Source organism: Pollachius pollachius (assembly GCF_949987615.1).
Source record: "Pollachius pollachius genome assembly, chromosome: 14".
In the NCBI taxonomy this organism is placed as follows: Eukaryota; Metazoa; Chordata; class Actinopteri; order Gadiformes; family Gadidae; genus Pollachius; species Pollachius pollachius.
In genome coordinates this window covers 18,510,791-18,572,891 of record NC_136947.1, presented here as the reverse complement: position 1 = coordinate 18,572,891, position 62,101 = coordinate 18,510,791, and the positions used below count along the sequence as shown (strand labels likewise).

The 62,101-nt window shown below is 46.2% G+C and overlaps 2 protein-coding genes across 2 annotated transcripts in view; one reads left to right on the top strand and one right to left on the bottom strand.

The window, feature by feature from the left end:
* The first annotated feature begins 5,573 nt into the window (after positions 1 to 5,573).
* On the top strand, positions 5,574 to 34,289 carry LOC307086439 (SPRY domain-containing SOCS box protein 4-like). Its single transcript, XM_079751653.1, has 2 exons — positions 5,574 to 6,595; positions 31,868 to 34,289. Exons 1-2 carry the CDS (start codon positions 5,836 to 5,838, stop codon positions 31,993 to 31,995), a joined length of 888 nt encoding a protein of 295 aa, XP_079607779.1. The 5' UTR covers positions 5,574 to 5,835; the 3' UTR covers positions 31,996 to 34,289.
* Positions 34,290 to 46,788: 12,499 nt separating this feature from the next.
* The window catches only part of clstn2a (calsyntenin 2a), a gene marked incomplete at both ends in the record, with an annotated part of 141,649 nt that continues 126,336 nt past the window's right edge, over positions 46,789 to 62,101 (bottom strand). The window contains 9 exons of the mRNA XM_079750644.1: positions 46,789 to 46,941; positions 47,420 to 47,604; positions 48,560 to 48,680; positions 48,999 to 49,144; positions 49,768 to 49,935; positions 51,261 to 51,472; positions 55,673 to 55,821; positions 57,473 to 57,639; positions 61,290 to 61,452. Of these exons, the coding sequence (XP_079606770.1) occupies positions 46,789 to 46,941; positions 47,420 to 47,604; positions 48,560 to 48,680; positions 48,999 to 49,144; positions 49,768 to 49,935; positions 51,261 to 51,472; positions 55,673 to 55,821; positions 57,473 to 57,639; positions 61,290 to 61,452 (1,464 nt within the window). The remainder of the gene's footprint in view (positions 46,942 to 47,419; positions 47,605 to 48,559; positions 48,681 to 48,998; positions 49,145 to 49,767; positions 49,936 to 51,260; positions 51,473 to 55,672; positions 55,822 to 57,472; positions 57,640 to 61,289; positions 61,453 to 62,101) is intronic.

Genomic DNA, 62,101 nt, shown 5'->3' with positions numbered 1-62,101 from the left:
GGTGGTTTATTTTGGAGAGATTGAAGCTCTTCTCTTCCCTACTGACTTCATGCTATTATTTCACCAGATGACTGACTTCACTTCATCTCTTTCTCTTTCTGTCTCCGTCTCTCTGTTTCTGTGGATCTCTGCCCCTTTCGTTCTCTCTCTCCCTTTTAGTTCTCTCTATCTCTACGTCTCTCTCTCATCAGTTTCACTTTGCGTCATGTGTTGTAGTCACTGTTTGTCTGGCTGCCGTCTGGCTGCAGTCACACAATAGGTGGTTTCTCACTATAATACATTTTGGAAATCCCCTCCCCTTCATCCAGCCACGTGCATGTGCGTGCGTGTGCGCTATTCCCTTGAAAATGTCCTGGCAGCACACGGCATGTTCCACTTGGGAGAGAGAGAGAGAGAGAGAGAGAGGAATCAATTCACCGTCAGTTCAGAATAAAACTCCACTTTCTGTCCGGTACCATGGGCCGGTGGTGTCGTACAGGGTACCTTTGGCCGAGGGCCTATCACGAGACGGGGGGCTAGGCTGTTAGCTCTGGCTATTAGTGTGTGAGCCTGTTAGCACCAGTTCATCACGTTTAGCCAGGCTGCCATTCTCTTTTATTACTGCAGGGGCTGTGAATCTGCCACCTGGATCTGTTCCTCTCTCTCTCTCTCTCTCTCTCTCTCTCTCTCTCTCTCTCTCTCTCTCTCTCTCTCTCTCTCTCTCTCTCTCTCTCTCTCTTTGTGTCTGTCTGTGTGTGTGTGTCTCTCTCTCTCTCTCTCTCTTTGTGTCTCTCTCTGCCTGTGTGTGTCTATCTCTCTCTGTCCCTCTCCATGCCTCTCTGTGTCTCTCTCTCTGTCTCTATCTGTGTGTCTCGCTCTCCCTGTGTGTCTCTCTCTCTGTCTCTATCTGTGTCTCTCTCTCCCTGTGTGTGTCTCTCTCTCCATGCCTCTCTGTCTCTCTCTCTCTGTCTCTCTCCATGCCTCTCTGTGTCTCTCTCTCCACGCCTCTCTGTGTGTCTCTCTCTCTGTGGATAAGGGCCACTCGGTCACTGTGCGCCCTTATGCTGTGTCCTTTAAAGTCTCTCTGCAGCCAGAGGGTAGGGGTGGTGACGTATGGCTACACAGCACAGTGCTGCACCACTCTTCGTGATGCTGTGCATTTCACCAACCTGGCCTTTAATGACACCATTAAAGTGTGTGATATATGCGGCCTCGTCATGCCTTCGCGGATACAACAACACCACCCCGTCCTCATCTTGGTGATTTAGGTGTGTGTGTATTTATAAGTTGTTTATGTGCCCCAAGCCCAGGCTGATATAATTTTTCATTTTAGGCTGCTTGGAATATCCAGTAGAGTTGGGAAAGAGGGGATGAAGGAAGAGGGAAAAAAAAGGTGATGGAAAATGAAAAAAGAGCCGGCGCAAACGAGTGTCACGACAAGGGGATGGTTTCCAAGACTCCGTCCAGTACACCTTGAGTGGAGGACTGAGGGCCACAGAGAGGCTGTTGTGTCAAATGTTCCAACTGTTGGTCTGGAATTCCTAACTGGGCTAACTCGGTGTCTGGGATCACCGCCTGTGTTTGGACATCCCTGGAGAACAAACAAATCTCGGCTAGGTTCAACAAATGCCGAGTCTATTTAGGAACCTGAAAGTACAAATGCGGAACTGTATTGATTATCCAATATCTTGCGTGTGCGTACGCATTTGTCTCTGAGTGCACGTGTGTTTGTGTTTCGCCTGATTGTTGTTTTCACAGTATCCTGGTAACCTAGCAACCAGCTAACAGTTGCAAAAGCAGGAAACTTGGTTTGATTTTGGAAAATAAATCTTGCGTCATGAAAAGCTATTTATGTAGGGCAATCTTGGAGTTATGTAATTTATTTTGTATTTTCCCCCCAGAAATTGCTGTTGTGACCAGCTCTATAAACTGCATCTAAAGTGGATTAAACGTGCCATGGGGAAGCTTTTTTTGTCACACACTTACACACTTACCCACACACATTGGAATTGAACAATGCCCTTCATGCCTTGCCTTTTACTAGGACATGACTCTGCCGATTTGGTTTGACCTACTGCAGGTGCTCCCTCTGTGAGGGAGAGGAAGTGTACACACACACACACACACACACACACACACACACACACACACACACACACACACACACACACACACACACACAAGCACACACACAAGCACACACACAGAGGCCTTGCAGTCTGGTGGTCTTAGTCTATTTCCTTTCTATGAGGTCAATGAGTGTTCATATTTCACTCGTTTGTGTGACACACACACACACCCTGCATAATTGAACATCACGGAATGGTGCTGTGACTCATGGAGACTAAACATTGTGTGTTTGATCCACCTCCTCTCTACGCCTCGTCTTGCCGCTTGTGGCGGGAAAGGCCAACCAGACTTCCCCTGGTCTGAAAGAGGTGTGTGTGTGTGTGTGTGTGTGTGTGTGTGTGTGTGTGTGTGTGTGTGTGTGTGTGTGTGTGTGTGTGTGTGTGTGTGTGTGTGTGCGAGAGAGAGCATTTGTGTGTTCTCAAAGGTCTTGTGCCCCGTCAGAGTTCAGAGCACACTTAAATAAAATACATTCTCCTAGGACCTAGATAGGATCTTTCTTTTGAGCCCAAGATAGGATCTTTTCTCGGAGCTTCGCCAATAATTCACACATAAGCCCCGAACGCTCTCCCTCTCTCCCCCACAACTCTCTCTCTCCCTCCCTCTGTCTCAGTCTGTCTGTCCCACAAACCCGATCCCAGACCGTAGAAAGCGTTTTAGATGATCCGTGGAAGAAAAGCCCAAACTATTTTTCTTTAATGTACATCTTAATGTCTCAGGCTGTCTCTTTGTCCATTCTCTCCCAATGTTCACGGTTTACTCTCCCTTTTCTGTCTCCTTTTATTCCACCCTATTATTTCATCGCAGCTTCTTGTCTGTCTGTGGGATGTGGCTACTACCCTCTCTATGTTCACTTCGCGTTCCATTCTCTCTCTCTCTCTCTCTCTCTGTCTCATGTTCCTCTTCCTAAACCACTCCCACGTGAGCCCACCTGTGATACTCGATATTCATCTCCTACCACTTTAAAGTACCTCCCCTAGTGTGTGTCTGTGTGTGCGCTCAAATGCGACGCCGCCATATGGCAGCGTCGCATGTGAGTGGCATATGGCCGCCCTCAACGGCCGTACCTGTCGGGCCCCAGCCGGACGGGGAAGATGAGGGGATGACGAACGAGTGCAGACGGTCTCTAAACGAGTTGGCGGCAGTTGGCCTTGGGTCTAAGAGTGTGGTGGATGAGAGAGGGAGAGAGAGATGGACGGGGGGAGGGAGAGAGCCAGAGAGAGGATGGTAAACACGACGGTCGCAGATGGTACTGGGGTGTTGTAACTTATAAACAGCCTCCGAAAGCCGAGCCGGGCCGGAGATGCGGGGGGGTCAAGGGTCAAATGGCCCCTTGGCAGAGATGGGTTTGTTCTGGGCAATTGTTGTCCACATACCCTGCCAGCTGACTCCGGCACACATACGCGTACACATACGCATGCGTAAACACATATAGGGCTATACCTCCTCACACATACACACAGTCCGTCTCTAAGTGCTGTTAGCTTGTCCCATACTGAATCATGTTTCTTTGGCTGTCCGTTAGGAAGCGGTAATTGTGGAATCTTCCATGAGACATCCATCCATAAGCACCGTGAAACACTATGAGACTGGTGTGTGTGTGTGTGTGTGTGTGTGTGTGTGTGTGTCTGTGTGTGTGTGTGTGTGTGTGTGTGTGTGTGTGTGTGTTCACATAATGAACTCTGTCGTGCTTAGGATTGAACTCAGTGGTGGTAGGCTGGGTCCTGCCAGCTGCCATGACCTCATTCAGATGGAGAGATGGAGCAAGAGAGAAATGTACCTTGGCCACACAAGCAAAAACACAGCAAGTTAAAACAAGAACTATACTCCAAAAAAAAACGATGATACTCTGTGGAAAGCTGGCAAATGGTATTTCTGGGATCATTTTAATCTCTCTGTGAATAATCTGAAATGCGTATTTTAGTACTTTTAGAATTGTTTATATTCCGTGCATAAAATGTAATACACCCCTTGGTTAGAATATTCAATTAGTGCGTCTACAAAACAGGAAATAAAGTGGATAGTATAGAATACAATCTGTTATCAGGCATCTGCTCTGTTGTTTTGGATAATCTTGGCCCCACGGAGGGGAGACTTGATTTGGTATTCAGGGTTCACATCCCCGTAACGGTTGCAGTGTTGAGGTGTCGTGCTTATCTAGAGCCACAGGGGCCTGTGCCCCCCACCCCCTTATTGTGAAACACTAGAGTTTAATTTAGTTTTAAGTTAAATAAGTTTCAAGAAGACATCAAACCCTAACCGTAACCGTAACCCCAACTGTTTTACTAGCATCAAACCTCACCATAAACAAACACAAATACATGGATTCTCTGCATCCTACCAAATAGATTTTAAACCAATGTTTTCTTATTTAAGAGTTGACGTTATGCTAGCAGCGAGGATACATTCATAAGCATCCCCAGCCCTAATGCATCGTGGTGTTCTGCTCATGTTGGGCGGGGGGCTTTGAGGTGAGCGGGAAATGGATGAGACAGATGGAGAGCAGAGACAGCTCTCTCCCTCCCACCTCCCCGGCTGGCTAGGGGGGGGGAGATTGCCTCGGGTGGGGCTGTCCTCTTTCGCTGTGAACAGGAAGCACCAGATGTCCCTCCTGGAAGACACCACTACATCAGTTAAAATGGGGAATCTCTTTCTTTCTCTCCACCACTCGCTCCCTCTCTTCCCCGGTTTCTCTCTCACTCCTTCTCTTTCCCACTCTCGCCCCTTTCCTGTTCTCTTTCCCCCCCTCCTCTCTCCCTCCCCCCATGTGTGTGGGCTGCATTGATGTGGGACAATGCAGAGTTGCTGTAGCAATTAAATGCCGCAAAGGGGGGCAAATTAAAGGCACCATCACAAATCTTTCACCCCAAACTCACAGAGCTGATCGGAGCAGACGGCTGCTAACAATTTATGCCGGGCTCACCCGGGCTAACTTCCTGCGTTATCGCAGACAGACAGCGTTCGGTTACTTCCTGTTGTCGCATTGCAATACTTGCAGACTCAGACGCATGCTTTGACAAGGAACCAGATTAAAATCACATCAATTAAATGAGAGAGCACCAGCTTTAGAACGAACAAGGTGTTATGTAGCGGATGTGTGCATGTGTGTGCACCCAAGTGCAGCCATGGGTACATAAGTTGGCACACAAGTTGAGTGTGCGTTGGTACATGAGTTGTGTGTGTGTGTGTGAGCTGAGTCAGAGGAAGTATGCCAGGGTGCTGGTGTCTGCTTGAGGCTTGCCTCTCCCCCTTCCTTTGTTCCTGGTGAACACAGCACCTGCCATCATCCATCTTGTTCTCCAAGTCCCTTTTCATCCTCTCTTTGTCCGTGCTCTATTTCTTTCCCTCCATTTTTTTCCCCGCTGTTAATACGATTCCTAAGTGAGGGCAGAGTTCATAACCTCTTCGCTGTGGTTAATTTGTTCGTCTGTCTTCCTCCCCCCCCCCCCCTACTCTTCCGTAGGACGTTCTGTTGCAGCTCCTTCCCACTGGAGCTATTATTGGCATGAGACCAGACGGCCCGCTTCCTGCGTTGTCACTGCCACTTCCTCTCCCTCCGTCCTTCCGCCTGCGTCCCACCAGCTCCGCCCGGCCGCATTGATGAGGTAACGCCAGGGAAGTCCCAGACATCCACCCGCCCAGTCCACCTCCCGCCCCCCCCCCCCCCCCCCCCGCCCTCCTCTCTCCCCTCTGCCCCCTGCCCTCCACCGGGTCCTCCAGTCCGGGGCCATGGGCCAGAAGATCTCCGGGGGCATCAAGTCGGTGGACGGCCGCGGGGAGAGCGGCAGCGGCGTGGGCGGAGGCGGTAGCGGCGGCTCCCCGTCCTACCGGCCCTCGGCTCACCGCCGCCGCCACCCCGAGCTCCGGGGCCCCGACTTCTCCAAGCCCACCCGGCTGGACCTCCTGCTGGACATGCCGTGCGCCGGCCCCGACACGCAGCTGCGCCACGCCTGGAACCCCGACGACCGCTCGCTCAACGTCTTCATCAAGGACGAGGACAAGCTGACCTTCCACCGCCACCCCGTGGCCCAGAGCACCGACTGCATCCGCGGCCGGGTGGGCTACACCCGGGGGCTCCACGTGTGGCGGATCCACTGGCCGGCGCGGCAGCGGGGCACGCACGCCGTGGTGGGCGTGGCCACGGCGGAGGCGCCGCTGCACTCAGTGGGCTACACGGCGCTGGTGGGGTCGGACTGCGAGTCGTGGGGCTGGGACCTGGGCCGCAACCGGCTGTATCACGACAGCAAGAACCGGGCGCACGGCGCGGCGCCCTCCTACCCCTGCTTCCTGGAGCCCGAGGAGGCCTTCTCGCTGCCCGACGGCCTGCTGGTGGTGCTGGACATGGACGAGGGCACGCTGAGCTTCATGGTGGAGGGACACTACCTGGGCGTGGCCTTCAGGGGCCTGAAGGGTCGCAAGCTTTACCCCGTGGTGAGCGCCGTGTGGGGCCACTGCGAGATCACCATGAAGTATGTCAACGGCCTGGATCGTAAGTACCACCGCCGCTCACTTTTATAGCTTCTTCTGCTGTGGGTCCTCTCTGCGTGTATTGAGGTCGGGGGGAACCAAACTGTAAAAAGGAAAAATGGACTATAATACTTCTCTCTGAGTCCTTAAAGAAGTGTAATATATCAATGGTGAAAAAAACAAAAAAGGTTAAATTTAAGTTACAAGCGAGACAAAGAGTCGGTAGACGAACGGGCACTATATTTAAATGAGACTGACGGACAGATGGACGGAAAGGGCAGCTTAACAATATCCCTATTTAAAAAGAGCAGATGGATACTTTAAACGCCGGTTAATGATCTACTCTCCTTAACGGTGAGCGACACCGCCGCTGTCCCCTGGAGGCAAGCGATCCGCAGACAGATTGAGTATGTGACTGTCCCCAAACGACAGCATTCAGCAGAGCAGCGACTTGTCTAAAGCTCATTTCCTCGAGGCCCCTCTCTCTCCCCTTTAATGGTGTCCACAGGGGGGCCCTGTGCACCTAGCCTCAAGCCTGGGGCTATGTGTCCTGGGGCGCTGTGTCCCGGCTCTGCTGCCATGGCTCTCTCCACTCTGGTTGCTCTGCTTGTGGTGCCTCGCCGTGTCCAATCAGCATAAGGACACCCTGTGGAGCCCCCTCATCGATGCCTCACTCGAGGTCCACACTGGGCATTGAAGAAGAGGAGGCTGAGGCTCGGGTCTGTGATAAAACAACAGGGAGGCACGCCGGAGAATACAGGCCAGGTGTTACCATGGAAAAGCACACAATAAAAGTTCTGAAAAGAACAAATACTACCGTTCAAAAGTTTGGGGTCACCCAGACAATTTCCTGTTTTCCATGTTTATTCAACAGTTTTGACCTGTGCTAGCATAATTGCACAAGGGTTTTTCTAATCATCAATTAGCCTTTTAACACGATTAGCTAAACAATGTACCATTAGAACAGAGGAGTGATGGTTGCTGGAAATTGGCCTCTGTACACCTATGTAGATATTCCATTAGGAATCTGCCGTGTCCAGCTCTAGAACAGTCATTTAATACATGAACAATGTCTGGACTGAATACCTGATAATTTCATGTTTTAGAAAAATAAATGAGGACATTTCTAAGTGACCCCAAACTTTTGAACAGTAGTTTTGGTTTAGTGGACAGGGACCATGTACAGAACAGGTTCTATACCAGAGTTAGCTGAATAACTAATTTGCATCTGTGGTCCGTAGTGTATTTGGATTTGTTTTGGGAGCGTTCTGCTCTGATATGGTGCACAAATTGGCCACAGGCTAATTACATAAAGAGTAACAGATCAACGGCTATTCCTATGACTTTGTAAAGATAAAACTGTGAATGAGATTTCTATTGGTGGCACCTTTGGAGGGAAATTGGTCCCACTTCAGCTAGCTGGCTCTGGAGTGCACTGAATCCCATGCAGACTCAGTGTGTGTTCTTTCTCTTTTGTTATGAAGGCAGTCAAAGAAAGTCTTTATCCATTTGATCTGTATACACCAGAAACCAGTTTCAGTTTCCCTTTCCACTCATCAGACTGTGCCATTGATTTCCGCTTTCCTTCAATGCAGACATGTCTCCGGGAGGTGTTCTGAGACACTGTTTATTTAAGGGAGAGAAGACTATCATGAATGCTAATTGGCGAGTCTATCATACCATTTTGTTTGAATATGTCTTGAGATTGGAGGTATTGTTCAAAATGGTTTCAATGCTGGTATGTCTTGTTTAGACTAGGCTATGGCTCTACTCTCATTTCTAAGAACACACACACACACGCCCACACACACTGTGACTCTGTGAAGAGAGCTGAATTTCGTGGAACCTCATGAGTCTTATTTGGTATCACAACAATGCGTGTTTTTGTCCGTTGTTGAGCAGGAAGCCGAAGTCAACCGCATCTTCCTGTGTAGTTTGTTACGTCTGGGACTCGTGGCCCTGCCAACCCCAGCTTCTACTTGGGAGGAACAACCCTGTTTGAAGTTCTCTTACTCTCAAGGTTTACGACAAACCAATGACAACGTGAGCAGCTGTTCTCTGTGTTTTGAAATCTGATACTGGTGTTATGGTTAACAGTTGAGTAGAAGCATAACCATTGCTTTCAGTTTATCATCACCAAATAAATTAGGAGGGGCAGCCTATTCGAAGGCGAAAAGAGGCACTTTTTAAAGCAAGACATAATCTACCACTGTGGTAAACTCTTGGTTTGGTTTAAATGATTACCACAAATCAAATCCAGAAGAACAGCCTGCTTTATCTCCTGACCACCTCACTGTGTGTGTGTGTGTGTGTGTGTGTGTGTGTGTGTGTGTGTGTGTGTGTGTGTGTGTGTGTGTGTGTGTGTGTGTGTTACATTCCTAGCCAGGGCTCTGCTTAAAGCACCTGCCCTTGTTACCTACACGTCAGCCATTTTCTATTGCTGGGCCATCTGTTTCGATTTCACAGAAGAAGAGTTTCCTTTGTCCACACAAATCACATAGCAGCGCTCCTGAATAGCGCACGTGGGCTTCAAGTGCTGCTAAAAGCGCTTTGGCTTTTTAAGGATGTCCTGCCAAGACTGATGTCCACAGAAAATGAAAAGAATGCAAGGCCCCTCCTGATAGTCCAGTCCATATAAGCTGGTCCGGATAGGCCGGCTCTGATAGGTCAGTACCGACCCGTAATAGTTTTTTTGTTTATATTTTTGAACCGCATCTTCAAATTCACGTTAATAATTCCCCACTTTTAATCTGTTCCCCGGAAACAATTAATTTGGAGATTTAATAAACAGCCTTGAGTCTCTCTCTCTTTCTTTCTTTCTTTCTTTCTTTCTCTCTCTCTCTCTCTCTCTCGTTGCGGTTAAAGACTCCATGACATCAGACTGTATCCACTCCAGTTAATTTAGCTGCAGCTGCCTTTTACTGCCCCTGTGGATGATTCGGTCTGTAAGCATGACATCCTCTAACACACACGCACATAGTCTGTGAACATGACATCCTCATGGACGCACACCACAGGTGGATGCACGTCTGCCTTTCCCATTGATCACGAAGAGAGCCGTGGCTCCACTTTGTTACATTATGTGCCAGACTCTCTGCTTTGGTGCACAGTTGTGTTCTAGGCAGAACACACGTTGCGTGTGTGAGAGTGTGCCATAGTTGTTCTATGTGGTTCTCGAAACATCAAGGGTGTTTTCATGCATCACTGACTGATTTGATTCACTCACTATTTACTCGGAAAATGATTCAACCGAATGAATGACTTACATGGCGGCAGAGAGAGTCTGTGTGTGGGTGTGTGTGTGTGTTTGGTTAGAGACAGACGGCCAGACCAGACGCTCCCTGCTCAAAGCAGCATCGCAGCATGGTATGCCAACAATGTTCTGGGACTGGTGTTTTTATTTGTGTGCGTGTGTTTGTGGGTTATGTGGAGGAATATGAATATATGAAATTCCATGAAATGCTAATCAGTGTCAATCCCTGTTCACTAGTTGGTATTGTAAAGTGCATATTCATCTAGGTGCATGTGTGTTTGTGCATGTGTGCGTGTGAGACACTCTAGCCATTGCCTCTACAGAGAGGCACACACACACACACACACACACACATACACACACACACACACACACACACACACACACACACACACACACACACACACCTCCCTCGTCTTTGTAATTGTACCAATTAGCGATGCTTAGACCCCAGAAGGAGCTGTCTCAGCCTGGGCTCTGATTGTGATGTTCAGCTCCTCCGCGTCGATCCCACTAATACCTATTACCTCTGCTTTAATTACACAAGGGAAGCAGCAGCACCGTTGCTTACAGCTGGCTTTCACGTCAAAACCCTCCCCGCCTTGTCTGTTGGGTCAGCCGCCCAGTATCGACACGTAAACCAGGAGGCAGTAGGGTTGCGAAGTGAGTTATTGCCGAGATTTGCTCACGTCTGCTACCTGCCATAGTCACAGTGCATCATTCATAGTTGGGCGCCGCCAATACATATAAATCTTCGGCTCCAACGACCCGGAGGTCAAGATGAGGAAAAGTGGGTTGTGCTGTTAACATAGCCTAAATATAATGGTGTAACATATCAGTATCTTTAACCCACTATAATCTGCCCATGCTGTGCAACCACACATACATAGACAGCGTTGGATGCAGGCGAGGATCAGCCGCTCACTTTCTCATTGCAAAAGCCACAGCCATTATCAACACATACTTTAAATTCCTAGATAACTCTCAATGGAATTGACCCGCTTTGCGCTTTTGCATGAATACCCGATACCCATTGCTCGCATACTTACAGCCTTCTAAATCCAACCCCACCACCACCAGCAGTGTTTAGTCTGTGTCACAAGACCCTAAAGTCTCAAAACCTGCCCCCTACCCACTGAGCTACACAGAATCCCATTCATGCGCAGCTAGAGGCTATGTATGGATACAACGGGGGAGCCGTAAACAAACCCAGCTAGCATAAACCACCCCTGACACCAGGACACTAAATTAAAGCTCTGCTCGGGAATAGCAGCGTTAGTGAGATGTTCCCCACAGCTCTAGTCATCTGCACAGTTCTTCTTCCCCAGGAAAAACAAATCAGTGGAAGTCAAATGTTGACGAGGAGAGACTGGGGGAACAGAGGCTGATGTGTGCCTGGGTGGACAGGGAAGGGTTAATTGACTTGTTCCACGAGTTGAGGATGAACTCGAAAAAACATTTTTTGTTGGGATTGGTTCCACAACATCAATCAAATTGCTAAACTGTTCCAGGCCGCGACCCAGCTTTCCCAGCAGTGGGCTGTGGGTTAGCGAGCTAGCGCGTAGCGTTAAGTAAACACTACTGACTCTGTGATATCTGGGTCAGTAGGTTTGTGCTTCAGTATAGCTAAAGCTCCATGCTCGAGGTCTATTCGACCAAACTTGGTGTTCTGCTTCTGCTTGCTTTGGATTTACTACTTTCCTGTGTTCTTGGCAATTCCTCTCAGCAAACCCCATGTTTGACTTGGATTGTGCAGGTGCTGTTTATTTTCACGTTTTTCCCCTTCCAGGTGCATTCTGGCTGTTACCAGGTGTCTCGTATCTGCTTGCATATAGAGCTTCATGCCCTTCTGCAGCTAGTCTATTGTTTCTGGAAGCTTGTATTCAAAGTTCTTGATAACGTCCTCTCACAATACATTTGATATAAAGTATAATAAACCAAGCAGAAGGTTACATCTAGTTTTTGTAGTATATCTACATATTTATAAAATATATAAATATAGATATTTATATCTATTTTCTTAACAATGGTTGAAGCAGTGCTTCTTCTAGGGCTGTGCTGTTAGGTTTCCAATCCTGTTTTTTTTTTTTTTTACCACATTAACTTTCAAACAGGGTACAAATCTGCTCCAATGTGTTGGACTAGTAAGTTGGGGAAATCAGCAAAGCAAAAACATCCTGGGCAAAGGATTCCCTGTCTCCGCACTTGGCTCTGGGAACACTCTGTTCACTTCAGCGTAGAGATGAAAGTGCTATGATCCATTGTAATGTTATTATACACTCCAGTGTTTAGGAAGCCTCAGATCCACCATGTCAAACGGCCACAAAGTACACATCGTTCTCCTCTCCCACAGCCTTGGTGGTAACTCTTCAGTCCTGCGTCGTGTCTCTCTTCACACTGCACACTCACCGTTAAATATTAATATGATTGAGGAAAAGGGCAGGATTGAAGGAACTGAGCAAATAAAGAAGGAAGGAAGAACTGGGGTGCGAAAATAAGTTAATATTTGTGTATTGTATTTTGGTGTTCACGTCGATGGCGAGCGATCCCAGGGCACTCATTAGCATGGTACGACGCCCGGTGGTAGCGTGGAGGGTGTGAATGAATGAATGAGGCTGTGAAAAGTGAGAGGAAGTGTGTTAAAAATACACCTTGAGAGAACAAAGACAATGAGTAATGCACATGCGGAGGAGGCAGGACATCGCCGTGGTGATGGTGTTCCACTACAAGGCTCAAGGTTCCTGGGTCCATCCTCAGTTTCTTCCGTCTAATTTCTGCTACTTAAAGGACCTGAAAATTTCACTTTATGAGGTTTTCTAACATTAGTATGAGCTCCCCTAGCCTGCCTATGGTCCCCCATTCTCTAGAAATGGCATCAGGTGTAAAACGAGCACTAGGTATCCTGCTCAGCCTTTGAAAAATGAAAGCTCAGACGCTCCGATTTCGAATATGGCCCCATATGTCGTCATAAGGGGTCAGGTTACCTCCCCTTCTCTGCTTTGCCCGCCCAGAGAATTTGACTCGCCAATGAGAAAATGAGCTACGACTGTTGTACACTTCTTTGTTATTTGGATAATCATTCTGCTGTTGGTGTTATGGCGCATAACACTTTGAGTTCTCTGACGTCTCTGGTATTTCCACAACAAGACTCGTAGTGGGGGTTATCTCAGCCATGGTTGAGAAGGAATTGGGGGAAAGGAACTTTGGCTTTGACTCCCTGAAGTACATGAACCGCGACATGGAGGAGAAAGGGATTGTTGCCCATGATTGTCTCCCGCCGGAGCCCCGCTGCACGCTGCCGAGGCCCACAGCCGCAAAGCACCACCGCCGCGGGGCGTCCGTGCCTCGGCGCTGCCTGCTGCCCGCTCCAGAGACGGTGGTGCCTCGGCAGCAGGCAGCGGGCTCCGGCGGGAGTAAATCGCGGTCAACAATCATGGGCAACAATCCCTTTCTACACCATGACATGGTTCAGTCTACTTCAGAATGATGTGGAAGTGGAAGAACCAGAGACGTCAGAGAACCCGACGCAGTCGTTTGAGATTCATCATATCGTCTGGAGGCGCACACGGCTTTCGGCCGTGATAATGTATATTATATGATATAGATATCTATGTATAATAAGATATCATTTAGATATAGAGCACCAGAACTCCCGGGGCACCCGGAGTGTTTTAGAATATTTACAGCACACAGCCAAAAGCTGTGTGCGCCTCGCCATTGCGATACATCCACTGTAAACACGAGCGCATGGTACCGTGGCCGCAAGCTGCTCAGGGCCACACCCCCACCCTCCACCTTGACCCGCCTCTAAAAAACGGCACGTTTGTGGAAAGCTCATTGCGGGACTTGCTCGTAGTGGCTGTAATTCTGCACCATGGCTGAATTTCTTGAAATACTAACACCACTAACACCTATATATATATATATAAGCTTCCATAGAGTAGCATGCCATGGGACCTTTAATGAACTGTATCTACATGTCTATATCTCCTCCATTCCACTTTGCGTTCACTGCGTCTTGAATGAACACAAATTACTAAAAATAGTTATGAATTGCTAATAGAGGGCATGGAGATAGAAGGAGGGAGAGACCATGTGAGTGAATGTGTGTGAGAGAGCTGGAGGGAGATGAACGGAAGTATGAATAAACAGAGCCTGCAGGGGCTCGGGCACATTGACAGGCATGCCGAAAGATCACAGTGTCTGCTTTGGTTGGAGATGAAATGATCCCTAAAGTGACACAGAAGACGTTCACAGCAGAAGAACACATGGTGAAACTCTGCATTTTAATATTCTGCTGGCAGGCAGGTTGGCTGGTACTTCCGATTATTCCTCTTATTCCAAACGAAATTGTTAGAGATCCTATTACAAGGAAGCGTTATGACGGCCACGAACACACACACACACACACACACACACACACACACTTCCATTTCTGTCCACTGTGTCCTGGTTTGAATCCCGTGTGTGTGGCAGCGTTGATGTGTTGAGGAGGAGAGGGTGTGTGTTGGTATCTAGAGGCCCGGCTACATGTGCTGAGGACGGCGCTCTGCCATCACATCTGCTGTTTGTTCCCAAGCAGTCTGCTGCTAGAGAGCAGAACAGGACGGAGAGAGGGAGGTAGACGGAGAGAGAGAGATGGAGGGGGAGAGGGAGGTAGACGGAGAGAGAGACGGAGGGGGAGAGGGAGGTAGACAGAGAGAGAGAGACAGAGGGGGAGAGGGAGGGAGGGATAGAGAAAATGGGGAGTGAGATGGTGAAGGAGAGGTAATAGGTGCGAGTGAGACATGCAGAGAGTGACAGAATTGTGTGTGTGTGTGTGTGTGTGTGTGTGAGAGAGGACGATTGATTGAGAGATTGAGATAGAGCGAGAGAATGGTGTGATTGATGAGGGGAAATGAGAGGAGCGCAGTGGGAGACTGAAGGCATAAAGGACACAATAAAGGACAGAAGACTCTCCTGCCTCTGCATGCTACCCCTCACATCCTTTCCCTTCCATCTCCACCTCTCTTGCTCTCTGTCTCTCTACGTCGTTCTACCTCTCGCTCTCCTCCTCTGTGGTCGTCTCAATCGGTCACTGCACTTAAGTCTCTTCAGTCTTGTTAGCAATTGATAACCATACATTATAAAATATAACACGAGTATAGAACCAATCAGTACCGGGCGTGAATGACGCACATGTCATAATGTCAAGTGTGTGTGTGGGCTGTTTTTCAGAACGTAATCTTCCCTTCGTTTGAATCATAATGCAGTATTTTTTTGCATCACATTCCTAATTCTTCTACTTCCAAACCGAAATGCTTGGTTTCCTGTCGATCTGTTATAACTTTGAGGATTGCCAGACCTGTTTGGTACTCATCCATTATTTAATGGTGGTTTATGGGGGATCAGTGAGATGTTGGGTATCCTGGATTCAGGCCGGCGCAGGAGGAAGAGGACACACTTTGCCTTTCATAGCGGCCTTTGCATCTCTGGCCTTTCCACCCCCTGCAGTGGTGATGTGCAGGCAGGCCAGGAGGAGAGATGGTTAGCAATCTGATCCGGGAGTGGTTGGGAATGGAATGAGATGTGTTGACTTAGCTGCAGTGTGGGGTCGGTGCGGTCGTTGACCAGCAGGGGGGGTGCTTCTCTCCTTGCCTGGAACCCTTTAGCTTCCATCATCTACAGATGGAGGCTTCTTCTAATGTTCAACTTTGACTGGTTGTATCTTTCTCATGTAGTTGCCAGATTTTGGCAATTCTTGAGTGAAGCGAAGTGTGACACATTCGGACATTTGAACATTAAGAAAGGTTCGGAGACAGAATTGCATTTATCTACCTACATTTCTGTTTAATTCCAAGTTAATGTTTTTGATAGCAAAGTGTAGGGTAGGGTAGGCACTGAACTCTAAATGTCAGTATTGTACATGATAACATTGAGAAGCTTAAGATGGGCTTTGGTAAAATATACACAGTTTGCCATCAATGTATGAACTTTTCAACTTATGTACACGGTCATCGATGGAGAAGCAAGTGCTGGTGGTGCAACTGGTATGTTTCTGGGCGTGTTTGTGAATGAATCAATCAGTTAACGATTGATTCATCTTCAAGATCCTTCAGAGTTATTTATCTATGGTAATTCTGCAGTGTCAGGCTCTGACTAGAAGAAATTAAGTACACAGAGTAATTAATCATTACTGGCACATTGCGCTAGTCACTGCATTTCTACATCATTAAACGTCATCTCCCTTCATAACGACCACTGGTACTTTGGAGGACACATCCTTGGATAATGAGGTTATCCAGAAATTAGAGTGTGTGTGAAAAATACTTAAAAATAGTGCACTACTACAGCAGCCGTAGCGAGTTAACTATTTAAAATATTTTTGGTGGACGGTTAAGTGTGCCTGAATAATGAGTTCCTGATTAGCATCATTATTATTAGTGTGGTTCACTTACTGGCTCTTTTATCAGAAGGCTCTCATGTTTAATTCATTAGCAGAAACAAATAAAAATTGAAATGTGCATATAAACATCGTTCCCCTCTACGGACACTTACAGATAGCCCACACTTCAATTAAAAAATATATATTGGGCTTTTTTCTTGCGTGAGCAGCTTTGAACACCCACTGCAGTTTGTTAATACGTTATTTTGACAGTTGACACTTTTGACACTGCAGACAATAAGGCTGACCTGAATACCAGGCAGTAAAGAGCAGAAGTGGATTGTCAACGGTTTGTATCTGGAGCAGCAGCCCTATGGGAGGAGTGTGCTTCCATACCACAGGGAAATTAGGTCATGATCAAGATGACATATGATAAGGTAGCCTACTACATTTGATACTTGAGCATATCAAGAACTTTAACACTGGCATAGAATATCAATAGACATATTTGACATTCACCAGGGAACTGTATTCTGAGAGTATATATACTTTAACATACAGAATGTGGGTCCTTTTTGGAATATATTCGATGAGTGAGTGTGTTGCTAGATCATGGTACCAAGACATTTCATCTCTACTTTATAGATTTGATGAATGTCAATTAAAGATGGCTCTCTCCATCGACCCTTGCAGAGCAGGGCCTTCGGATTGAACATGCTGATCTGCTGCAGGTTTAACACCCCCACCCCCCTCCCCCCCCGCGCTTAGCAGGTCTCCGAAGGTGAGCGGCAAACGCCCCGGGTCCAGTCAGCAAAGCGATGACCAGTACACAATGTTTTCATGAATGTTTGCAAAAACAGCCGTCCCAAGTGGGAGAAAAGCACGCAAGGTTCAAGAACCAGCGGACTGATGCATACGACCATCCTGAGTTTCGCAGTGTTCTTTCTAACTGGAATAGGCTGTCCATGGCAGGTAATTACTCTTCTATGAAGGTGCTTTTAGCCAACCAGATATCAAGTTTACCTTGAGCACAGTGCAGCCCGCTTACGGGGATTACTTCTAATCAATACACCGCTCGGAATTCACCGCTGCTAATATTTATGCATGGCTGTTTAGGTCCAGAGTCGGGGGAAAATGATTGCTCCGCTTAATTGAACAGAGAGGTTGGCGTCTAGCAAATGTAAAGGTCAGAGGACAGGGTTTCTTACTCCCAGCCGAAAGGGCATGGGCTCGCTGTCCGCATCTACAGACCTCCTTTCCGCATCTACAGACCTCGCTGTCCGCATCTACAATCCTTTCCTGCTCCTTATGACATCAATAAAAAATCCCCATGGGAAAAAGTGTTGGTTAATGACTAATAACAAGCAGTTAAACACACAAAATAAATCTCGGTTGGGCGACAGGTCAAGACTTTACGTGAGGACAAGCCGGGTAGAGAGCGATCTGAAGCCGGCCACAATAGCGAGCTTTTTTCAGGGCCATGGGGAGGGTTGAAGTAGGTTTTGGCAGGTGAATTGATGTTGTACACCAAGGTCTATGCCTTTGTCAAATTAAACCCCCTCCCAAAAAAACGAAATGTAAAAGTATGGCCATTTATCATCACCATGTCAGACAGGCACAATAGCTTCTTCTTTTATTTTCTTGTTGAAGAACAACCTTTTAAAGGTCTGGCCCTTCGCCACCTTTTGTGCGTCTAACCTTGCCTGAAGTAGGGATCCCTCTTCTGTGATCCCTCTCAAGGTGTCTCTCCTTTGGATTCTTTATATGTGGGGCAAATGATTGGTTTACTCCTATTCAATCCTGAGGTGTGCTTTGAAACACATCATTCAAAGTCAGGCCTCGGTGAATACTCCCCTGAACGCCCTGGTAAGCCGCGTCCTGAATGGAGCGAGCAGAGACCTTGACATTAAATGCAAGCAACATAATATTTATGATGTACTGCACACTGTATGCTTAGTATGAATAACAAACAAGATATCCTAGTATGTATAACAAATAAGATAGCCTATCTTAAAATGGCAAACAACAATAACAACTACTCACTATTAGGTTGTTTACAAGGAAAGGGCATGAATGCATCATGTCTCGATTCTATTACGTCCTCAAAGCATGATTGCTCTTTTTGCTTTCCTGAGCACCTCTATTATTAATTAATTTAATGTCTGTATTCGTAGAAGTTACAGCATATTTTACACCAGGTACCATAAATGTTGTTTATGAGTTATGAATTCATGGGTTATAAAATGGGAACCGTCCCCCTGCTATTTAGAATAATATTAATTTGAATGCATCGGTGGCCTCAGTGTACAAGGAAAGTCCACATTTGTTTCCAAAGGCTATAAATGTTAATGAATCCCTGGTATTGAGTCAGTGTTTGCAGCCGTAGCAAGGGCAAGGAGTCCCAAGAAGTGATTAAAAGTGATTCACAGTGAGCAAGCGCTGATATTCTAGGCCAGCCGTCTGCTGGGTCTGTACTCCGACCTTTGACCCCCGTACTGACTGTGTTGATCAATCATCCCCCGGTCTCCACCTCGGCACTGGCCGAATTCTCTCACAGTGACATCACACTCCTATCGACCTTCTCTACACCGCTGTCAGAGGCTGAGAACTCCTCTCCTCCTCATCCTCTTTCTTCTCCTCCTCCTTCTCCTCCTCCTCTTCTCCTCCTCCTGGCTACTGGTCGTGGTGGCAGAGCCTAGTCTCTCTGCTCACAGCACCGTCCTCTCCCACCATTAAGTTAATCCTTCCATCCCTTCTCCTTCCCCGGCCCAGTGGCCCACACTCCTCCATCACTCTGGGGTTCTGGCGCTGCTTCGGTCATATCGCTGCCCCCTGCTCTCTCCTCCTGTCCTCCTCTCCCCCTCCCTATCTCCCTCTCGCCGATGCCGTAGAACCGGGCCTCAGCTGGAACGTCTTCCACAGGGCTCTCCAGCTCCATCGCTACCCTGGTGTTTCCTGCTCCCTCTTCGTTATGCCTCCCCATCGTGGTTCATCATCCTCCCTGTTTCAGCGGCGTTGTGTTGGTGTTCATTTAACGGTCCACCTCCTTCTTATATCCCCCTACCTGTCCACATCTGGTTGGGTCTTTGACCTGGCGTTGGTGCCAATTTAGTTTTTCCAGAACTATTTCAGTGAAACAACACTTCTTCGTCAACCGCAGCAGAGCAGGGCCTTCCCCCCCTCCCCCCTCCCCCAGCAGGTCTCAGAAGGTGAACGCCAAACGCCCCCGGTCCAGTTCTCCATTCGTCTCTGGAAGGCCCTCCTTTCTGTATCTGTGAAGTTCAGTAAAGCGATGAGCAGTACAGAACCATAGCTTGGAGCACCAGTGGCTGCAGGGCACCAGTGGCTGCAGCGCTGACACCTCCTCCTCTGGTTTCAAAGACCGGCTCATGGTCCAATTGGGCGCCGGCGGTGGATGTCTGTCCTGGTCGACGCGGACCCAACACTAGGAACTTCAGTCCTGCACTGACAAGCGAAGTGGTGTTTGAACAAGCGATCGATTAAAAGTTGTCAAAAAGGAGACGGAAGAGAAACGTTGTTAAAAAATATTAATGAGTGCTGAACCTTTCATTGCTCGAGGTGCATCGTATTTGAGTGAGAAATATATTTATTCACTAAGTTGCATTGAATATGTTTCCTTTTTTGTCATTTTGACTAGAACTCGAACCAATTCCACTTGATAAAATACACCATCCAGCACTTGGCACAGAACTACAAGTGTACATTCTGTTGTACATCTTGGACTTAAATGTACAAGTTCCCCCATTCCCACGTGGAATCCATCCTCCCATTGTTATTGACTCCTGTGGAATGTTTTTGTTTTGCTCCCGCGAAATAGTCCTACCTCCAGAGTGGGTTTGAATCACAAATCTTTGGCGGCGGAGCTTTTAACACCCTCTCCTTTCAACTGACTGACTTTAAGCTCCTCCCACACATCATCTCCGCTTTAAGAATGAAAGCATCCATTTGCAGAGTTTAACAGTCCCACTCCAAACAGCTGTTCTTGAGCAGATAAGAATCGGTTTCAGGTAACCCTGAGGCTTTGACTAATTTTATTTCATAAAAACTCGACTCAACGATTTTGTATGGCTTGTTTACCAAAGGAAGGATTGCAGTTTAGATGTCTAGCGAAGACATGCAATAACTAAATGTTCTGGTACAGCAGAAGCACAATACCAGATACCAGAACTCTCACTCCAGCCTCGTCAACACTTGAGACATGACCTCTCACAACCTCTTGACGGAATGCAGCAGAAGATATTCAGCTTCCAAGTTTGAAGTAGCAAAATATGGATGTCTTTAGCTCTTTGGTCTATTTGTGGTTGTAAATGTTTGTATTATATTTCACGGAGGGTTCCACTTTCTCACCGCACCTTTCTGAAGGTTTGAGATGCGGCGTCCAGGAATAACAATTGGCTGTGCATGTCTACTCTTGAATGCTTGCCACACCATACCCGGTGAACACAGTCACTGGTTTTGTAAGAGTACCTGTCTTTTAAAGTGGAGGATTAGGCCTGTTGCTCACTACTTCCTTCTCCTTCCACTACTGTCTTGTTTAAACTTTAGCTCACAGTGATTTGTATCCTCTTCACTCTGCATCATTACCAAGCGTTTATGTCTCGCCCTGTTCGTCTCTCCTTAGTCTCTGTTGTCTCTTGCCCATTTTGTTTTGAGCTGCCTTATTCCAGCAGGTGGGACTCTAATGGATCCACATTCATACTTAGTGTTATCGATTCACAGATTTGGCGTTTTTAATAGTAGTCGGTGTAGCAGTAGTAATACACAAGTGAGGGAGTTCTGCTGTAAGGCACACAAAACAACAAAACAAAATATAGATAGTGGAACAAAATATGCATTGCCTGTATGTATACAATGTGAAGTTTTGTGTTCAAACCTGAGTATGGATTCTGTCTCAATACAGTGAAATGCGATACACATCGATACTGTCTCCATAAAACCCCCCACAGTTCCTTATTTTACTGCAATCAAGCTGAGTCCAAGGCCCCGTCACTTCACTCTCATATATATACTGCTTCTATGCCGAGTCTGCCCGTGCACCTGGCCTTGCATGTGCACATTTAACTGCCCCACCCCCACACACACTTATATAACCAAATGTGTGTCCATGCTTGTTTTTGTGTGACTGAAACAAAGGCCACTATTGTCAATCTAGTCGTATTCATAGTGCTGCTAAGGGTCCACGGGACATTGCATTACTGAAGTCAGCATGATGAGACGGAAATTATCTCTTTTACCTCCTACCTTTACCTCGCCATTTGTGTCTTCTGTGTCTATTTTGGCTCTTCAATGCTTTGCTCTGGTGAGACGAAATGGACGCATTAAGATCAATGGAGTTCCTCTGCTGGCGAATGTCTCCTCCGTCTCACTCCCTTGCCTGTCTCTTCACATAACGCAGTGTTCCCGTATCCTATTACTGTTTTCCTTTTTAATTATTTAGCAGACGCTTTTATCCAGAGCGACTTACAGTTAAGTGAGTTGCATGGCGTCAAGCAGCAGGTCTTAAGGGTTTAGGAGCTCTAGGATGACTACAGGCTGGCTGCGGACACTGGGGCATCGATCCCAGTACCTTTCGGCAGAGAGGGCCATAGCCTCTGTTCTAGGCCTTAATCGAAGCTCACCTGCCTGGTGTTGTTATCACCAGCACCTGCACAGTGCGGTAGACTAAACCTGTTATGTGAGCCGTGACATAAAGTGGTGTTGTTTATTTTCTGTGTTTTCACACGGTTTAAACCTTGTATAGGGGTCAGCCGGTACTACTGGTCTGTTTGTATTTGACGCTGTCAAATCAGCAGTAGAAGTCTGTGAAAGGTGTTTATCAGTATCAGTATTGAGTAGTAGACATTCTGTGTGAATCATTATATATGGTCCCTGGTACAACAGAACAGTGTACTTTAAAGAACTACAAGGAATATTAGGATCATTTCAAAACATGAATCCATGTGGTTTTGGTAAATTGGTTATGAACAGTTGGGAATATTCCAACTAAATAATGTGTTGAATATGTGTTTGGCTAGTATTTTAGTAGCAAAATCATAAGAGAAGCACGTCCTTCTGTACCTCACTCAACTGTGAGTACTTGCACAACCCACTAAATGTTCATGTTTACACCAAATAATGTGAAGAAATCGTCCCCTTTGGTGCTGGTAAAATGGGGACTTAAAGAAGTATATGACATTTAAAAAAATGTTTGAGAACCACTGAACTAGACAAACCATTAAAACTGACTTGTCTGAGAGAGAGAGCGGGGGACTGGCTGTCACCACATCATTAACCCCTTTCATATTTTCATCTCCCTGCCTCTTCCCTTCTCTCCATGCCTCTCTTCTCTCTCCCTGCCTCTCTTCTCTCTCTCCCTGCCACTCTTGTATCTCCATGCCTCTCTTCTTTCTCTCCATGCCTCTCTTCTCTCTCCCTGCCTCTCTTCTCTCTCCCTGCCTCTCTTCTATCTCCCTGCCTCTCTTCTCTCTCCCTGCCTCTCCTCTCTCTCTCCATGCCTCTCTTCTTTCTCCCTGCCTCTCTTCTCTCTCCATGCCTCTCTTCTCTCTCCCTGCCTCTCTTCTCTCTCCATGCCTCTCTTCTCTCTCCATGCCTCTCTTCTCTCTCCCTGCCTCTCTTCTCTCTCCCTGCCTCTCTTCTCTCTCTCCCTGCCTCTCTTCTCTCTCCCTGCCTCTCTTCTCTCTCCCTGCCTCTCTTCTCTCTCTCCCTGCCTCTCTTCTCTCTCCCTGCCTCTCTTCTCTCTCCCTGTCTCTCTTCTCTCTCCCTGCCTCTCTTCTCTCTCTCCCTGCCTCTCTTCTCTCTCTCCCTGCCTCTCTTCTCTCTCCATGCCTTCTCTTCTCTCTCCCTGCCTTTCCTCTCTCTCTCTCCCTGCCTCTCCTCTCTCTCTCCCTGCCTCTCTTCTCTCTCCATGCCTCCCTTCTCTCTCTTTTGCCCTTGGTTTTTTCAAAAGACAAGCTGTCTTCTTGTCTAATCATTTCCATCGCTCACTTGTGTCTGTTTTCTAGGCTGTATTAGACTGTTTTCCTTCTTCTGAAGGGATTGGAGGACGCTCTCTGTGAGGAACACTGGCAGGCCGGGTGGAACACGAGTTGTTGGTGGTTAAACACACACTTCATCCTCACCATGTGGATGTTGTTTGTGCGTTCTCCCAAGACTAACGTGTTCGCTGCACGTCTGATCAAACCGTCCAATGACTAACAAGCCTCTCCTCCTCACTCCGTCCGCTTATGTTCACTCATTCTCTTTTCCGTTTGTGTTTCTTTCTGCAATTTTTCTGCAGTTATAACCAATGGGGGATGCCTCACAACACATGCAATTAGTGCGTGATTTCTCAGCTGTCGCTAAAGAAAGACAGAAAGCCCAGACATTTGTAAGCAACACCGTCTGGGAATGTTCCCATGGACACCGTTGTGAACACGGTGTTTATGTCTGGTATGGACCAGTCTGTTTTGAAGTTGATTTAGTCGGCTCACAGCCCCGTCTGTGTGTCTGGGGCTGTGTCATTGAGAGTTGAAGGTCGGCCAGGATGATGGTGCCGCCCACCTCTGTCATTTTTCTGTCATTTCATGGATAAACTCTTCTCCCCCCCCACCCACCCACACACTCTAACTCTCACCTGTTCTGTTCACCTTCTAATCTCCCTCTCTCTCTCTCTCTCTCTCTCTCTCCACCCCTGTGATCCCCCGCCTTCTATTTTTCTCCACTCTGGTTCTCGGTCTCCATCCTCATCATTATCATTTTATTTCTACCACCACTGCTCTTTTTCTCCACCTCCATCTCTCATTCCCACTCGCCTTCTTGTTCTTTGTCCCTCTCTCTCTCTCTTTGTCTCTCTTTGTCTCGCTTTCTCTCACTCTGTATTTGTGTGTGTGTGTGTGTGTGTGTGTGTGTGTGTGTGTGTGTGTGTGTGTGTGTGTGTGTGTGTGTGTGTGTGTGTGTGTGTTCTCCTCCCAGAGGGGAGAGTGTGAACTCTGGAGTTACATTAAGGAGGGAATCAGAGCCGTAGAGTGGTAGCTTAGGTTTCTGGCTCCTCGTGTTCAGCCAGCCAGCCCTGTCCCCCTGTCTCCCTGTCTAACGAATGAGCTATGGTTATTGTGCCTTTTACACTATGGAAGGAACATGTATCGTAAGCTACATGTAGCACGTTACTTATGTTTGTGTTATTAGGTAGCTATGCTCATAAGTCGAATTACACTACTACCAATTACATTAGTAATGACATCTGTGCACCTTATGCTGCATAACTTAGGCTAAGTAGCTACACAAACCTTACATTAGCTGTACCTTAAGCTACATAGCCACATGTTCATCTTTCTGCTAGGTAGCTATATGTGCCTTATGCTCCCCACATGTACTTTACGCTGCTTAGCTGCATGCTTTATGCTTGCTACGCAAGTGTACTTTGCCTAGCTTCATGTTCCTTATGCCTGGTAGCTTGTAACATGCACCTTACAGTACATTTATCTTAGGCAACCTAGCTATATGTACCTTTTGAAAGCTGTACTGTACTTTGCTGCAACATTCTGTATTTTCTGATTGCGTTACATTACTTACCTGTTAGCTGTTGCTACCTGTCAGTACCTGGCTACATTTAACTTACAGTAGGCTATAGCATAGACTAGTTAGTCTACCTTATATTTATGTATCTTACATTAGTCAAGCTTACATTATCGAGCTACATTTATCTTCATGTACCATATAGGACCTTCGCACTATAGCTAAGCTTCTTTATTGAACTGTTTATTTCTTCCTTCGAGGGCGTCTAAAGAGAGTGCAGCCCTAGAAAAAGAAGGACACTGTAGCGGTCAGCCTGCCCCAGCAGTGCACCCGTATTCTAGTAAGCCCATTATAACAGCAGCAAGGGACTCTCGCTGACTCTGCTGCCTCTCTGTCTCTCTGTGTCTCTCTCTGAGGGAAGGACTGATAGGCGAGGCTGCCCATTACTGCACACACACTGTCTTTTGTTCCTGTGGTTGTCTCAACGGCCATGTGTCTCCAGTAAATTATCCATCCCCCCCAATGTGAAATCCATATTGTCCTCCTTCCAATGAGCTCAAGAGGATGAATCGTTCTTACTTTTACTATCCTGGTTCTGACCCTCTTCACCTTTGGGATAGGTTTTGGTTGCGAGCCACACCCGTCATCTTTCAGTGCTTTTCATGACGACACATTCTGATGATGTACGGTCTGCTGTGAAACATGAGTTTTCAAATGCATAGATTTATTGAGCACGTATGTGCTCTACTCACTGCAGTGCAGTTGATGGTCCCACTGTGTGTTGTCCTCTACATCTGAGAGCTGGGTTACCAAGGAAAGGGGGCTAAGGCCAGGCAGCGTGAACACCTCGGGGGGAAACAGCATCATAGCGGGTTATTAACATGGACGGTCCATCTCATCTGCCTGGGTTAGCATTACAATGCAGCTTTTAGTGTCACGGAGTAAAGTGCGCTTCATCTGCTTCAAGTATTAAACTTTGATTTTTCATCACAAAGCACTTTCCTCATATCCCCATAATTTGGTTATATACCCTGCAGCAAATGGGAAATGTTTCCTTTTTCCAATTGCTTTGTATTTCATCGTTGCTGTTTTTCAGAGCAACCAGTGGCTGAACTGGTGGCTATTGAAAGAACCCCCGTTGATTATAGAAATACAAAAACAGCAATAAACTCTGCGTCCGAGGAGAGAGGTAATGTCATTATCCTGGTAACCGGTTGAGCCTGGCAGGGACAAACCAGCCATACTAGCTGTGTACTTTCACCTTCGTCCTGGATGGGTACAATCCCTTGCCTCGCTTCTGTCAACATCCCCAAAAAACTGGGAAGAGCAGGACGCCTGGTCAAATATTTATTTAGCACATGATCATCTTTAGTGAGGGTGACTTTGTCTGTGGTGTGTGTGTGTGTGTGTGTGTGTGTGTGTGTGTGTGTGTGTGTGTGTGTGTGTGTGTGTGTGTGTGTGTGTGTGTAGGGGGGGGGGGAACAGGCTTTGTGAATGCTTTAGATTGTTCTGTTGATGTTCCTATGTGTGTGGTATTCGTGTTGGTCTGTCAGTTCTGAATGTGACTTTGGATTATGTCTGTCAGATGTGACATCCATGTGTTTGCCTGGATGTCAATTTAGTTGATTGCTTTTTTTTCTGGTTCTTGTTGTTGCCCTTGTTCCGTGTGTTTCATTGTGTAATTTGTCTGATTCTTACATCTATTTGAAATACTGCTTCTGTCTGCTTGTCTGTATGCGTGCCAGCCCCAGTAAACAGAGAAAGTTGACCTGCTTAAATTAGTTAATTATTGATTTACAAACAGCAATTGGTATTCCAAGCAGCAGGCATATGTAACATGTTGTAGTAGTGTGGGATAGAGGCTATGGTCACAGCGAGCTCTGTCCGTGTTCTTCTCCAGGCTCATTAAAACCTGGATCTTTTTTGTTTTCTTCATTCAAAATGTTAATGGCTGCACCAGCACCGACCTTTCCCGTGTCTGAGCAGACGCAACGCAACCAACACCCCCCCTTGATCCCCTTTCTGCTTTACCTTTCCTCCATTATCAGCAGGATCATTATAATCTGTCGCCTTCGTCCTGACCCCTCTGTCGTGATGGAAAACACATCTCTCACCGCAGTGCTCCTCCCAACACCCACTGGGTGTCAGGGCACCTCTGGCCCCCCCGTCATCTTCTCTTGTCCCGTGGCTTCAGGCTTCAGCTCACTCACCTCAGATTTAATTTAGTTTGAAGCCGACCAAACTGGCCATATGTTTTGGGTTTTTGTGTAGTGTGTGTGTGTGTGTGTGTGTGTGTGTGTGTGTGTGTGTGTGTGTGTGTGTGTGTGGCAAACCAAAGCAAATACCTCCCTCAGCTCACAGGACTGCTCTGAACATGTTTTTTGTTTGTTTTTGTTCATTAGTTGAGTATGGCAGCCATCTTATGTTGAGATTTCATTTCCTGGCGTTGATGGTATCAAGCCAACACAGAGTGTCACTCCCTCCTTGGCGTGTGTTGTACAAGTGTCCACACACTAGGTATTAAGTAGAGTTACTGTTTCAGTTGATAATTTTAGTTATTTTGGTAGCTACGTCTGTGGTTGACTCAATTATGTATTCGTCCTCATCCTGGATTATAGATCTGCTCAATTTATTGATTAGTAGCTATTCTACAATTCTGAGAAAACACACACACACACACACACACACACACACACACACACACACACACACACACACACACAGTCGGTACAGTTTTAATTGCTGTTACCCACAGGGTATACTAATCAACTCTGGTTCCACTAACGAACACTTTAATTACCAGGTCTTCCTCCCATTAAATAGTTAATCAAAGCATCATTTTGACTGCCTTCATTATTCATAATGGCTCAGATTCTCTGTACAGTACGTTTAGCTCCAGCGATGCTGTGCGGCGTGAGACGATATTGCCCGAGGAGACTAATTCTGTTATAGATCCATATAATCGTATAATGGGGTTGAAAGCGCTGCTCGGAGTATGGGAAAATCGTCTCTATTATGTCTAATGCCTAAGATATCATTTACACAGCCGTGGCTGGGGTCTGAAACGTTCGTTTAGGCGCGGGCTGATAAAGAATGTATGGATCATTAACGAGCAGCGAACGCCTTTCTGCACTAAAGCTGTGGTCGGGATTCACTTAAGGGAGGGTCAGAGAGGGAGAGTGGGAGGGCTAGAGAGAGAGAGAGAGAGGGAGAGGGGGAGAGGGGGAGAGGGGAAGAGGGGAAGAGAGGGAGAGAGGGAGAGAGGGAGAGGGGGAGGGCTAGAGAGAGAGGGAGAGGGGGAGAGGGGGAGAGAGGGAGAGGGGGAGGGAGGGAGAGAGGGAGAGGGGGAGGGCTAGAGAGAGAGGGAGAGGGGGAGAGAGGGAGAGGGGGAGGGAGGGAGAGAGGGAGAGGGGGAGAGGGAGAGGGGAAGAGAGGGAGAGAGGGAGAGGGGGAGGGCTAGAGAGAGAGGGAGAGGGAGAGGGGGAGAGGGGGAGAGGGGAAGAGAGGGAGAGAGGGAGAGGGGAAGAGAGGGAGAGAGGGAGAGGGGGAGGGCTAGAGAGAGAGGGAGAGGGGGAGAGGGGGAGAGAGGGAGAGGGGGAGGGAGGGAGAGAGGGAGAGGGGGAGAGGGGGAGGGCTAGGGGGAGAGAGGGAGAGAGGGAGAGGGAGGGCTAGAGAGAGAGGGAGAGGGGGAGAGAGGGAGAGAGGGAGAGGGGGAGGGAGCAAGGGAGGGATAAAGAAAGATGAGTTAGTTAATCTTTCCGCAGCTACAGTAGAGATGTCTATGAATTTTCCTCACATAATGTGTACTAAACAGCTTTTGAGTGAGTTTAAATTAATTGGGAATTATTACGAAACGCGCTCAACTTGATGGGTGCTCTACACACATGCAAACACAAACGAATGAAATGAAGTGTGCGTCTGCAAACGACAAACACACTCACACACACACAAGTGCATGCATTTCTTCTCGACTGTCCTGCAAACATGAACAGTTGTGCTAGAATTGCCTTGTTGCAATACAAATACTGTGCAACAACTGTGTGTGTGTGTGTGTGTGTGTGTGTGGTAACGTGTGTGTGTGTGGTAACGTGTGTGTAATATTTTTAACGTTGCTATATTTAAGGCACCGTGTTTGGTTATGGCGAGTCAATAAACGTATCATCCTTGGACGGTGTCCCATAAATACATGACCTTTCATGTTCACACCGTCTCCAGTGAACTCCGCCTCACCCAGCGCTGCCGTACCCAGCGCTCCTCAAGGAGATCACTGTCGGCTTGCGCTCTGCGTGGGGGGTGTAGAGCTGTGTGTGTGGGGGTATTTGCCGTGTTTGCACATGTGTATATTTCTCCATCTCTGGGTCTCTTTCTCCTTCTCCTTCTGTGTGTGTGTGTGTGTGTGGGTGTGTGTTTGTGTGTGTGTGTGTTCTTTATCCGTCCCTCAGACATTAGCGGTAGATGCTTCTAATGTAACATTGCTGCTTATTTTCTGCTGCAGTCTATATATAGGAGCCCAGTAATGAGTTGCTGTTATTTGACGCTCTTAGTTTTCCTCATTGGACCGGCATTGAGGTTCAGTATAACCCGACCTGTACTGATCAAGCTCCTGACTGTCTGTGTGTGCGGGCGTATTGGTGTGTGTTTGTGTGTGTGCTTGTGTGTGTGTGTGTGTGTGTGTGTGTGTTTCACTGTGTGCGCATGCGTATTGGTGTGTGTGTGTGTGTGTGTGAGTGTGTGCGCGCTAGTAATAATAGCACACATCTGTTCTTACCATCACCATTTCAAATTAACCACAAAACATGCTGCTTGCTAATTGCTATTCCAGCTTTAGCTTATTCTTCTCCGGCGCATTGTGTTCATTGTTGACGACTCTTTGTACAGCAAAGCTGCCTTGTGCAGTGTGTGTGTGCTGTGCTGTTCATGTGACAGGAGCAGCTCCAATGCTGTGTGTCTAAGACGAGAGAGAAAGGTCAACAGGACATACTACCGTTCCAATTGAGAGGAATGGGAATAAGCCTGGGCTTTGATCCACTTTGTGTGTGTGCATTGAGGATCTGTTTTGGTCCTCCTATAGGTTTTTTGTTGAGTGTCATTGTTTATTTGCGGCAGGTTGCCATGTGTATTTGTGTGTGTGTTGGGGGGGGGGGGGGGGGGGGGTATTGTGAGTTTCTGTTGTGTGTTTTCATGCTGTATGTGTATGTGTTGTCTGGCAAGCGATGGATTTTCAAACAGAGGATTTTCATTTTTGGGTGCAGGATCTGGCAGAAACAGGTTTTTCATATGCCTGTTGTTTACAGTGAGTGAGGATGCGTGTATTTGCCCAAGAAAGGTTTGCATTCGTTTTCTTAAGGGGCGTCTCACGTTTGTGGTCATTGAGTATGGGGACGTAAGGTGTGTGTGGGTGTTTGTGTGTGTCTGTGCGTCTGTGTATGTTAAGGGCATGACACCTTTCTGGGGTCGTCTGAGTTTGTGGGCATTAGTGTGGCTGTGTGTGCGTGTCTGTCTCCAGGTTAATTATTCAAGAGGGGGCGTGGTCCACATATGTGTGGCTGGCTGTGTCCTGCTGTCTGTCCGCTCAGCCGTGTGATGTGATTATCACATTAAGTCAACAGGAAAGGTGAATACTGGAGACAGCAGCAGCACAGTCCCCAGGGAGCCACTCCGGGGAGCCCAGCAGGCGGTTGAACATCTCAGAGGTGTTATTATTTACATAAGTTGGTGCTAATTTGTCAAATAAACCAACAATGTGAAAATTAAGCGAAAATTAATCGTAAATTCCCAGTAACCCTGCCCCTCACCGGCACAAACACGATTGGATTAATTAATTTACAAAAGAGATGGAGAAAAGTGAAATTGATTTCAGAAGGTAAACACACTTATGTCTAGTGCATGGAAAACCATGGTCAACTTTTTAACGCGTTTTAGCTCAACTAGATTAATGACAGCCAGACTGGCGGTCCAACTCTGGGACTCCCTCCTCTTTGCCATCGGTCCTTGTCTCCTTTGCGGTCGGCATTGCCCTCCAGAGCAGACCACAGCCTCTAGGATGGCCGGGATCCCATTTCTCTCAGCTAGTTAACCTCGCAGGAGGACAGGGTACGCACGCACGCATGCACGCGTGCACACACACACACACACACACACACACACACACACACACACACACACACACACACACACACACACACACACACACACACACACACACACACACACACACACACACACACACACACACACACACACACACACACACACACACACACACACACACACACACACACACACACACACTCTCACACACACACACACACACACACACACACACAGGGTTGTCATGTTTTCACATTCAACGCTGTCATCCCTTGGCTGTGGGGGGTTGGCCGTCCTAGTGTCTCCTGGTTACGTGTGTGTTTTACGGTGCCGGTGTCTCAGAGAGGAGGTGGTTAGGGTGAACTAAAATATTTACAGGGTTTGGATCCACCACGGAGGGCCGAGAGACGCGTGGCAGAGCACTCGCTCTTGTTTACCCCGGCGCCTCGTAAAGCATGGGAGTGGTAATCTGCGTCTCGCTGGAAGTGTGGGAGCCCCACAGGGACACAGCAGTAGTGGAGTGTCTGTAAAGGCACGTTCAGCGCTGTGCGGTGGCACGCGGCCACGTCCCTCCAAACACTGTTGTGTTGTGTGTTTATTTTTGTACATTAGCCGCTGAGATTTTTTCTCGCACCACAGCGCTTTCCATCTGTCTGCTTTTCTGTGTCTGTCATTTCGATTCAATGAGCTTTATTAGTGTGTGCAAACCAAACATTTGCAATGCCAGAGTGTGTGTGAAGAATAAGGCAAAGACAAAAAGAAAATCAGAAATGTTGTGGTCGGTGATTAATCCTCTCTCGGTCTCTGAAAATTTGATGAGTTGAGATAAGCTGAGAAATTTATTATGCATTAAATTGACCTAAAATGGAATTTTGTCTTTGGCAAGTAGCAATGCTGTAAAAACAAGACCGACACAACGCTGTACGCTATGTTAGCAAATATTAGCAATTGCCAAGGTGTGTGTGTGAGGAATTAAAACCAATTTAAAATCTCTAAATTAAAAAAATGAATTCCCTCTCTCCCTCTCTCCCCCTCCCCCCCCTCCCCCCCTCCCCCTCTCTCTCCCCCTGCAGCCGAGCCCCTCCCCCTGATGGACCTGTGTCGGCGGGCCGCCCGGCTGGCTCTGGGGCGGGAGCGGCTCCAGGAGATCGAGGGCCTCCCTCTGCCCCAGTCCCTCAAGAATTACCTCCAGTACCAGTGACCCTGAGCGCCCCCAGCACCCAGCCTGGCCCAGCGACCGGACAAGCACAAAGGGGGTCCCCCCTCCCCCCAAGATCGACCCCACCCACTGGGTACCGCACAGTGAGATTATATGCATGGACGCAAGGAGGAGCTCATACGCGGAGAGCCTCAGAACCCGGTTCACCAAGACCTCCAGGAGATGTATAGATCTGCCCTGGATGGACGGACGGATGGACGGATGGAAAGGACTGCTGGCTGAACTTCTTCATTGATCACGGTTTCCAAGGAGTGGTTAAAGTATAGTTTTTATGGTGAACTAAGGGAAAGAAAACTATTTAGGACTTTATTTAAATTATTATTGATGGTAACTCACCGATGTCTCGGAATGCCCTTCTTGTGGGGAAACAGACGAACACAAACTATGTGGTTGAATGGTAAAGAAAGAAAGAGTGAAGTATGTGGTGGGGGTCATACCGCCATCTACAGGAGAGACGAAGAACTGCATCCACGAAGCACACTAATTGAACCCCTGGAGGCCTTTTGACTTAAATCACTCTATCATTACCACTGGATATGATTCTGAAAGGTGTTGTGTGATGCAAGTGACAGCAGTGTATGTCCAAGCCTGATTGGCAGTAATAGCAAAGCGCCCATCTGTTCATGTTGGAAGGTTTGCCTTGACACTCGTCTTCTTTCACCCCATTGATTTGCTGCCCGATCCAACAAACAATGTCATACACAACTATAGGCTTTAACATTGAATGATCCGACCCCATAATCGCACCCATGTTCCCCCGAATGAGTAAACACATTCCTTTCCGTTTGTTTTTCACACATTTACTGAACCCAACGTATACCTCTCTAAAGAGCGAATGCGGCCCACCTTAAGGTGAATGTAAAGTGTGTGTCTTCACGTTACGGCTCATACACGTTGACACCAAAAGAAGATGTTTCTGTTTGAAGGTGCAGGGACACATTTGCAGTACGAAGCTAACCGGTTAGCTGACAGTTTGATATTAGTTTGACTTTAAATGCCTTGCAAGCCAAGATTTTGTTCTGCTGTAGCAACCCCCCCAGGGCCGGCCTTCTGCACTGACTGTGTTACAAGACAGCACAACAGAACGTGTGACAGATGTGCTGGCTTTATAGCCCGGTGTTGCACACACACTCTCCTGTCATCACACGCTCATGACTGCGGCCTGGCAGCAGATCAAACCAATCTATTCAGCTGTTTGTTCGACTTAATTTGCGGTTGGACAAACAAGCACATTCATGTTTACAAAGAAATCCATAGGAACCAAATTGTACCAGGCCCCGCTTTTAGCAGTGAGGAGAGGCCTCTGACCGCAGTGGTGATGCTTCTTCTACAGGACATTTCAACCCCTTTACCGAGAAGGCACGCAGTAATCACAGTGTTATTTCCCTGCCCAGTGGGGCGGCTGCAGTATACCTACTGGCCTCAAACCCCCTCTCCTGTAGGCCTCTCCTCCCCTCCACCATGCCTTAGAGGGCTGGAGCTCTGGTCCACAGTGCGTGTTGCTGGAGCTCAGCAGTGAACCACCACAGATAGCCCTACTCTAGTTACATGTTTCTATATGCAAATCCCAATTGAACTTTTCTGGGGGGGAAAGGAAATTATTATTTTCTTCTTCCTAGGGTTTTTGAAGATGTGTTTTCGTGTAGACTTTTGAGAATACCGTGGACGGGTGTTCACACCTTCTGAGGGCCGGGTGTAGCAGGAGGTCACGCCACGCTGGTGGCACGTTAGGGACAATGAATGCACACACACACACACACACACACACACACACACACACACACACACACACACAGCAGAAAACACACACTGTAGACCAATTCTCTTTTCTTCCTGTTAAAGGCTCATGTCACTTTTTTTCTTTGTCTTTTTACATCTGAGGTTGAATCTTATATTATTGTTATTACAGCGTTTGTTATTCTATTAACTATTTTATTGTGCGTGTGGCATCCGATTGACTCCGATGCAGATAGAGCGATATGAAGTTGTTGTGAGGTTTATTTAACTAGCTCCAGTACCGTTGTTTTTTATTTTTTAAACATGGTCCAAGTCGTCCGATGTTAACCCTTGAGAGGAGGAGGATGATGAGGATGATGATGATGATGATGATGAGGAACGATGGGGAGGATGGCGAGGATGGTGAGATGAGAATGAGTAAATTGTTACACCCAATGCTGCTTCTATTATTATTAATCTTATGATAAGTCATTGATTTGTCTCCACCAGAGGAAGAGGGCGTTGAACTGACAGTGTTGTCTCCCATCAGCAGACATGAAATGTGAATAAAAGCCAAGTGACCCCAAGTGACTCCCTTTGTTTTTTTCAGTATTTTTAGTTTGTATCCCATCGTTCTTTCGGTTCCCTGTTCTTTTCGACATATGTGTGTTGGCCCTTGACCCACCAGGCGGGCTGAAGCTGTTTGTGCGCTAGAGTAAAACATACACTCAATACACTCCCACGCTTGTTGCCTGGTTGTCAAAAGTTTGTTTGGCAGTTTGTTTGGAAAGCCCTCATCTGCTCCGAAGACCCCGGGAAGTTGATGTTTGCGTAACCCTCACCTCCAAAAATCCAATCCCTCTCCGAAAGTTTTCATACAACACACAAACAAACACTTTCTATTACCTGGGTGGCTGACCATGAAGGACCCCAGAACAGGTTTGGGTTTGGAGCTCCGGGCTGGAGCCGGGCTATAGCACTGGTCCCCGGCCGCCGGGGGAGGTGGCTGGGGCGGCGTGCTGGATGGTGGTTACCCTCCATTAGTATCATTGATTGTATGCAAGGAACTGTGTAATCCTCGGAGGGAAGGCCTTAGCCTGCAGATTCTCATGCTGAGCTCCACACAGCCAGAGCCCACAGTTTCCATCCCAGAAGGGGATGGAGAAGCTAATGCTTATCGGTAAACTATAAATACTCAGCTGAGATAGTTGGAGCCTGCTCTCATTGATTACAGGCCATAGGCTACGTGAATGCGGCCAAATGAAATGAAACAATGCAGACGCATTGATGCTTGCATGATGGCTGCTGTGAGGCAGTCATGAATTCAGATGCTGCATTCCTCAATTCATACACACTGTCACCGTCTGTGTGTGTGTTTCAGTGAGAGAGAGAGGTCGTAAGTTGATGTGGAAATCGATATCTTGATATATCACCTCGTGAAAGAAACAGCAAAATGAAGCATTAAATAAAACAATGCAGCTTTTATTCTGAGGCATTTATCCCCCTCCAAGGACGAGATACAGCAATACACAATAAGAGCCCATCTGAATCAACTCACTGCACAACTGTGCCCCGTGTCTTTGGGTTCAGGGTACACAGGAATCACCATGGAAACTGGAGGCATTCCGGAAGCTTTCCTTGCCTTGCTTTGCGTGTGTCACTCGGTTGACTTCCCCTAAATAAATATAATATTTACACGTCAGCTTGTCTGCGGATCAAGAGCTGGTTCAGAAGCCTTTCCCCTCCACCCAGCTGTCAACCTGCAGCCAGCTCAGCCTCATTAGGTCCGACCTCGACAACCTGTTGTTATTCTGTAGCATTCTGGAGCGTCTGTCTGGTCCTGACCAGGTCACTTGTAAATCGACTGGCGTCTTCTCATTTCCATCTTAATGTACGATGTAGTCACACTGCTGGCAGCCACCTCCCTGTCCACCAGCTGATAACTCCTCCACCTCCTCCACCTTAGCTCTCCTTCAGGGGCTTAGTCAATCTGAATCCCTGTTGTGGTTGTTTGAAGAAAACCCCTAAAATCCCCCCTCATCAGGTTTAAGTACAGAGTACAAATAGAAACTCACAGTTCCCGGCAAACGTGTGTCACTACATGCTTCCTGGCAGGGTACTTCTGTGCAGCCTCGTCATCATGACCTGGTGTTTTCACGGTGTCATAACAAGGGACCTGCTATACTCTCCTCTAGGTTTGAGCTCCAATGATAGGGTGACCTCATGTATGGACTCATGTGTAACCTCATGTATCATCCACGCTAGGTCCTGTAGACACTTCAGGGACTCTGTTTCTGTAGAGGAACATTACAGAAGCCACAGTAGAAACCTGCCATTTATTTCAAACACTCCTCATGAACCTACCTAACCAGTAACACTGATTATAATGATTATAATAATCAGTTGTCATTGAAGGAGAATCCCAATGTGCTTCACAACGTGTTAAAAGTACAAACCAAAAAAAGAAGCTAAAAACTAAAGTATCTAAAACGTGTGAGAAAGGAGTCTAAACACAAGGTTGAGCGAGACCAGAGTCTGTTCCTTCAGAGCCACTCTAAAAACCAAGAGTACAACGCCCCTTGTGGCAGACCTTGAGTGGAAACAAGGCACCTTTGGCACACCATTAACACTATTGCGACCAGTGGCGGCTGGTGATCACGAATGTTGGTGGGGCACAGTAATAGGGGTCTGGGGTCTGGGTCCCCCCCCCCCCCCCCCCCCCCCCCCATTAAAAAAATAGAATTTAATAGATTTGATTTCCTTTACTCTGGTGCATTTGGGGGATGGCCATTACCTATTTACCTACTATTCATTCAGATTCATAGCCTACATCCTGACTTGCAGGGCCTGGACAAGCTTACACTGCATATGCAGACCTACTTCATGGTCATTCCACCAGCCATTGCTATTTGACCCATTGTTGTTATTCTGATATTGAGACAAATCATGATCACTGTCCTATACCGTCCATTTTTTGTGAGTCTCGATGTCTACTTCAAATGCAGTTAGAAATATGGGACAGTTGCTTCATTTTGTTTATATGCCACAGGCCAAAAGACTAAATTAATATGTACCTTACTTGCTCCTTTTAAGTATGACATTGGGGAGTCCAATTCCTCCACTGAAAGGGGTGGGAAGTGCCTACAACTCTCTGCTAGTTAGCGATCTATCTCTTCTCTACATGTAGTTGTGTTGCGTGAATGCTGCTGAGGGAGGTAGCCTATTTGATTGATTCGCTGAATTGTCCAACCATGTCGTGATAACCAAAAAGAAAAGCGATACCATTGGCCTGGGGCGCACACTGTTACGACCCGAGGGCGAATTTTCTTACGCCAATGAAAAGCTGTCTCTGCTTGATAGACAGCAAAAAATTAGAGCGCTTACATTGACTTCAACGTGGCCGGCGCCCCTGACTTGGAGGAGGGCTTTATTTCGAATGAGTAACTAGCCTGGCCCAAATCATTGACGTTCAGACGCATTTGAATGGTTGCTGGCAGTGACAAGTATGTTGCACAATTAAACTGTTGTAATTAAAACAATTAAAATTGTTGATTTATTTCGTATTGATAATAGTTGATTAATAGTTGGCAGATATATTCAAGTGAATATTTCAAGGAGGGGCGGCGCCCTAGCGCCCTCTATTGACCCACCGCCACTGATTGCGACATCCTTTTTCTATGAAAGCACCACCGCGGGGAACACTTAAAATGGCAATAAAGCCCCTCTAACGGCCGCGGTCTGGGACCAGGGGGGGTGAAACCCAGTGAGCAGAAGACTTTTGTGCCACGGCGGGTCACACATTACTCTCTGGGATGGGAGCGCTGGCCCTGGGACCGGGGGACATGCCTAACCTGGATGCTTTATATTGAGGCAGAGTTTAATCGTTCTTCACAATTGATTTGGTCCCCGCCCCCGGTGGGTTAAGTCTTGAGAACAGGTGCTGAAGTCTAAAGCCAAACCAGACTTTAGCGCCATCTCTAGTGCAGCCTGTGTGTTTTTTTTTCCTCTCACACTGGTGCTAGGTGATGTAATAAGCCATAAATAGATTTGAACCAACCAGAATCGACATAGTGCAATATCGTATAGATGCAGTGCCTGTGGTTTCCTCTGCGGTCCCTGATGGAGAGTTCAGGACGGCTCCAGAATGGCCTGATAAAAGCTGGTAGTGTCTGGACATAAAGACTCCTGCTGTGGCTCTTCTTCAGACCTGGGGTGTGCCAGCTTCCAGCAGTCCATGTACTGAAATAATTAAAAGGTCCGTCTCCCACAACACAGACTATTTAATTAAAAAACAATTCAATTGAACATAACACAGAACACTTAATTAAAAAACGACATAATTGAACATAAAACAGAACATTTAATTCGAAATGACACAATTTAACATAACACATAACACTTAATTAAAATAACTACACAATTTAAAATGACAGAGAACACTAAATCAGTCACACGAAGGGAAAATGTGACGCGGCCACTAAGTGACAACTGTGTGTTTGAGAAAGTAAAATGACCCAATATTATTCAAACTGTTTGCTGAGAATACACACAGCCTTCCGTCGAGATGACTCAGCCCTTTTAGCCTTCATGCTTTGAATTCTTATTATGTGTGTGTGTGTGTGTGTGTGTGTGTGTGTGTGTGTGTGTGTGTGTGTGTGTGTGTGTGTGTGTGTGTGCAACAGAGGTTACAGAAAAATAGCACGGGAAATAAATCAAATGCAATAGTCATTGAATTACAAAATACCTCTCTCTCTCTCTCTCTCTCTCTCTCTCTTGCTCTCACAAGCACATACACACACACAGACACACACACACACAGACACACACACAGACACACACACACACACACACACGAGAGAAGAGGGTTTTATAGGCAGATTAAATGAAAAGAGGGGACAAGGTAACAAGGGGCTGCCAGGCATCAGCGATACAGGCTCGCTATTACTGGTAATGACCATCTCTGTTTCATAGGTGCTTGTGTGCCTGTGTGTTTGTGTGTTTGTGTGTTTGTGCGTGCGTGTGTGTTTATGTGTGCATATGTGTGAATGCATGCGTGTGTGTGCATGTGTGTATGTGTGTGTGTTGTGTGTGTGTGTGTGTGTGTGCGTGTGTGTGTGTGTGTGTGTGTGTATGTGTGTGTGTGTGTGTGTGGGTGTGCGAGTGCGTGTGTGAGGGTGTTTAACTCAGATAAAGCAGAGTGTTTGAAATACAGCCAAAGGGGCAGCAGGTTGGCCAGTCACTAGCCTCTTATCTCTGCTTGCCCAGATTGGACAGAAGTTGTGTCCAGAAAGTCACTAACAACCTACGTTTTTAAGTTCTGCCAGATTTGTTACACACACACACACACACACATACGTGCGCACACACATACACACACAAACTCACGCACACACACACACACACACACACACACACACACACACACACACACACACACACACACACACACACACACAGGAGTCGGTAGTCAATTATGCCAAGGGAGAATGTGTGATGGCAGTTGCGTATATGAATGCTGCTGTGATGTTGGGGAATGAACGTTGGTTAGTGTAGCCTTTTCAGAAGCACTCCTCTGCATGCTATCCACGCGGCGGACTCCGTGGCCCTGGCTAGATCTCCTGAAGCCGTGTGTGCTATTCATCACCTTTGTAAATTGCATATTTTCAGATATATTGAGTTTTTCCTTCTTTTGAATGGCAGTACAAAGACAACCAATCAGGTGGGAGGGGGTTGAAACATCCCCTTAACTACTGACACTATGCTTTCTCTGGGTCCACCAAGCCTGCAAATTAGAGTTAACAATATTAACTTGTCATCATTGTAACTCTGAACAATAAACACACAGAGACACAACCCAATAACCCCCTTCCCACAAACATGGAGTCCACCCCTAGAACAGGACACACACATATTGGGCCATGGAGTCGCCCCATATCACAGACAACACACACAGGCTCATAGTGGCTCAATAAGAGAATGAATATAGCCTAAATTAATGTAATTCAATAAAAAAATAAAAATAATAATGTGTAACACATACATCAAAATATGGTAAAAACAATCTTTTTTTCTGAAAAAAGATTTCAGAAATAGCTTCACGTCAACTAACAACCAACCTAACACACACACACACACACACACACACACACACACACACACACACACACACACACACACACACACACACACACAGTGACTTGTACACACTTGTTTTGTAGAAGACACGTGCTTCACATAGGTACATGGTAGATCAGTGTTCATTCAGCACATACCGACAGAGAGAGAGACATTTTGTCCTAGGTTGTTATTTTATTTCATCAAACCTCTCTTTTTGAGGCACATCACATTTCCAACTGTGGTACAACCAGGGGTTGCATGTCTGTGATAGTCCTGGAGAGTTAGTGAGAGTCGGTGCCTTTTGTAGTCAACCAATGTGGGCACTTTGTATACATGTTTGAGCACTCCACCTCAAAAACTCAATGAATTGTGTTTGCGTCTCAGTGTGCTCTATGGAAGCCTAGCAGCGTCTGTGCATGGCCCACGATGGTCAAGGGCCAATATAGCCGCCATAAATATTAATAGCTTCATATGTTCTGATATAGTGCAGCGTAGAACTACAGTGGCTAACAGGAGGATGGTGTACGTGGTGTGTGTGTGTGTGTTTGTGTGTGTGTGTGTGTGTGTGTGTGTGTGTGTATGTGTGTGTGTGTGCTGTGTGTTTTTCTGTATTGGTGTTTATGTTTGCAATGTATGAATTGTTTACATCATGGACATTGTTCAATGGACCCCGACTCATACAAACATAAGACATTCAATCGCAGAACACACACACAATAAACCATATAAAGAGAGGAATGTGACAAAAGCAATCAAGTTTCTTGTACTGGTAATCGAACCAGCAATAAATATGTCACTATGTGGTCAATAAATACAGTCTTACTCTGGCCATTAAATCTCGAACGTGTTTCTGCTGCCACCGCGTGGCTATATGTGAGTATTACATCTCCTCTGTGCAGGAGGGTAGGCGGGGATAAAAGTCAAATTTATCATAAAATGAGTAACATTTACATATAATACTAACCAATCAAAAGTCAGCTTGTCCAATATGAACTCTGATATTGGCCTCTGAGAGCTGCACTGAGCTGTTAATGATGGACAGAATCAGTTAAAACATCTTACATTGTCACCACATGTACACAAAATTTACAATTTGAGAGGAGTGGACACATAATGAATCAGCTTATAGTAGTATTCAACAAGGATATTGTTTTGGGAATAATCTTCAACAATGACAGTAACCGGCCACAAGATGTCACTATCGATCATGGAGATAATTTTTGAGGAAACCATCCTCCAGCTACTTTCCCTCACACTAGAGAGGATTAAGCCAGAATATGCACACAATTACATTTCATATATACAACTGTGGGAAAGAGCGGTGGAGCAGGGGGGGGTGGGGGGTGTACCGGGGGGCTTAAGCTCCCCCTGAAAAGACTGAGCCCCCTCCCAAAACCCCAAGTAATTTTGTGATGACAAATTGTTGTTATGTTTTTAATAATAATGTGGCGTGCAGCACGGGAAGACCAGACGGGACCCCAAGTTATAGGAGTTTGTAACTATAGTGGCCCATGCTCAGCACGAGCCTGAGAGTTCCCTTTATGTAAACACACCACACACACACACACACACACACACACACACACACACACACACACACACACACACACACACACACACACACACACACACACACACACACACACACACACACACACACCGGTTCAATTCAATTCAATTCAATTTTATTTGTATAGCCCTTAATCACCATTACAGTCTCAAAGGGCTTAACAGGTCAAATATTTATGACACCCCCCTTTACCCAAGCCCCCACAAGGGCAAGAAAAAACTCCCTTGAAATTAGCAAGGAAGAAATCTTGAGAAGAAACGCATGGTGGGGGATCCCTTCTTCCAGGGATGGTCAGGAGTGCAATGGGTGCCATAATTGACATACAGGTAAATACATGCACATCATGTTAAAATGGTGATGTGGGGCTGGCCGGTTGACCATGAGGAGAGTCCAGGCATCCAGTCCAGTCACCGCAACACGCTAGAACAGACAGAATAGTGAATTAGAACGAAACAGTACATAGTGGGAATGTATACTGTCAGTGGCGGACTCAGAGTGTTTGAAGGGCAGGGGCGAAAAAATAAAAGGGCCACATTCTTGTTCTAGAGGGCACATCGTCATCATTTATTGTATGAAGGGGCACCAGAGGGCACCCATTCATTTTTTTCACATGTAAAGGGCAGCCATTGAGGCACTTTCTCTCGTATTCACCACTCTTGAGGGCACTTTTTCAACCATGGAGGCACCAGGGGGGGCGGCCTGCCCCCCCCCCCCCCCTGAGTCCGCCACTGTATACTGTATTAACAAAGTACAAACAAACAGAGTGGTCTTCACTTCGCATATGTGTTTTCACACTCCTATGTTCCAAATGCAAGATCGTAGAGGTGCGTTTTGAGCTTTCCTTTGAATAGCTCCACAGAGTCAGCTTCCCTGATTACTTGTGGCAGCCTATTCCATAGGAAGGGGGCTCGATAGGCAAACGCTCTCTGTCCAGCCGATTTCTTTTTAACCTTCGGCAGTGAAAGAAGGCCAGCTCCCGAAGACCGGAGGGACCGAGAAGGACTATAAGGAATGATCAGGTCCTTCAGTTGACCCTCGCAGGATCCGTTGCAGCACTTGGCTACCACGGCCGTGATCGCCACATAAAAAAAAAAAAAAAAAAATTATATATATATATATATATATATATATGCTTCCGCAAAAGACTCAAAACTCACCTGTTCAGAGTTCACCTCGACTCTGCATAGAAACCAATGCACAGCCACCATTGAATGTTGTACGTCCTAGCACTTGTACATTGCACTTATTCAAGGTACTTAATTGTGTAGCATCTACAGTAGCTGCTATCATTGCTTTACATGATGGAATGGGTTAGCCTAGCGATTATAATACTTGCACTTGGTTCTATGAACATCTTTAGGCTACTGTACCGACAGCGATATATTGTTTCACTTCTTATGACAAATGTACTTATTGTAAGTCGCTTTGTGCCCTAAATGCCCTAAATGTAAATGTTAATTTAAACATATATATATATATATATATATGAAGACATCGGACTAACTTTTTATGCAACAATTGAAATATGAAATCATATTTCTCCTTTGATAATGACCGTTGCTGCTAGTGATTTGATTGGTTGATTTGTATATTGTAATGTTAAGTGTTATTTATAGTATTTTGGAATTGTTTATTAGCACCTACTAAAAACAATCTAGCCGCTACTGGTGGGGAGGATCACGTGTCATTGATAATAGCATCATAGACAGCACCTAGATCAGATACATTTATTTACATTTAGTATTTGTTTTAACATTGAGGCACATTTACTTAAATGTGTACATTTGTACACATGCACTGTTTGCTTTAAACTGGTAAACTGATATTGTATTAGGTCTCGCACCACAGACTACAAACTACTTTTACATTGAGATGATTGTGAGTTTGACGACACACCAAATATAGTTTAGTGCTGAGTCAGCTCACTGGAAAGATGGCCTCTCCCACATAATAGCAAACTCTTTTGTGAACCCACCAGCACTGGGCAGCTAACACAGATAAGAGCATTTATGATTGAATTAAAGGTAATAAGTCATATTACTCCTTCCAACTCCAGCCTAAAGCTTTGCAGTGCTCCAACCTAGGCCGAGGCTCCTCTGTGTTTGTTCCTCTCTTTGGCGTTGAGAAGCTAACAAGTTTTAGGTTTTACTATACAGCACCTCTAGTGTTGCTGCAAACCTGGCTCGTTCTGTCACCATCTGCACCATGATAATGAGAAAAGGCGCTGAATATATGAATAGCAATTATGTCACAAGGCCAACAGCAATAGATAAATCTATAACTGTTTTATGAATGAGTGATGAGAGGCTGGCGGGCAGTGTGATAGGACAAAAGGAAGATAATTGTTTATATTTTGGTATATTTATAATACAATAAAATAATATTTATAATATTATATTGGTGGGTTTTTTTTGCATTTCTTGTAATCATTTGAAATATATCTAGATTTTGTAATTATATTTCCACAAATGAAAGCAATGCGAGGTTTAGATTCTAAAACAAGTTTTTATTGGTCAATATACAGAAAGAACTGGGATGGCCATTAGAGGGGAGAGAGAGAGAGAGAGAGAGAGAGAGAGGGGGGGGAGAGGGAGAGAAAGAAATTCCAACCATTTTGTTTACAAAAAGAAAAAAAGAAACATATATAAAATAACAATCTTTGATTATTTTTTTTCAGGCTTTGTATTTATATTCAAAATGATATTTTTCTCTTGATATACTTTCAATCACACAATATGCCAAAGGGTGAAGCGATGGGAACCAAGGCTTCTGTCTCACAATGATGACATCACGATTACAGGTCTCTAAAGGCTAACAGAAGGGTAGCAAGGTAATCACATGATGAACCTTTCACAGGAATAACACAGAGTGACGTTAACGTAAACTAAGAAAAGAAGGGGGGGGGGGGAGAGTTAAGAGAAATTATTCATCGTTCATTTCTGATCCATGGTTAATGTTCAATGTAACATTGATTTGAGACTGAAAGCTCCAACATCCTTTGTCTGTGAACTTGGACTGGGCCTCTGTTACTACTTTATGGGAATTCAATGAAATTAAGTGTGAATACGTATTATAATTATTAGAAACCGAATTGTAGATTCAAAATGTACATTAACATTTAGGGCATTTAGCAGACGCTTTTATCCATAGCGACTTACATAAGTAAAGGTAGCTCTATCTGAAAAGTAGAGCTACCCAGTGATTGTTGACGTTTTTTCCTCTGTTCCTCCTGGTCCGCTCAGGTCCAGCTGGACATGAGGAACGTCAATAAGACTGCATTGGGCTTTTATGTACTACCGTAAACATAATGTAAACATATGCAAACATACATGTTGACATTTAGAAGGTAAAATATAAGAGTATATTGCATTGTATATGGTGGGCTCCTTGTATGATATCCCATCGTGTTGATTAAAACGCAGTTCTGGAGTGGGGGGGAGCTTCATCTAAGTCTGCTCTGGATTTCTGAGCCTTTTCTGGTCATTTCCCCCCTGAACTCATCAGTCAGGACACGTCGGGTGCAGTCACGTTGAATGGTAATCAGACTGATGGTCAATGGATAAATTGGCGGGTTTGAAACCCCTCATATCAGTTTGTGATTGAAGGGTATTTCAGCAGAAGATTGTTGAGGAGAAGTCTGTTTCTGAGTGTCCCTAACTCATCGGAGCAGATGTTTGTCACCAAGGTCGCTTACGGTCACTTCAGACAGACCCGAGATACCAGATGTGATTAGCAGCGGGAAAGTGGGGGGGGGGGCATATTGCTCAAGGATGGCCCCAGGGAAACTGCGCACATCGGGGATCGAACCCAGTACCTTTGGGCTGGGCGTCTTTCCACAAAGTACAGTGGTCACAGTACAAAGCAGAGGATCCCAGCCTTTTGGTCGGGACCCCCACTTAGGGTCCCCGGATTTCCATATGGGGTCCCAGTGGATTGCTGTTATAGGCTATAGATTTGATGATCCATTTATATATATATATATATTTTTTTTAAAGGTGTTATAGACCTGGTATATACAAACGAACTGCCTACTGATTCATAACCACGCACACACTCCTGCTCATCCCTGAATGTGTAGTAGTGATTACATTCAGAGGCACCCGGAACCAACCTTCAAATGTTGATTGGGTTGAAACACACCACCCTGCCCCCTCCACCCTATCCCCCACACCACCCTACTCCCTCCACCCTATCCCCCACACCATCCTGCCCCCTCCACCCTATCCCCCACACCATCCTGCTTCACCCTATCCCCCACACCATCCTGCTTCACCCTATCCCCCACACCATCCTGCTTCACCCTATCCCCCACACCATCCTGCTTCACCCTATCCCCCACACCATCCTGCTTCACCCTATCCCCCACACCATCCTGCTTCACCCTATCCCCCACACCATCCTGCCCCCTCCACCCTAACACCATCCTGCCCCCTCCACCCTATCCCCCACACCATCCTGCTTCACCCTATCCCCCACACCACCCTGCCCCCTCCACCCTATCCCCCACACCATCCTGCCCCCTCCACCCTAACACCACCCTGCCCCCTCCACCCTATCCCCCACACCATCCTGCCTCACCCTAACCACCTGTTCCTCCCCCTCAATGAAAAGTAGTGGTGTGAATAAGGTTAGGTGGGCTGGCATCGTGGGTCCCACCCCCGAGGTGTCCCTACAATAACCAGGTGGTGGGGATACTAAAGAGTATGATGTAACCAAGAGACCAGAAGGGATCTTCCTAAAATCCTAACGATACCACTTTGTCTTTTTCCGTCATGTCACCTGGAACCAGGCAGAGGAGGACATGCATTCTAAAACGTGGTTCTTGAACTGCATTAGCGGAGATTCAAAGATTCGTTTGCATACACTTGTTAATGTGCGCTACGGTTCGTGGGCAGTTTGCTGACTCTATGTGGAATATGGTAAACAAAACTCATAGTTCATTTGGAAATTATGGATTCAAATCAAGAGGGATGAACGCTATTGAGTCTTTTATGCAATAAATAAAACATTTGTTAAACATATTCAATGCCCTGTTGCGGTCAGTTTAATAGGCCTAGATCTTTATTCTTTAGTTGGTTTGTAGTTTTTCTATTACTATTGCATTGATTCAGATGGATTTGAGAGATATAATAATATTAAAGATTGGACTAGATGGATTTCCAAAACTGAAAGACGTTTACTCATGTAACGCATAGTTCCACCTTTGCCCACCAGAGTGCACTGTTTCATTAGAAAACATGCACAACAAAAATGAATCACCATCCTGCACTCCAAACAGATTTTAACAGATTTCTCTAGAGGGGTTCGAGTGAGTATGTGTGTGCATGTTTTAGTTTTTTATTTCCTTTTAAATCAGATATGCCTTTCCCTGATCAATATCTCACAGAGGAGGAGCTGTCCCACTTAGTCTTGCGTCTGCTCTTCCTCTCGGCCTGTGCTTCTCTCTCCTCCTCCTCCTCCTCCTCTTCATCATCGTCCTGCTCACTGTCATCCGACTCAGCGCTAGTGGCTGCCCCCGTCTCTTCCTCCTCTTCATACTCCCCTCCTCTCACCTCCTCCTTCGTTGCCTTGGGTCCTTGAATGTTCTGGGGAATGAGTCACGTGGAAGAAACATGTTCACTTTAGACGTTTTTGGGATTTATGTCCAGAAAACGCTGGGCCCATTTTGTACAAAGCATTAAAAGCCTTCATGAAGGGATTTTTCTCAGTGTATATATAACACACAGAGGGGCACACACGCGCATGCGCACACACAGACACACACACACATACGCATGAACACATACACATACGCACGCACTTATGGACGCACGCACATACAGGCACATTCACACATACACACAAACGCACATACACACATACACACACACACACACAAATGCATGTACAAACACACACACACACACACACACACACACACACACACACACACACACACACACACACACACACACAAACCACAAACACACACGCGCACACCCCCAGCCCCACAGCTGGGTGTACCTCCATGGGGTTGACGGTGATGGTGAGCGACGCGGTGTCCCACTCCACGTCGTGGTCTTTCCCCTCGTCCTCGTCGTCCCGGGACTCCTGCTGCGTGGTGTGGATCCTGTAGATGCCCAGCACCACGATGACCACCAGGGCGGCGATGCACACCACGATCACCACCGTTGCGGCTGGGGGCGCAGCTGCACCCCAGTAAAGGCAAAGGGTTTGGGTTTACTATAGCCCCCATGAAACAAGGCTTCAGCGTATCCATTTATATTCAATTATATTATATGAGGCTAGACTATTTTATTTTCAATTATATTCAATGATATTGTATAAGTCTTAACTACATTATATTCAATTATATTATATGAGGCTAGACTATTTTATTTTCAATTATATTCAATGATATTGTTTAACTCTTAACTACATTATATTCAACTATATTATATGAGTCTAAACTATATTATTTTCAATTATATTAAATTATATTGTATAAGTCTTAACTACATTATATTAATTTATAGTACATTAGTCTTAACTGTATTATCTTCAGTTATATTCATACTATATAGAATTGTGAGATACTTCTTCCTGTTTTTGTATATTTCATTCGTAGGATCCCAGCCGTGCCTCTGTGAATGTCTTATTTTGCTGTTTGCCATGTACAGCATTATGCGCAACCCAAGGTTTGGTGCTGCAAACAAACTGAAGGGCACCTCTGATTGGAGGAGGACGGGGGGAGTTGGGGGGCTCGTGGAGTGGGGGAGACGGTCACTGCCGGTGAAGGCTGCCCACCACGTCATTAGACCTTATGGGCAGTCTGCCGGTCGCTACACAACCACTTATCAACCTTCCCTGCAGGTGGGTTAGTGCTACGTGGTGCTGCTATACATTTGAGGTCTGTTTAAATCTGGTCCGTACAATTTTTTCTTTGATTATATACGCCATAAATATCTATATCGACATTTATCATCGGAAGTCTAGATATATCTAGACATATCAAGATTATAATACAATTATAACTGAACCATATTTAGACTAGATATGATGTATATGTTTATAAAAATGTGAATATATTCAGTCATTTCTATCGGTGTTCTATTAAGCCTCCATATATAACACACTACATCTGTATGGGCGCATGTGTCTCACCTTGCATCTGCGAGTTGAGCGTGTGAATCATGAGGGGATGATGCACCGGTCTGAGGTACTGGGATTGGGCAGCCATGTGATTGACATGTTCCACGGGCGCTGTGTGGTGGAGAACGCCGACCTGAGGAGGCGGGACATAGACTGTCATCACCTTCACAGACCCGGAGGATGTGAATGTGAATTCAGATGTTTGCGAGAGGGAGAGAGGGAGAGAGAGAGAGAGAGAGAGAGAGAGAGAGAGAGAGAGGGGGTTCATGATGTGAAAAAAGAGAAGAAAGGTGAAATGAGAAGAAGAAAAAAAAAGCTTGACAGTTGAGAGGGGAAGTGTTAAAAGTACAAAGAGAGAGCGATAGAGAGAGAGATATAAGGAGTGATGGATCCTATGGGATTGCACCGGAGGGGTTAAGAGAGACAGGATGACGGTGGGCTCCGACCTGACCTCCATATTAAACTTGTTGCTGGTGTAGCGACCGTTGAGCTCGGAGCACGTCAGGCGGAACCTCCTCCCGCTCAGCATGGAGGGCTGGGAGTGACTGTAGCGCACCTGTCTCACCGCCTGCTCATAGTGCGCCATGGAGTCCACCCCTAGAACAGGACACACACACATAGTGCGCCATGGAGTCGCCCCCTAACTTAGGACACACACATAGTGCGCCATGGAGTCGCCCCCTAACTTAGGACACACACATAGTGCGCCATGGAGTCGCCCCCTAACTTATGACACACACATATTGTGCCATGGAGTCGCCCCCTATCACAGACAACACACGCAGGCTCATAGTGGCTCAATAAGAGAATGAATATAGCCTAAATTAATGTAATTCAATAAAAAAATAAAAATAATAATGTGTAACACATACATTAAAATATGGTAAAAACAATCTTTTTTTCTGAAAAAAGATTTCAGAAATAGCTTCACGTCAACTAACGTTCAACCTAACACACACACACACACACACACACACACACACACACACACACACACACACACACACACACACACACACACACACACACATAGTGGGCCATAGAGTTTTGAATCATAACTAACTTCAGGATGATAAATGCCCTCAAAGCGTTCTAGCGAAGGGGATATGGTGTGTGGTGTCAATGTGAAGTTAGCTTGTGTGTCTATAAATATCCAGTGTCGGTTGACCTTGGCCTTGTTTCCCCTCCTCGCCATCCACGCATCACCACTTCCTACTCACCATATATGGAGATGCCTGAGGTGGAGTTGGTGGCGTCCAGGTGTTTCCCCGTCAGCGCGCTCCGCTGGATCTCCAGGCTCTCCCTCTGGGGGTTTAGCTCCTCCCCCAGCACCAGGATGTCGCAGTAGTCCAGGTTATGCATCACCTCCATCACGCCCGGCCTGTGGGCTACACACACACACACACACCCATGCACGCACATACGGACACAGACACACGCACATACAGACACAGAAACATGCGCATACACACACACACACACACACGCACATACACCAACACACACACACGCACACGCACATGCACGCACACAAGATAAAGTGGTTGGATGGTGGTAATGACACTGGTTGGATGATGGTAATGACACTGGTTGGATGGTGGTAATGACACTGGTTGTGCTGGGTGGTAATGACACTGGTTTGGTGGTGGCAATGACACTGGTTGGATGGTGTTAATGACACTGGTTGAATGATGGTAATGACACTGGTTGTACTGGGTGGTAATGACACTGGTTTGATGGTAGTGACATTGGTTGGATGGTGGTAATGACACTGGTTTGATGGTGGTAATGACACTGGTTTGATGGTGGTAATGACACTAATTGGATGGTGGTAATGACACTGGTTGGATGGTAGTAATGACACTAATTGGATGGTGGTAATGACACTGGCTGGATGGTTGTAATGACACTAATTGGATGGTGGTATTGACACTGGTTGGATGGTAGTAATGACACTAATTGGATGGTAGTAATGACATTGGTTGGATGGTAGTAATGACACTAATTGGATGGTGGTAATGACACTGGTTGGATGGTTGTAATGACACTAATTGGATGGTGGTATTGACACTGGTTGGATGGTAGTAATGACATTAGTTGGATGGTGGTAATGACACTGGATTGATGGTGGTAATGACACTGGTTGGTAAAAATTGGTGATAATGACACTGGTTGGTAATGCTTGGTAGCAATAACACTGGTTGGATAGTGGTAATGACACTGGTTGGTGATACTTTGTGGTAATGAAACTAGTTTGATGGTGGTAATGACACTGGTTGGTAGAAATTGGTGGTAATGACACTGGTTTGTAAAAATTGGTGATAATGACACTGGTTGGATAGTGGTAGCAATGACACTGGTTGGATAGTGGTAATGATGACACTGGTTGGTGATACTTGGTGGTAATGAAACTAGTTTGTTGGTGGTAATGACACTGGTTGGTAAAAATTGGTGGTAATGACACTGGTTTGTAATGCTTTGAGGCAATGACACTGGTTGGATCTTGGTAATGACACTGGTGGTTAATGATTGTTGTAATTACGTTTGTGCAGGGAGGTAATGATGCTGGTTTTGCTGGGCGGTAATGAGTCTGGTTTTGCTGGGCGGTAATGAGTCTGGTTTTGCTGGGCGGTAATGAGTCTGGTTTTGCTGGGCGGTAATGAGTCTGGTTTTGCTGGGCGGTAATGACAGCTGAGCCCCCCATGTCACATACCTCCCCCGAGCGCCGAGCCCTCCCCCTTGACCACTGTGCTGGTGATGCGGAGGTCCTTGAAGGGGGCCGCCCCCAGCGGGCCGTGCATGTCGGAGGCAGGCCTGACGAGTCGGTTGGAGCCCCTGATGGTGATCCGCGGCTCGCTGGGAGGCAGCACCATAACCACCGCCTTGATGTCTGGGATGGACAGACATGAGTCCTCACCAAAACACCTGGGGGAGACAGAGAGGGAGGGGGAGGAAAGAGAGAGGGAGGGGAGAGAGCGAGAGAGACGATTTTGACAGATATTGGATGTATTTTCCTCCTTTCCTATTCATATCGTGTCAAACTCTAATTCAACAGACACTTATAATACAATATGCATTGTATAATGCATAGAATACATTCCAGCATATTGATATAATATAGTTTGTAAATCCAGGGTAAACATGTTACGTTAATAAGATTAAACATGTACCTAGTGACCATCTTTTTCACTTTAAAATCTAAAGCTGTCATATCTGACATATTTTCCCGATTGTATTCGACCCCTATGATTCATTTCTTTCTCATCTTTTCATGTCAGAAATCCATCAATAGGAAAATAATCTGGAAACCCTTTGAGCTAGTCTAAAATGTGTCCGTTTTATACCCGTCAAACATCAAATGTGTGTGGACAGACCTGGCGATGCCATCAGTTTAAAACCTGCTCCCTCCTGCTTTCATTATCCAGAAAAGTACAGAAAGAAAGAGAAACAGTAAATACAAAGTTGTGGAATGTGAGAGGGAAAAGTGTGAAGGGCCTCGGAACGATGCCAAATCCTCGACAAGCAAAATGTCTTTGCTCCAGTTGATGGAACCAACCTCAAACGTGAAAGCCTTTATTCTTCCCTTCTGTCTGAAGGCAAAATGGCCCCCTGAGGAGTGTGCAAAGTAATTGGTCTGAGCTTTGTGCTAATGCTAATAGGGGATATTTTTAAGATTCCCAGCTTTTGAGACAAATCACTATAGACAGTTTAAATGAGAGCAATAGGGGGATTGGGATTGACAATGTCCCTGTGGGCGCAATCATTGTTTATGTGTATTTGTGTGTGTCTGTGTGTGTGTGTGTGTGTGTGTGTGTGTGTGTGTGTGTGTGTGTGTGTGTTTGTTTGTGTGTGTGTCTGTGGGTGTCTGCAAAAATATGTGTGCTCGCATTTACATGAATGTGTGCACTGATGCAAATGGTTGTCGGGGCGTCTGGATGCATGTGTGTGAGCGCATGCGCATCTTTATGTGCATGTGAGTGCATGTGTGTTACTGTGTGTGTGTGTGTTGTTGTGTGTCTGTGTGCATTTGCTTTTGTGTGTGTGTGTGTGTGTATGTGGGTGACTTCATGTATGTCCTTGTGTATGTGAGTGTTTGAGTGTGTGTGTATTTCCGTGTGTATGTCTGTATGTGAGGGAGGTATTGTGTGTGTGTGTGTGTGTGTCTGTGAGTATGCGTATGTGTGTGAGTGTGAGTGTGTGTGTGTGTGTGTGTGTGTTTGTGTGAGTGTGCATATGTGAGTGTGTGTGTGTGTGTGTGTGTGTGTGTGTGTGTGTGGACCTCTGCATGTATTGACTGGGCCCTATGGGCGCCAGTCTCACAGGCCATTACCCCTAACAGCTTTATTTTAGATGGCTTGTGAGGGGTTTGTGAGGTGTAGCGCAGTAAAACATCAGCATCCTCCACACTAACAGCCTCGCACCACCAGGCTCCTCCTCCTCCAGCATACCACTCTACTCCACAACTTTTAAATGGCCCCATCAAAAAGAATGCAAACTCCATAATAATACTAATGAATGAGGGGTCCAAGCCTCTGGTGCATTAGCTATGGCTCCATGCTCAGACCCCAGCCAGGGACTGGTGCTGTGAGGCTGTTAGCCTTGTGGGGCGTCTGTGGGGCTGTGGGCCCCACAGACGCCCCAAAGCCCCACAGTGGGCCGTTCTCAATGTTTACTAAAAACATCAGTGGCCTTGTCTCCTTCCTGTGAAATAACAACTGGGTAAACAAATAAAAGAACTGAAAGCAGGAGGTATAGAGGTGGCCTTTAGAATTGGGTAACAGAGGGACAAGTTAAAGGACACCTCTAGATGGGGGGAAATCTGTGCAGCCCCCTACAGATGGGGTCACTATGTGGTGGTCCGGTCCACTGGAGCAGAGGGCAATGAGCACATTTAAACATGGTGAAAACGGTCTTCCTCCTACAAAGCCTGCTGATCGGAGTGAATGTGTGAGTGTGTGATTGTGTGTGAGTGTGTGTGCGTTCCTTTAGGTTTGCAGCATGTTTCATAGATTAGACACAACCCTCTCAACCATTTAATAAGCGTCATTATAAATTGTACCACGGTAAAATTATAAAATGAAAAGCACTTGATAAATGTGAACTAGCATTGGTAAATTGCATGTAGTAACCATATATACTGTATATATTTATATACGTACTTACCAATATTAATTGTTCTGGCTGAATTGTTTTAAAGACCCAATAACGTTGTTGGTGTGCCAGACCTGTGAATATTGGCTATGTAACAAAAACACCAGACAAGAGTTTAGGAAATCCCCTCTGTGTGTGGGTCTGTGAGGCAGTCCCTGGTGGAGCCCAGTTTAGCATCACTTCCGATGGGCTGAAAACAAGTCTCAAGTGAACCCCTGCTAGAGAGCTGCTTCCTTTCATTCTTTCAAATGCATATTAAGCCAGAGAATCAAATGTAATGAGCGGTAAAATAAAAAAATAATATTGTAAAGGCTCTTATTATTTTTGCTCTAATTGCAATGACACACGTAATAGAGATAAAGAAAATAAACTAAGGATCTTAATATCAGCAACATTGTTGTTCTCCTCTTGAGTGTCCCCACTAAAGATCTCTGCATGCATCTCGGCTCACTACACACAGGTGTTTAGATGGACCCCTTCCATCTAAAGCCATCTAAAGCCAATAGCACACAATGCAGCCTGCTTCATTGTTGGTGTGTGCTCCGTCAAAACAACTATATATATTTTTAGCAATTATTTAGCAATGCCAGCGTACTGAGCGAGCCCTTATTCAAGACACAAGGAGACCAACGTGCTAACCATACTGGAGCAGGCGTGCTGTGTGTGAGAGCCCATCCTCTCCTTATCTAGACAGCAGAGCGGCTGTTCTTCACAGCCGTACACAGGTTCAGAAAGCATCCATTACAGCTGGGCAGGCTGCAGGCTGTGGCTTATCGACCGGCCCGTCCAGGCTCATGCTGCCTGCCGTCGCTCCACACCTCCACGGCTACCGCAGCGCCCGAGATGGAGGGCTGATATAGTATAGAGAACACACACTCACACACACACACACACACACACACACACACACACACACACACACACACACACACGTACGTACTCACACGGGAGCACACACACACACACACACACACACACACACACACACACACGTACGTACTCACACGGGAGCACACACACACACAGACACACACACACACACACACACACACAAAAGCACACACACGTACGCAATGACACGGGAGCACATGCTCACTCACACACACACACACACACACACACACACACACAAACACACACACACATACTCACATGCTCACATGGGAGTACACACACACACACACACACACACACACACACACACACACAAACACATACTCACAAAGGAGCACATACACACAATCACACACACAATCACACACACATACACACATACATAACATGCACACACATGGTCATGCAGACAACCACACACACACACACACACACACACGGGACAACACACACACACATGCATACATAAGATGCACACTACTACTGGTCTCACCCTCCCTCTCGTCCCCAGCAGACTTGCTCCTCGCTAGGCAGCAGGCAGTGGCCCACAGCCCTGAATGGAGAACAGGGAGGGACATTCCCCAGATGTTGGCCCTGAGCTGATGGGCTACACAACGTCTAAATGTTTGCATTAACATTCTATGGTCGAATCTCCCTTGGCTGCTGCTAGACTTCCATGACTAGCAAACAGAAGACAACACTGCCCTCATGTTATCAAGATGATGGATCGTTTCAAAGCCTGTGGAGCGCTCTGTACTACGTGTGCACTTTTTGTTCTGTGGTACTTGTGAGCTCTTTGTACCGTGGTACGTGTGTACTTTTTGTACTGTGTTACGTGCGTACTCTTTGTTCTGTGGCACATGTGTACTTTTTGTGCTGTACTACGTGTGTACTCTTTGTATTGTGGTACAAGAGTACTGATTGACTTGGTTCTTGGTTCTAATGCACTTATTGTGGGTCGTACGTGTGTACTTATGGTACGTGTCTACTTTTCGTTTGTGTGTACGTGTTTTATGGTTGGGTGCTTGCATGCAGTGTGTGTGTGTGTGTGTGTGTGTGTGTGTGTGTGTGTGTACTTACTGCACGGTGGTAGTGATGTGCACTCTCCTCAGGCCCGGGGTGGGGAACTGGCGTGAGTTGATGTAGGACACCTTGGTCATGGCCGTGTTGAGGCTGCTCACCTCCTCCCCCTCCACCACCAGCACAGACTGGGCTGGGTTAAAGTGGAACTGAACCACACACACACACACACACACACACACACACACACACACACACACACACACACACACACACACACACACACACACACACACACACACACACACACACACACACACACACACAGTGCAATAGAATAGTGGAATAGAGAAGAAAGAAAACAAAAAGAAGACATATAAATCACTGCTTAGTTTCTTTTGCTCCACAGATGTTGTTTCTTTGTGGCCTGGCATAGCCTTTGTTATCGTTCCCTTGCTTCATTCATCTTGATATTATCTCTGAGAGAAAAAGGGAATACCTTCAAGCTAAGCGAGCATGAGAAGCTCGGTTCGACATAGATCATAACAAGAAACAAAGCACCTTGTCAGTTTATTCGAGAAGTGTTGCAGAGGATTGTGAAAGAAAAAGACCCTTCACCAAGGCTCCATGGCTGGATCTTGTTAATTTAAGCTAAGGTGGGCAGGGGTCCAGCATAAAATACGTCTAGTTCACCTAGACCCTACATAGCCACCCCTCCCACCCCTCCCAGGCACTTATTGTATGTTGTACGTCCTGGCACTTAATGTACGCACTTATTGTATGTTGTACGTTCTGCCATTTAATGTACGCACTTATTGTATATCGTACGCCCTGGCAATAAAAAAAGAAAGAAAAAAAAATACTACTTAGCTGTGTAGCATCTTATCCAAGCTATCTTTGTTGTACACAGGGAATGGGTTAACCTAGAAATTGTCGGTGCTTGGTACTTACTGAACCAAACAGCTACATATTTTTTTCTACTTCTTCTGCCAAATGTACTTATTGCAAGTCGCTTTGGTTAAAAGCATCTGCTAAAGGCTGTAAATGTAAATGTAATGTAATGTCGGTCGCCCAAAGTCTTCATGTTTCAACTCTTTTGTCTCTGAACAACCTCCAGTGTATGACCTCATCTTTCTAAGAGAGCAATGAGGTGTATTAACAGCCACCGTCGCCTAGCAACCCCTCGTAACTTTGTAGCTTGGATGTAAGTCCACGGTGCAGCTGTTGGAGTGGTTGATGAATGAGAGCAGGAAGGTAGGGAATGTTTTAAGTGACCTAATGACCAGCTACGTTGGATTGATCATGTCAAGCAGACACTTAAAACATGGTAGGGGAGAGAGAGAGAGAGAGAGAGAGAGAGAGAGAGAGAGAGAGAGCGAGATGCGAGATGGGATATTAAAATAGACTAAAGCCACGAAGGTGTGAATTAGAGTGTGTGTGTTTGTACAAAGTGTGAAACATTTGCATGCAAAAACAAAGTGCAAGGAGGTGGGATCACTAGTACATGCACCCTGTATGTAGCAAACCCACATCCAGAAGGGAAAACTATCCGTGTCTGCCACAAACTGTCAAACATGACCTGGTGAAATACATAATATGGAGCTGAACTAGCTTCCTTCTCACTGTAAACCGCCAACCGAACAATGAAAGAATACATAGACTTTCTGCTAGGAGAATGACATCACATTCCTCCTTCTTTACTTGTTTCTACCCACCCAAGAGCCACCTAGAACCACATTTTGAAGAATTACGTGCTGTCTCTCCTGCCTGGGCTCTGAGCAGGTGGTCATGAATGCCAGCTGAAGAGACAGCATAAGTGTCCTTCTTCCTGGCACTGGGCCCGTGCTATCCTCCCCTCACCTTGATGTCCTTGCCCAGGCTTTCCAGGGAGTTGATGTCCAGTCCCTCCTTGCAGGCCTGCAGGCAGGAGATGACCTTCTGGGTCTCGATGCGTCCCGGCCGGATGGTCAGACCCGACAGGCTGCCCCGGAAGTACTGCGTGAACCGCGGGGTCGTGACCTCGCCGCCTGACGGAGGAGAGGGAGGAGGCAAAAAATGAAGTTATGAGAAATGCCCTTTTATCGACTGAGATACCTGCAGGGTCCACGGCTCTGTAAAGAAGCACTGTGTAGGGGCATGAATCATTCATATTTTGCAGTCAATAAGCAGATACATGGGAGAGTTGCATGCACGACTGCACGCATAACTACTTGAATCCATATGGGGGCTGTAAGCAGTTTGTTATCTAAAGGCTGTCACCTCCGTTGTCGACCTGGTATTGTGAACCGTGAAATACATTTGAACACATTTTAACAAACGCACGCTAGCCGAATGGGTAATGAGCGTAGCGTCGGTGGGCTGTGGCGGAGGGGAGAGGAGGAGGAGATCCTCACAGAGCTCCATCCGCTCCTGTGTCCGTGTGACTCACCTTGCACTTTCTCCTTCCTCCTCTCCTAGTTGTCCGTCGCTTTGATCCCTGAGCAATTAACTGTTGACCGGGCCAGCCGGACTGCACTGACAGCCGGAGGTGGCGGCGGTTCTTTGCAGATACTATTTACTTAAAAGACCCTGAGGGTGTTTTAAACTACAGCCTGACAGCATTATAAACATCGCGAAGGTCTTCGTTGTGTAGAATAATTGTTGCAAAATGTTTATTATTTGATTGGACTTAAATGCCTTCACCAAATCTCAGCCATATTGATCTAATGTTAGTCATATTATTTATAAATGCAGTGGATTAGTCAGGAGACCCCGCTGATGCTGTTGACGTGAAGCAGTGTGAGGGATCTCTGGTCTTTATGGATCTCCAGCTAGTGGAAGAGCTGACAGTCAGAGAACACACAGTGTTTGTGTCCTGCTCATTGTCTTCACTTTGAAGACCCACCAAAGCAGCCCGGGGAAGATAAGGTGCCCTCGGTTACTAAATTATAAATATTCCTCTGTCCTCTTTCGCTCCCTGACACACACACACATGCACGTAAACAAATACTTTCACATGCACACAAACACACACACACGTACGCGCATACATGCACACAAACAAACACCTACACTCGCACACACACACAGGCACCCACATGCACACTCGCGTGCGTGTACAAACAAACACACATGCACAGATGCACACAAGCAAACACTTACACTCGAACACACAAACACACACACACACACAAACTCTTTCCCTCTTTGAAATAACATGAAAAGACATTGTAAACTCATGCACACACACGCGCACACACACGCGTGCGCACACACACACACGCACACACACACACACACACACACACACACACACACACACACACACACACACACACACACACACACACACACACACACACACACACACACACACACACACACTGACAGAAGTTATCCAGCAGGGGGAGGATTCCTGCTGAGCGGAATGGCTCCTTTATTCCGCCTTTATAATTGAGTGACTGAGGCATAAATGACACAAATTGCCCTTATTTCTCACTTTGTTCAGTCATTGCACCGATAACATTGACAAACAATAGGAACAATAAGCAGGGAACCAAGGCCATTTGTCTGTATCCTAATATCTTCAGACAGCTGAATGGATGTCCATAGTGAAATACGATCCTACTGTTGTTCACTGTATTGCTTACCTAATCTCCTGACAGGGTGAATACATAAATATACGATACCATCAAGACTACTGAGAAGCTGACATCGTTGACTTGTTACGCTTGTTTCTGTTTCTTGGTTTAATGACACCTGAGCTACAGTGCTTTAGAAACCGTGAACCAAGCCAGCTGCGACTCTGGCATTACCCCGACAACCAGGAACTAAGTCTAAGCGCCCACTGCACAATGGCGTATTATCACAGGGCTTATTTTACTGCTGTTCAACTTACAAAAGCTATTCCTCAAGACAATATCAAGTCTCTGTTCTGCATTTGGTGGCGGAATCCATTCCCCCATTCGGCACGTCTCATGTTTTATGTGTCTGATCGCCGGGAAGACGAGAAAGCCGAGCGGGGAAGCTTTGAAAGGCAATCCAGCTGGCTAATGGCCTGCAAAGTTATCAGTTGTGGATTAGCGGAGCTTAACGCTGCTTCATTGGGATGTAATAGCCGGAGAACTTGTCCTCTGTTCATTCCCAACTAATCCGTGCTCCTCTCACAATCACACAGAGAGAGGGAGAGGGAGAGAGAGAGAGAGAGAGAGAGAGAGAGAGAGAGAGAGAGAGAGAGAGAGAGAGTGAGTGGTGGGATCAGAGGAAGAAGTTCTGACTGGAGCCCAGAGCGCTTCAGAGCGCCGGGCAGAACAGATCATGTCCCCCCCCACCCCCTCCTTCCTACCCTTTACACTGTTCCTGCCTAATTATTGTGGCTGTAAACGCTGAGCTGGTAATACTTGCTACCCCGTTCAGCTGTGATTGCTCACACCTCGCATCCCACATCCATTTCAATTACACGCCCGTACCGCGCTATTACCAACACGACTCCAAGGCCCCGAAACCCCTGCATCTCTCTCTCTCTGGTTTACCATCTCGTTCTATCTCTCTCTTCTGCCTCTCTCTCTCTCTGGTTAACCATCTCATTGTATCTCTCTCTCTTTCTGACTTTACCATCTCATTCTATCTCACTCTCTCTCTCTCTGGTTAAAAATCTCTTTCTATCTCTCTCTCTCTGGTTTACGTTCTCATTCTTTCTCTCTCTCTCTGGTTTACCATCTCATTGTATCTCTCTCTCTTTCTGACTTTACCATCTCATTCTATCTCACTCTCTCTCTCTCTGGTTAAAAATCTCTTTCTATCTCTCTCTCTCTGGTTTACGTTCTCATTCTTTCTCTCTCTCTCTGGTTTACCATCTCATTGTATCTCTCTCTCTTTCTGACTTTACCATCTCATTCTATCTCACTCTCTCTCTCTCTGGTTAAAAATCTCTTTCTATCTCTCTCTCTCTGGTTAACCATCTCATTCTATCTCTCTCTCTCTGGTTAACCATTTCTTTCTCTCTCTCTCTCTCTCTCTCTCTGGTTTACCATCTCTCTCTCTCTCTCTCTGGTTAACCATCTCTTTCTATCTCTCTCTCTCTCTCTCTGGTTAACCATCTCATTCTATCTCTCTCTGGTTAACCATCTCTTTCTATCTCTCTCTCTCTCTCTCTCTCTCTCTCTCTCTCTGGTTAACCATCTTATTCTATCTCTCTCTCTGGTTAACCATCTCATTATATCTCTCTCTCTGGTTAACATCTCTTTCTATCTCTCTCTCTCTCTCTCTCTGGTTAACCATCTCTCTCTCTCTCTCTCTCTGGTTAACCATCTCTTTCTATCTCTCTCTCTCTCTCTGGTTAACCATCTCATTCTATCTCTCTCTCTCTGACTTCATCTCAGTACCCCTCTCTCTCTTGTATCATTGTCTCTTTCTGCTTGGTGTTGGAGCGTCTCTTAGAATCAAATCATTTCAGTGACAATGTGAGCTCCCCTCCCTGACGTTAATGGCTCAATTAAACTATGGTCTATGTGTGTGTGTGTGTGTCTTTTATTAGCATATACTTTATAAATTCATGAGGGCACAAAAACACAAACACTCAAACACACTCACATATATATACACACATAGCAAGACACACAGACAAACACACACACTCACACACGCGGGCGCGCGCGCACACACACACACACACACACACACACACATCCACACTTACCTTGCCAGCAGGCCCCCACTGTGAGCTGAGTGTCGATCTGCGCAGAATGAATTGGCCAATCGTCTGTCACCAGGTAGGGTTCATAGGTCACGCCGTCAACGAATAGCGTCACAGCAGGAAACTCCACATTGATCACGTAGTAGTGCCACTCCTTGTCACAGATCTAAAGCACGGACACAGAGACATGGGGGTTTGCTATAGTAAGCTGTTCAACCAACACTTTATCATGGAAAACCGTTTGTGCTAGGACCTCAGTACAGAACAATAGATGTACCCTACAATAGAATCATTGACACAATAGGTTTAGTATGGGATTGAAACACATATACTGGAGTAACACAATAGACCTAACATTTGATTCTAAGGTCCTGTTTTATGTTAGATTACAAACAATGCCCTACAAATGTATGATAAGAAATATAAATGAATAGAAAATAACATAAATGTTTGTCAGCAACAGCGAGGCAGAAGTAATACTGTACACCCACTGGAACATGTACAGGGATTTTACCGGGATGTAGAATTGAGTAGCATCTGGATGAAATGCCTAGGCTTAATTGTAATACAATATTCATAAGGTCATCTTCCGCTGAGCCTCCATGTTGCACCGCCCTGTCTCTACCGTAGCCAAGAGCGGGGAAACGGTAAAGTGGAGGTGAACCCCCCTGTTTCAGCTTGAATTTGAACACTACGCGATTTCAAAACATTTGTTTTGGCTTAGAGTTATAGGAATAAGGAGGGCATGTTATCGACATGGCTACGAACCATTTATGTTACTTTGTTCATAGTGTCGTTTTGAAGGAAGGTCATAA

Excerpts from the sequence above, each read along its gene's own strand:
- LOC307086439 (XM_079751653.1), top strand. The coding sequence starts at position 5,836 with ATGGGCCAGAAGATCTCCGGGGGCATCAAGTCGGTGGACGGCCGCGGG. Across the intron at positions 6,596-31,867 it reads GTATGTCAACGGCCTGGATC|CCGAGCCCCTCCCCCTGATG; the intron begins GTAAGTACCACC and ends CTCCCCCTGCAG.